The sequence below is a fragment of the Parasteatoda tepidariorum genome, chromosome 8 (genome assembly GCF_982258835.1).
Source record: "Parasteatoda tepidariorum strain Cologne lab strain chromosome 8, Ptep-v5.0, whole genome shotgun sequence".
NCBI classification, from domain to species: domain Eukaryota; kingdom Metazoa; phylum Arthropoda; class Arachnida; order Araneae; family Theridiidae; genus Parasteatoda; species Parasteatoda tepidariorum.
This window is the reverse complement of record NC_141762.1, coordinates 19,744,712-19,806,118: the sequence shown is the minus strand read 5'-3', so window position 1 is coordinate 19,806,118 and position 61,407 is coordinate 19,744,712. Positions and strand designations below refer to the sequence as shown.

The window sequence follows — 61,407 nt, the reverse complement described above, 5'->3', positions numbered from 1 at the left end:
AAGGCAAACTGTCATCTCCTTAAGTACTGGACATCAGCCTCTTCACTCCCTGCCTAGGCAGCCGGTTGTGCTCCTCCGCCGGTATTCATTAGTGCAGGAACTATTCCGGTTCGTCCTCCTACCTTCGGTCTTCGATCCTTCAACTTCCGCTTTTCATGCTATCTCAGGTGTCGCAACCAACAGCCTCTACATTCACCATATGCCATTTGCTACTTGACGTGCAAGTTGATCGTTTTTAATAAAAAAACTAGGAGGCTTCGCCCCCTGCTCGCCAACCCCCGGAAATGCTTTCGCAGTTCATTTCGGATTGCTTCACAATCTGATGCTCGCTCATTGGATACGTTCTTAACGTCTAGCTGTTGTATACTTTTTTGAACACTGAAGTTCCGAAAACTTTTCACTGCAGAAAATTCTAAACCTGTGCATTTCAATATTAATTTGAAATTGCAAACAGTTCACATATTTTTCTTAATCACACTATTCTAAATTTCAGTTGTTGAGAAAAGTAACTGTTGTAAGTTTTGTTTTAAAGTTTTTACCACCAGAGGGCTAAAACCATGTGTTGTAAAACAAAATGAACGGCGGATGTAAAGCATCGGCTTCAATGAAGATAATTTTGTGAGAATGTTTTTGATAATTTGGTGAGAATTCACCCGATTAGACATATGACGTTCACTACGTGCTCTTGCGCGCCGAAGCCTATCAATTAAAACATATTAGCGTTTTGTATAATATAGATTAGCCATATGATGATCACTATGTGCTCTTGCGCGCCGAATCCTATCAATTAAAAATGAAAACTGTTGCCAACGCGAGAAAAGAAATATCATCAGTTTTATTGATACATACGTATTAGCGTTTTATATAATATAGATAGATAGATTAGCCATATGATGCTCAATACGTGCTCTTGCGCGCCGAAGCCTATCAATTAAAAATGAAAACTGTTGCCAACGCGAGAAAAGAAATATCATCGGTTTTTATTGATACATACGTATTAGCGTTTTATATAATATAGATTTTGGAAACAAAAAAATTTTTATAAATGTTTCTAGGCTTCTATGAGTATTTTTGAAAAATATGATGCCCATTTTCTTATATTGAATCAATTTGAAATGAGTTCAGTGTTATAAAAAAATTCCATAAAATGTTTGCCAAATACCATCTCACATTTGATTATGCTTGTTTTTTTTGTTTTGTTTTTTACATATTTGTAATAATTTTGTTTAGTTACAGTGAAATTTAATAGGACAACATTCATCAAAATTTAAACTTCTGATTAAATTTAAAGTTGTTTTCTTTCACACTGTACAAAAAATATGCTTATGAAAAGACAACAAAGGAAACTCTCAAAAGAATATACATCACCTTTAAAATAATTACCATATTTTTTATCTAAAACATTTTATTTCAATACATTAAATAAGCATTAACAGCTCTTATGGTACTAAACCATTTAAATACAAAGCCAGCAATTTACTAAAAACAACAGGATTGTATTTTTCAATACCATTTTTCTCAGTAATTGCATGGAAAAGGTTTAAAGGTTCATCGACCCAGACCTGATTTTTCACACCATCATTATGGTCAAGATCTAAAGTGTTCAGCTGATAAGCAATAAAATTGAAGGTCTTCAAGTCCATGTAAGCACACTGCACACAAACTGGTTCTGGTAGAACAGATACATTTTCCTGATAAAATAAACAATTTTAGAAAAGATTACCATGTTAGTAAACCAAAAATAAAAGCTGTTTTGAAAATTGTTGCTAAGAAATTACAGGTCAAAACATGAAAAAATTCAGTTAGGAAATACATTAATCCATGAGCAATATTTAAAAAAAAAAATGTTTTTAAATGTGAGCAAATGGAAAATTCTGCTGTTAATGAAATATTAAATTATGGTATAATTTGATAAAGTACCTTCATGTAAAAAAGATCTCATGCACAAAAGTACAAATGTATTTGTACTTTTATTTGTATAAATTATTATAATGTACTTATTTTTTAATAATACAAATTATTATTTGTATTATTTGTGCAAATAATTATAATGCACTTTTATTTGTACAAATGTATTAGTACATGAAAGCAAACTTGCAATAATAAACAAAAGGATATATCAAATTCTAATTAACCTTAATACTGATTGTTTCATAACTTTAGCCCTCATAGCATATTTCTAGAATTCTTCATTAAAAGGAAATCAAAAAAGTAAACACTTAATGATAGCAAATTAGTATTGAAGTGTGGAAAATACAAAAACTACAACAAACAATATTGAATATTACTACTTAAAGACTGAGAACATCAAAACCAGTTTGATTGTCTCGTGCAACTTGAAGATATTTCTAATAATCATTTTTCAACTCTTCTCTGTTATCTTCAGCAAACAAACAGGTTTTGGCCTTTTCAGTTTCCCTTGCCTCAGCAGCGATTCATTAAATTTTCATAGTGTTTCTTATTTTTTGCACTTAAATATTAATTTGAAGTGCATATTTTTTATATCAATTTTTTCAGGAATTTTAAAAATAAATAATAATTATTATCGAACATCATGTATGTAAACATAATAAGATGCAAAGTTCTAAAAAGTGCAAAAATTAACTTACCCCATATAATTCCCTTGCTTTTAAAGCAGAAAAAGAAAAGCATGTGGCAATAGCTCTGGCTAGTAACTGTTTTGGAAACCAAAATCCAAATGATTTCTGAGCGATAAAAAGTGTATGGAGATGGCCAGAGTGTGATGTATTAGATGCTAGAAATAATTTTAAAAAATATTAATATTATATATGAATATTATAATATTATATATGAAAAATATTATATATATACTAAACACTTATTTGAATAAATGATAATTTTAAAAGTTAGAAAATGCTTTTGTATTACAAATTAAACATGCATTTAATAAAAGCCTGACTATAAGCAATTGAACTTACCGGAAAGCTCAAGTTAGCAAAATTATTCAAAGTTGTTAAAAAAACAGAGAAATAATTTTTCTAAAAATTGATCATAACATTAAAATTATTATTTATTTTAGCTAAAGCTGGACTCTTCGAAATGTACTTTATTAGAGCCTTCTGCAAATATCCATAAAGAAATTCTTACAATTTTTTTTTCTCAAGATATTTTTTTTTTTAAAGCATACATTTTCATGATTTCATTGCTGCAATTTTTATATAAATTTGAAAATATAGTTGCAGAATACTAAGATTTTCTGCATCAAAGAAGTGAACAGGAGGTTATAAAGTTGGAAGAAAGAATTAAAAACAAAATTTTCTATTTTTGATTTTCTTGCATCGTACACTTAGAGTTTAAATATTTCATTATTTATTTTTGTATAACTATTATTTAATCTTTTATTTATCGTTGATATGGACAACTATTACAAGGGTGATACATTATCTGGAAACTAAAGAAAAGTAAAATAATTTTAAAAAATCTAGATTTTAGTATCCTAAATCCAGAATTTGCTGATGATAGCCAAGTTTTTACAGTACTTTGGAAACATCAAGATACTAATCACAGACTAGAATTGTTGAAAATGTTGAGTTTAATGGCAAAAGCACTGAAAGTGATTATATTACATTAAACACAAACATTATGAAGAATTGTATAATCCTTAAAAAATTAAAAAAGTGCAGTCAATATTGTAAATAAAAAAGTTTATTAATATCGTTTTATTAGTTTTCACTTTAAAATTAAAAAAACAATAGATTTTTTAACTAGATAAATTTATTTGGAAAATAATGATCGTGGTGAGGAAGACAAATTTAATGAATAATTTAGCGACCTCTTGTTAAATTTTTTAAGGACAAGACGAACCCTGGCTATTGGGCATTCAGTGAAAAAAAATCAAATTGTGTTTTATATCTATGATAAAAATAGAGAGAAGCAATAAAAAAAAGAAGTAACATCAGCAAAGTACTTAGGCTTTTTTGGAGGGTAATTATCTGAAGAAGTAAACTTCCTGAAATACAAGGAGGGAAAAAAATATTGCTGATGCTTTTAAAAGAGTAACATTTTGATTATTCACAAATATGGTTTGAAAAAATTCGATTGCTATTTAACAGTTTAACACAATAGAGGATTGATAAGACCCATTATTTGTAAAACTTTAAAGTTAGTTTTTTTGTGCTTTTTAATTAAATTTTTTTATTGCTTTCTACAGCTAAAAATAAATTAGTCATATTGAAAAAAAAGAAATCAAATTTACCATTTATAAAACCATTTTTTTTCTCCAGAAAACTGAGGTTAAAAGATTTTTGGGATGTTAATTGATTGATAAAACAAAATTCACTAAGCTTAATCCCTAAAATTAAGTTGATTTTTGTGACAATTTTTCTAGTTAATGAGAGGGTAGATGGAATTTTCCAAATTTTATCAACTGTAACGAATTAACAATAAACTTGAGCTCCTGAGTTTATAAATAACCAAATTTATAAATTTTGCATACATTAACTCATCAACCCAGTAGCAGAATTCACGAAATGAATAGGCTGCAGTATCTTCATAAATCCAAATTTGCCAACAACTTCAATGTAGTCAGCCAGAGAAAATAATATCATATTTATCTAACATTCAAGTAGAAAAATTTACAGAGATAAGGACTTTACATACAGAATTTTTATGTCATTATTTTAGTATACAAAATACTAAAAACCTATTAAGTTGTACAGTTAACCTATACCCCATATAGTTAAACCTGTAATCTAGTAATGAAATTTTTATTTTTGTTCGTTAGAATGTTCTCTCAATTCAGCTCAATTTTTATTAGAAACAAGTTTAGAGATATTTTAAAAAGAAGTCTCAGGACTTTCCCTTCCTTCCATTGGTTTTTTTTTTCTCTATACTAAAATCTCTTAAGAGCCATGGACCTGTTTTAGGTGTTCAACTTAAGGTTACATTTTGTTTTGCTATGTAAAAACTATAAGACTTTATTTTATGAAATTACTAAGGTGTGCAGAAATATGTACAGGGATTAGAATGGAATAAACAAATTAACAATTGATAATTTTTTCAATAATTATCAAATGTTAAACTTGTTCAAAAAAATATATGGGTAACAGGAATGAGGACAGAGTTGAAATTTGGCATGCTGAAAATGCCACATTTGTTTATGAAAGTAGCACACAATTTTTTTTTCCTTTTCAAAATTCCAGTTTGTTCGAAAGTTATTGCAATTTTAAAAGCTTTTTATTTATTTACTTTTCCATTGACTGTTTTACTTTTTTTTTTTGTGGCTGGGTGGCGCAGTTGGTTTGTCTTCGGCCTTCTGAGCCCAAGTCTGCGGGTTCGATCCCCGGCCCAGACAGTGGATTTTCGGGATACAGAAAATCCTCAGCGGCCATGTCGTATGATTATGCGGCATGTAAAAGATCCCTAGAGTGCCTTATTGGCTCTTGGCATTTCCGGCAAAATTAAAAATTCCTAGTGCACTTTAGCATCCAAATAGAGTGTTGGTGCTGCCATCTAGTATGGCAGAAACTAGACGTCCAAATTAACATGGCCAACGGTATCTCATCCATTGTGGTGGTCCTGAAAGAGTGGATACCACTTCTGGAGAACACACTAGGTCTGCTCATCGGGAAGACTGATTGTGCAGCTCATTAGAAATAAACAAATTTATTTATTTTTTTTGCTTAATATTACATTTCGTTATGTAACATTGCTGCTTAAAATCTATACAACCTATAAACTTGAAATTACAAAGATGTGTAGAGAAAAGTATAGGGAATATGACGAAATAAACTCGACTCGACAATTAGTTTGAAAATTATTAACTGTTAAACTTGTAGTAAAAGAAAAAACCATGTTGATGAATCTACTGTCCGCTGAAATGCAACTATAGAGTTGGAATTCGTCCTGCTGATAGGATAATTTGTGAATTGTTTAAAAATAAAAAAAAACTTAATAAATAGCGATAAAAACCATTCCCTATCAGAAATGTTACAAGTCTCTTCAATGAGTAAAATTACTTTGCTTTTATCTCTTTTTATTGAGTCTCACAATCCGCATTCCTTCAGTTAATATTTTTAAATCAAAGATATTTATTTTTAAAATCTAGAAATTATCGATTTCATTATATTTAACACATTAACAAAATATTCTTACATTAAGGTACAATAACTGAAATCAAAATACTCAGTCTTTTTGTGGAAAATATTGATGTTTAAGAAGAAATAAAGGATAAGGAATGAAAAGCAACTAAGGTTAGAGAGCGGAATAAGCAGGGAGCGGATCCTCCAAGTTTAAAATATAAAACTAAGATGAAAATAATCTGCAGATGCTGTAATAATCTACAGCTCCTGCTGCAGTATTTTATTTAATAACTGTCGTTGAACTGCCGATTCAATTTTGGGTTTACGACTACTAATGTTCAACCTAATAGCCTTGTAATTTTGAACCTGGATCAAGTATTGGGAGAAATTTGCATTCACAGAGGACTTTTTGATGGAGCTAAACCGCATTTGCGTTACTTGGAGAGGAAAAACCCATTATCCATCTAGCATTGTGGTTGATACGGGCTGGGTGAAGAATCCGTATCGACCAGCCGTTGCTGGGATTCAAACCCGGTTCACATGATTGAAACGCAAACGCTTTATCACTTGAGCCACCACGGCTCCCGCTGCAGTATTCTATAACCGTCGTTGAACAGACGACCCAAATTTGAGTTTATGACTACCCATGTTCAACTTCGTAGCCTTTTAATTTTGAGCCCGATCCAGAAGATAGGGTAACTTTTGGATAAAATATTAGGAGAAATTTTACCTTCGTGGAGAACTTTTTGATGGAACTAACCCAAATTTGAGTTTATGACTACCAATGTTCAACTCTAAAGCCTTGTAATTTTAAACCTAATCCAGAAGAAAAGGAAACTCCTGGATCAAATATTGGAAGAAGTTTTGCCTTTGTGGAGGTCTTTTTGATGGAACTAACTCAAATTTGAGTTTATGACTACCCATGTTCAACTCTAAAGCCTTGTAATTTTAAACCCAATCCAGAAGATAAGGAAAGCCCTGGATCAAATATTGGGAGGAGTTTTGCCTTTGTGGAGACTTTTTGATGGAACTAAACCACATTTGTGATATTTGGGAAGGAAAACCACAAAAATCACCCACGATTAGCCTAATGATAAGGGTACTCTAATCCATGATCCGTCTGCCACTGAGCATATTTTATGTCAGCAATCAGGCAGGTGCGAGGTGGGTGCGGAATTTGACCAGCCATCGCTGCATTTTGAACTCAGTTCATCTTATTGTAAGGTGAACGCTCTATCCCCTGAGCCACCACGCTTCCCGCTGCAGTATTGGAGGGTTCCTACTACCGGCCTTGATGAGAAAGGATCAAATGAACAAATGCATAAAGCACTAGAGAAAATAGCCCATTGTGATGGCCTCTCTTCTTTGATTCCACACTATTTACTGTTTCTCACATTTATGTAAATAAAACCCACCATTATTTTATTTATTTTTTTGTATTTTCTAAAAATATAAGCAGATGGCAATGCAAATTATAGACAGAAAAATATCTAATATCTTTCCATTGACAATTAAAAGTTAATAAAATTTACAAGAAAAATATTATTCACATATTTATAAAAACCAGTTTCATTAAGAACTGTTATAACAAATATGAAATTATCAGAAATATAAATAATTGGTACTCACTTAAAACAGTAGGAGTATCTTCTATTTTCTCAAGATCTAACGTGTGCTTAATTGGATAGATATTAGGGACAGCTTGTTTTTGAGTACTCATAACTTCATCAATTGATGCAAATCTTTTTAAAGGTTCCCTTGATGTTAATAGCATATCACAAGGTAATTTAAATCTAATAAATTCATTACCTAAAAAATAAAAATAATTTCAAATTCACTGCATTAAAACTGTTATTTTAGAGAAATCTTTTTCTTTACTAAAAATTATTTCTGGGCAAATAATTTTTTTTTCATTGAAGAAATCTGACTTTTTTAGAATAAATCTTACACGTACTTAGAATATCATATCATTCAATTAATTAAAAATTAGCGCAAAATATTTAGAAATATTAAGCAATAAATGTTGATGAATTTTAGATTCACACATAATTAAACATAATATTCGTTTTTTTTTTTTTTTTTTGTAATTTACAATAATGAATACATCTTTTAAATGTTATTTATTTATTTCTATATGTCTTTATTTATTCCTAATAATAGCACTTTTGAATAATATGCCTTTTAATATGTCTTTATTTATTTCTAATAAATAAAAACAGATTAATAAATAAAGATTAAATAATAAATAAAGATTCCATACGTCTTTATTTATTTCTAATAATAGCACTTTAAGAAAAGAAAAAAAAATTCAGAACAGTCAGCATTGTTACTAAGTTTTTAAAGCACAAATAACATACTTAAATTGGAGTACCTAGTCTCAGAAAATAAAAAAATTTAGACAAAGTTTTAAAATTTTTTTTTTGAAGATGGTCAAAGAATTAATAGGAACAACATTTACTTCTTGAAACAGTTACATCAGCTGAATTATCAATGTGCTTAGATCTATCAAAACACGTTGGATATTTTCCAGTAGCACAGTCACATAAGTTCGTTAATTTCTCTAGCGTAGCAGCTCTAAGAAGAAACAGAAGAAGAAAAAAATATTAATAATTATTAAAAAGTCTAAGGAATTACTCCATTAAGAAATAAAGATAAAACTAACATAATAAATTATTATTGCCTTATACTTGTCATATAGGCCATTGCCCAACATACACTTGCCCAGTATTCCCTATGGTAATATTTTTTATGACAAAAAATTTTTAATATACACATAATATACCTTTAATAATTACTTAACTTCATTAGACAGTATAATTAACAAATGTATAATGTGAAATTAATGTAAATTTTTTATATAATGACCAAATGACATAGTAATTAATAATATCCACCAGTTATACCATATGTTAATAACTGGATTTATTACTTTGACCATAACATTAAAAATTTTAATAGTTATTTAGTAATAGTAAAATCTTTAGGTTCTTATCAATAATGCACAATTAAAAGAACAGCCTTCTGAAGAAACTAAATTGTGTTGTGGTTAGTTATGATTATAATAAAATTGTAGGGGATTTTTTAAGCTAAGCATTAATCTTTCACTGAATTATAATGACAGAAACCAATTTTTGTCAACTAAAAAAGAATATCTCGAAAGTCAGGAAAAACTATTGTTAACAATTGGAGGTTTCAAAGTATTTCCATAGTATGATTGTTTAAATATGTGATAGTAAAGGATTTTATAAATATATATAACAATTTTTTTTTAAATAGTCTTTACAAAGCAGAATATTTTAAGTAGGATATTTTTCTATTAATATTATTTTTCAGAAATAAAACCACATTTTTAAATAAAAGTAGAACAAAAATGCATAATTTTCACCAAAATTAAATAGTTAGCACAAATTGCTTTGATATCATTAGTTTTATATATATATATATATATAGGATACCAGGCATACATATTAAATCACAACTCTATATGGCTTGGGTGCCTTTCAAGTATGTATTACTTTTTTTTCTGTGCATCACAAGAGATTTATCTTCAAGAAGGTATTACCCCGTTTCCTATCAAGAGCTGGGAAGGTGTTAGGGGATGAATAAAACTCAGGGTCAGATGTTAATAAAACTCATTCTCTTCATAAATATGGAAAATTTAAAGCTAGTATCTAAAGCTTTGGAAAACTAGAGTTAGAAACAACTACTTTTAAGATCTATTCCACCACTGTGCTATGAATTTAAATGCATTTTAAAAATATATAGAAATATGCTCACATCTTTTTTTTATTTCGAATACCATAATCTCTACGGAAAATGTGTCCAGGTCGCAAAATATCTACTTTCTTGGGAAGCTTTTTCTGATCAGCGTCCCAAACATGTGCTTGCAAAATGCTTGTCTGAACAAGATCATCTTGATTGGGTAAGCTAACATGGCCAACTAGTGACGAAATTTGAGGAGGTAATCCCTGATATGACAAAGTTTTTGTCAGTGACAAAGTCTGATTTTCACCTAGAAAAGAAAAAAAAATTAAACATTCTACTGTAAAATTGATTAAAACAGAAAAAATTACAACCTTTAATTTTGAAATCCTTTAATTTTTGTACTATACATATAGAGTATATCAATAAATTTTACTTACATAAATAAATTTCAGCATCATTAAAAATAATTGATTTATTTTCGATATTTATTAACTATTTTGAGAAAAAAATTAGTTTACAGAAAGACTACAAAATGCAGAGTATATACATTTGTTATTTTTTCATTTTCCTAACAGTTAATTTTGAAGGAAAATTCTACATAGCTGAATACAGAATACTTAGTCGAAAAATCGGTTGTATACTTAATATTCAGCTGCTGAATAGCAAATGTTTTTTAACAAATATTACTTTTATACATAGATAATTTTAGCCATTAATAAATATTACTTTTATACATAAACAATTTTAGTCGTAAATGAAAAATAATCAAATTTTATCTATATTACTAATGTCTTAAATAATAATAAAATTAAACAGTAAATAGCTATATTGCTAGTATTATTCTTGTTATATTATTTATAAAACAAAACAATATCTCAGGACCGTTGTAGATTCAGAAAATAGATCATCAAACAAAAATAAAAACTTACTTCATACAATAAAAAATTAATGTAAATATTTTGTTCAGTGCAATTTAATTTTCCATTAATCAACTTAAAAAAATTCATTAATGTAGATAAATGACAAATAAAACATTTAAAAAATAAATTTATTTTTAAATATTTACGATGCGGGACGGTTGTACGAACTTGTGGTACTTGCACATGAACTGATTAAACAAATTCAATTTAAAAATAACACATTAAAGAAAGGAAGAAAAAGATCAAAGATGGAAGAAAAGAAAGAAAGGGAAGATCTGTTTAATATTATCTACATTGCTCTGTGGTACCACTAGTCAATATCTGAAAAATTAAATGGTTTAAAACAATCATTATTAAGTAGAAAGAAAAACTTGTGGTTCAATATGAAGTAATTTAATCAGCAAATTCTGTTCTTCAATTTATCTTTCAGAACATAGATTTGCAAGAACATGAATTTAAGAACTTAACAAATATGTGTAAAGACGAACTATAAAAATGTATTCTTGACTATGTATAGTTTAGATTGTTCTATATTAAATACATTTAAATTCCAAAAAGAACTTTGTCGGAAAATAGTTTTTACTATATAATTTATAAAAATTATTTATAGAAAAACTTAAGAGCTTTAGAAAGATATATAATTTTCAACCAATTACTCAACCACTCCAAGGTCATGAATTTATAACACGTAAACATAACTGCGAATTTTAATTACAATAGATTCAATACATGTTATTTACATGTTTTAAAAATAATCATAGAATTCAACTTTCCATTTCATTTATTATTTCTTTTATTTTTTTTCTCCAAAAAATATTATCAAATTTTCAAGCAATGACACACTTCAAACAAATTAGATTCAGAAAACTTATTTTATACAATTATACTTTAAATAAAATATGTGTGAAAATTATGATGAACTGAAATAAAACATTTTTAGAAAGGGTCATTTTAAAAATAGTTATATTCATAAGATTTATTTTAAAAAGAGTCATATTAATAATAAAGGCTACAATAAAATCTACTTACATAAAGCAATAAGAAAATTATGGAAAACAAAACAGTTTTGAGGATTTTAAAAAAGCTTAAGAACAATTTATTAAATATATAATCTATAATTCATTCATTGTAATGAATTTTTTTAAATGAATAATTCATTTTCTTTGTTTTAATTCACAACATTTGTAATGCTAGCTACACACTTATAAGCTTTATGAAATAATAAACAATATTTTTATTTAAAACAATATGTTAAAATCTTATTTCATTTACAATTTATAAATTTAATGGCATCATAGTCAATCTTTTGGGCATTTGTTAATTATTAAATAAATAAATAAACAATTTATAAATTGGAAAATGCATATTTTTTTAGCTACTTTAATTTACTAGATCAAAAAAATTTAAAAATTGATTCAAAAGCTTTAACAGAATTAAATAAGAAACTATACATATTGAATTAATTTAAAAATTCTTACTTTCAGACACTTTGGTTTTAAAATGCATAACAAAAGAACATTTAATTTTTTCAAAAACACTGGGAGGAATTGGTATTGGTGGTACTTCAATCTTATGTTGTTTAAACCTAAATAAATAAAAAATAGTTATTAAATGTTATAACCGATATTTTATAAACACATTAAGAATTCATAATTAATAATAACTAAAACTAATGTATTATAATATTCAATTAAAAAAAAAACGTGTATAAAAGAGAGAAACAGTCATTTGTGGAACACATGTTCAGTTGTGGAACACTATAATGTTCAAGATTCCACTATATATAGAAAAGTGCTAAGATTGTCTGAAATAATTTTTTCTGTGTATAATTTGAGATCTTCTATATCATTGGTATATTAGGTACTTACGTATTAACGCAACCAGGCCAAAATTCGAATAAATCGCCAAATTTGGCGACCCTACTTTTGGCAACCCTATGTGTTATATGAATAAAATAATATAAAATATATTATTTTATTAAAATATATTATAATATTTTATTATATTATATTATATAATATATAATTATAATATATTATATATAACATATTAATATATTATGTTATATGAATAAAATAATATAAAAAACTGTATTAAAATTATCTGTAATTAATAAATGTACATTTTCTTTCTATTCATACTTTCTTACTCAAACTTACAAATCACGCCAACCTGGTTGCGATAATACGTAAGTACCGTATATTATTTATAGACTTGTTTTGCTTAATACAACCTGATTTACATTTACCTACCTGCAAGTCGAACAAGAGTTGTATGATTTGAAATTTTATTAAAATTTAACAATATTGAAACAATATTTAGTGTATAATTAATTAACCATAAAAAATATTAGAAGATATATATAACTAAATTAAAACCACAAGCATATTTTTAACTATTTTTGACACAGAATAAAACCCAGCATCCTCCAGTGTAGCAATCACTTTATCAGCATCACTGGTTATAACCAAAATTGTAAACATTCACTGAGATTTGCAAAAGAAAAATATAAATATTTTTTTATAATCAAGTTTGCTACTTTTAATTTAAGGTATAAGCTTTGATATACATACATATTAAGAATGATAACTGTACAAAAATTTTAAAAGTTAAACTTACTATATTTACTCAACTCAACTATTAACTTGACTTTATCTATATTTAATGATTATATAAGAAGACAAGGTATCTCGATATCAAACAAAAATTAAATCGATAATTAAAAATTACACCTCAAGAGAAATAATTAGGAAAAATTTCCGTATCCTGATCTACAGCAGAATAATCACCAAACCTTGAAAACTTCAGTGCAGTGGTCCACCAAGAACTAAAAAAATTACAGAAGGGGACAAACTTGAAGGGTATAACCAGTGTTCTCACTACAGCGCGAGAATCTCAAATTAAAAAATGATTACCGCGAGAAATTCGCGCATTCTATAAATCAATTTCAAAATTCGCGAATTTCTTGCAGTTTGGAAAAAGCTTCAAATTACGCCATTTAGAATAAAATCCGTTTCACTTTACTTCCTGGATCTTTCATTATTTTCAACATCTGCCCCATTATCTAGCTTCCCAATTTACCAGTATAGTTCAGAACCTTTTCGAACAACAGAACACAACCACGGAACCCCTTTCAGAACACATTTCTCTGCAACCACGTGTTATGTAGGTAAGGTTTCTTCATGTGAGACGTTCAAATTTTTTATGCACTTATGAAGATGGACAAATATCTTGCGAAGGCAAAATCTTCTATGATGATGCACCAAAAATATTCAATGCTTTAAAAAATAGAAGACGCTAAAAATGTATTATAATTAAAGAAATGATTTTTTTTCAGGAGTTTTTGTGTTTTTTTAGTTTTTAGAAATCTCACTTAACTTTTTGAAATCTCATCCTGTTTTTGAGAGAGGGTGAGAAATTCTCACCCATTTTTTTTCTATGATGAAAACACTGGTTCTCTTTAAGCATTTTTTAAAGGGAGCCCCCTTTCTGTCCTTTGAAGCCAATAAATTTGTCCTCTTTGCCCTTTTTGTAAAATAAACTGCCTTCACTGAAAAACACTCCTTTTTTGATTCATATTCTATTTTGAAAAACATTAATTCGCTGTTTAAATAATAATTACACTCTAGTAAAATTATCTGTGTTCATAGGTTTAATTCTGATTACTTACTATTAACATTTACTTTAATAGTATTATTCTCAACTGGTTATATTTTTATGAGTATCTTTTTTCAGGGAGATATTAATTACTTTTTTAAGTGATTTTAAAATTATTTTTTAAACCATACCTTTTTTTTTCTTCAAAAAAATTGCACCCTTAAATGTTCATTTTCTCATAATTTTCAGCTTAAATTATAAAAAAAAAAAGCTTTTAAGTTATTTATCAATTAATAATTTTTTGGTAGTTTACTTTTTTTGAAAAAAAAAAAAACATGCAGAGATTGCTGTTTAGCATTCCTTTAATTACTTTTATAAACTACAAATGTTCCTCTTATTTTAATGATGAGAGAGAATTACTTTTTAAAATGCATACACAAAGTAGCATAAGAGAAAAATTTAAAAATTGTTGAGGATAAAATTCAGTTATGACATAATATTACACATTTTGATAAATTTTTGCAATGTTTGATAATGTCCCTTTCAAAACTCAAAGTGCCCTTCGCTTCTTTATTATTAGGGAGAACTCTGCATAACCTTAGACTAATAATATACATAGACTGCTCTCGCAACGGTAAAATAACACTCACTTTGAAACAGGGTTTGAAAAAACCCGGGGATTTTTGAAAAAACCCAACCCGCCTGGGTTTTATTGAAAAAACCCGGGGAAAATTGGGTTTTATTTGAAAAAACCCGGGGAAAATTGGGTTTTTTCATTTAGTGCTCATAAATTTCACTGTGAAAACTGCCATCACACCCCCTTATTGCACTTGTCTTTGAAAGTTTGCAGTTACTTGCTCTATCATTAAATCATAATTATTATTAATCATTTTAATTATTAAATCATAACTACAGACACTTAAAAACATACATTTATTATTTTATTAATATATGCATGCATTTTAAATAAATTACTAAGCTAATTAGCTCAATATATATGTTAATTTATTAATAAAAATTAGTAATTAATGATTGCTTTGCTAGGTTTAGTAAAAAAAATAAAAAATTCTTTTACTAATTGACAATGTTTTTTAATAGAACGTGTAAAGCCCATCGAAAGAAATTATTGCCTTTTTAGAATAATAATGCCCCTTTTTTAAACTTTTGCACCCTGCCCTTTTTTCTGCCTAGAATGAACTCTGAAAAACACCAAGTGGGTTTTTTCAAAGTGGGCCCACTTGGGGAACCCTGGTTATATGTATTTTATATTAAGTTTAAATAACGCATTATCACTACCTATTTGAATCTTCTTTATTGTTAAGTGCATTACATTTCATAATTTTTTAAAATAGGAATTATAAAATATAAATGAAGTAATATAAAAGGAACAAGTAAGTTTATTAATCTTTTTGTTTTCACACACATTTATTTACTATATTTATTAAACATATGGATATTATCTATTATAAAATTATAATCTGTAAATATTTATAATCAGTAAAAACTAAAATTTCATCTGACTTGAGTTAAATAAAAGAACTGAAATAAATATTTAATGGTCTTACATGTTTTTATAATAAGGTTAATAGAAAGTGAAATTAAAACTATGTATAATTATAAAGAGTATCAGTTACTTGTCCCATTTGTTTTCAAATAATTAACCCTAGGAAAATGATTTCATTTTTAGATAAATAATTTTGAAAAGTTCTCTTATAAAAAGTTTTAGCTTTTTTTTTTTTTTTTTTTTTAAAGCCAGAAAATAAAACTGTTTAAATTTGTTAATGTATCACTTGGTAAAAAAAGAAAAAAATTGTTTTTTTTTCAATTTTTTTAAACATATGAATTAAAAATAATAACCTGTTTATAAATATATAATGCATGCAACTATATTTGAAAAATTGATATTTTCAGAGTATATTATTTAAATTTTTATTTGATTTAATATCATTAAAATATTACTTTTTGAAAAAACCCACTTTAAGTTTTCAATAGTAGGTACCTACTATAAAATTATATGAAGATTCAAGTTTTTTTTACTTTACTAATATTAAAAACTTAATCATATAAATCATGCAACTCAATTTGACAAATTTATGCTGCACTATAAATTATATAAAAGTAAATGCAAAACAATAAGTTTTAGTAAAAAAAAATTTTTTTTTTTGAAAAAACCCACTTATCGTTCCAAGTGGGTTTTTTCAAGGTGGGCCCGCCCAATAAAACCCGGGCGGGTTTTTTCAAAGTGGGCCCACTTGGCGAACCCTGCTTTGAAACCAACACCTCTTTTAATATTCGTTTAGCACATGATGAAAAAAGAGAAACGGTAAGCAATATTGGCTATTTGTAGGCTAGTAAGCAATGTAGGTGGAAAAACATAGATTCTCGATGTCATAAAATGTTTTTTGAGAAAACACTCATATTTTCGCATTTTCCTCATAGCGGCGAAATTCAAGGCAAACCTTGACTACTTTTAATGACAAAATTACTTACTTTAAAAAATTAAAAATGGAATAATTATGTCCAACATCGATTATTCAGCTTTTCTTCATATATATTATCATTAGCGTTTAACAAGTTGGGCAAAAGTTTAGAATATTTTAAGCAAAGTTAAATAAATTCTAATAAACAATTCATAACTAAAAATTAAAAATAACTTTGAAGCATACATGTTATTGTGGTACATTTTATTCCCAATGAGCTGCACAATCGGTCTTGCCAATGAGCAGACCTAGTGCGTTCTCCACTCTTTCAGGACCACCACAATGGGTGAGATACCGTTGGTCATGTTAATCTGGACGTCTAGATTCTGCCACACTAGATGGCAGCACTGAGACTCTATTTGGATGCTAAAGTGCACTAGGAATTTAATTTTGCCGGAAATGCCAAGAGCTAATAAGACACTTCAGGGATCTTTTATATGTCGCATAATCATATTGTGGTACATAAATATACTTATATTTGAATTTGCATCTTTTAATTCTGCCACCACTTTCTCATTGAGAAATTGTTTTTAGATATCATAGTTAAAGAATTTGTTACTTACAAATATGTACACAAGAAATATGTTTAATTATTTAATAATATAAATTAAGATAATAATTTTCCTAAATAGTCTATAAATTACAAGTCAGATTAAAATAAAACAATAGATTATTCGTAATTTTAAACTGAGCAACAATTTTTTGGGGGAAAAATTTATTTATAATTGAGTTAATGAAATTAGTTATTTCAATCTGTTACAACCTAAGAAAATATGAGGAATCATTTAAAGTTGAATGTTAGTTTAAATATATTCATATCGCCACTGCAAACTTTAAAAACTAAAGGGAAAAAAAAAATACTTATAATCTGAAAGTTATAAATAATATCAACTTAAATTCCAAATATACTTCTTTATTAGCATGTGAAATAAAAAGACAAATTATGAATTAGAATAATTCATTAAATTACAACCAATAACAGTAAAAAAAAATAATCAGTACCACTGGATAGAGATTTTATAATGATTGGTAGTATAAAAGAGTATTAATGGGGTTGTGTGATCATTACAATCGCTATCCTCCGTGAGTTGCTAGAATTAAATATAAATTTTTCTGATAACTTGCAGAGGTATTTTTAATGTTTTTATTATCTTGGGGGTTTCCTTTTTCAAAAGAGAGAGAGAGAGAGTGGCCAACCAGTGTAAAAAGTGTGCAATTTTCAGTTAAGAAATAAAAGATTAATTAAAGGCAAATTATTACAATTTAGTTTCCTGCAATACTTCTTTTGCATCTAAAACTGGAACTCCCATCTCAATTAAAGCAGGAGGAATAATAAGCTCTTCAGCTTGCAAACGTCCTTGTCGTTTCCATATTCTTTTAACGTGCCGATGATAATTTATCTGACATCGGATACTTGTCAATCGCATTTTTAAAAGAAATTATTCATGCAATAGTAAAATTAGTAGAATTTAATTTTTAACGATTATAGTTAATTTTAATATAACTTAAAATCTTGAGATTAGGGAAGAGTAAGTTAATTTTCATGTTAGTTTTGTTTACATTTTTTTACACTTTGAACGGTTATGACTACAAAATGCAAACTCAAACTTTTTATTAGAACCAGAAATTTCTAAGACTTTAACAGATTAGATGATAACAGATTAAATTTCAAATTAGACGAAAAATAATTTCCATATCGTTCGTTATTTTGTTTTTAAAAATAAAGAGAATTTCTAAAACTTTTCGATGACAAGATCGATAAAGTTAACGATACAATATCATATTTGTCAGTCCATGTGGTCTGCTTGATTTGATTTATTATTTGTTTTGTTTGCTTTTTCTATGAAGGCGCATTTTACGATGCGAAGTGATGAATTAAATCCGGCTTTTTGGAAATACGGTGATAACGTTTAATGATACGATATAATATCATTTTAAAGATCTAAAAAAGTTAAAACTACAGATTTTTCCTACAATGCCGGCTTTAATTTGTTTCGCCCTAGTTTTCAGTCTGTTAATTGGAATCAAGGGTATGTAAACTGAAACTTTTATGATAGCAGGAAAATGTTATTTTTTCTTATATAATAGCTACTTTATAAATATAATTTTGTCTAAAATTTTTTCTATTGTTCTCCTTTTAGAGTTTTTAATTTGATATTTTGTATTTAAAGTCACGATTATTTATTTTTGCGAAACGCTTTTGTTAATTACGCCTTTGTTATTTAAACACTTCTGACGTGTTTAATTCTTGAATTGCGTAATATTTCAATTAATATAATTGACCTTATATGAATATTTTCACCAATTTCCACTTATGTCTTATTGTTTTAATTTTGATTAACATGTTACAACGAAACATAAACATCATCGAAGATCATTAATAAAGAATTAAGAATATTAATCGAATCTTATAAAGTTAATTTTTGATGCACTATTAAGTGTATTTAATTCGAAAGAAATATTTTTAAGATGTGTTTTTGCCAAATAGAATTTAATTTCGAAAGGGAAAAGTCCCGTTTTTCGAATTGCGCCTGCGCGCCTCGATTTTGTCATCGCCGTCTAATTTAATAACAGGTAACAGTACCTAACACCTGGTCGTATTTTCAATTTATATGCAATGACCACCCGTTGTAGCTATATCAATACTTTTAAATCGATGTTCATTTAACTTTAAAAAACCCTTATATTTGTATTTTTTCCCTAAATGTCCATAATTATTCTTATACATTTTATTTATCTAGTTAACTTTTAAAAGGTATGATAAGATGCTGTGAGAATTTTTTTTCTACTTTTACATTTAGAATGGTTACTTTTTTTCTCTTCAAAAGGCTTTATTTTTATTTTATTATTAATATCATTTATTTTTTTGTATATATATATATATATATATATATATATATATATATATATATATATATATATATATATATATATATATGCAATAGAATAATTTTTTTTAATTTATTTTTTATTATTATTAGCTCTCTCCTTTCAGAATGTAATTTTGAAAATTTAATAAAAATGAAAGTCTTGCTTTATTTATTTTTAGTGCAAAGAGAAAGCTTTTTAAGAATTTCTAAATGTAGTAAAAATATAGATGAATCATTTTTTAAAAAAAAAAGGTATGATGAATAAATATACTTCTAAGAGGATGCCTTATCATGAAAAAAACTTTTTGTCACAAATTCTCTTTCATCCTCATGACTTATTTCCAAAAAAGAAAAAAATGCTAATTCAGGAAAAGCTAGAGAAAGCCTTGAAGTTTCAATTGCTTAAAAAAAATATCAAAACGCAAGCAAATTATTGGAAGATAACTTCTCCATTGTGTGATCTTAAGTTATCTTCTCATAATTTATTTTCATTTTTATATTTTAAAAATTTCTTTTCTGTATTTGTAATTTCATAGCTTACTCAAGGTAAACTCTCTTTTTCTATACTTAAAATTTCATATTAGTTTCGGAGAAGAGAGAGAATTTAAGACAAAAAGTTTCTCTCGTGATATGGCATCCTCTTAAGTCATTCAGATATAACGAATATCTACTAGATAATTTTGAAACAGATTTGTAAAAAAATTTATAGGTCGTAAATTTATTAATATATTGTTAACTGTTCTATATATATTATGTATTAGATCAGTGGTTCAAAAAAGATGTTCTACAGAACGTTGGGGTTTTAGAATTAGGACTTTTTTATTTTAACCAGCAATAAATAAGTTTATATTCATTCAAAGACTCATAATTAATTAATAATTAACAAGAACAAATTCTATATTAGAAATATTTCATTTTGCATGTTAAATATTTTCGAAATTATTTGTAATCTTTTCTTGTCTCTCCTTTTTTTTTTTGTTAGTGTATTTGTAACTTCTAATAAATTTTTTTTTTTATGAAGTTATAATTCTACTAAATAAACTTGTTTATTGCATAGCTGTAATAGATACTTTACCTTATCCTTTAATAAAAAAAAATATGTTTGAAAACAAAATGTGTAATTAAATTGCATATATTTTTTAAAAAAAAGTAGAAAAATTAATCAAAAATTGAAGAATATTTACAAAATTAGCGAAAGAAAACAACTGAAATGTTTATTTAGCCAGTTTTGAAAAACGAAACTCTCGTCCGTGATATACACAGGCCTATCTATATGCAGTATTATATATGATTTTTGGAACAAATAGCTTAAGAACCATTAAAGAGGTCTTAATATAATAACTTATCTGAATTCAGTGCCTGGAAAGTTATACAAAAATGTACTGTTTGATATCAAACTTATATATTGCATTTGTTCCCATTTCCTTGTGCAATCAAGAACCTATAGTTCTGCAAGACTTAAACCTCTTCTTCACTGGTGTGACAACCCTGGGTGGGCCCTGGTTTTCTCTGAGTTTCCTCTGTCAGGTCTCAAATAAAAATAATCCCTTAAAAAAATACATTAAAATGATTTTATGGCTAGAAAAATATAAAACTGCAATTAGCAATTGATTTGGCAATTGTTTGTCAAAGAATTAAAACAAAAATTTTCATTAAAGTTCAAAATCTGGTAATATTTTTCAAAACCAATAAAATCTGACATTCTTCTTTTTCATATGCACACACTCATATGTAAATACGTATAATGCTGTATTAATCATTTAAAACAACACTTTCTTAAAGGAAGGATAAAACCATTTCAATGAGAATTGAATTTTTTCGTATGTTACTCTTATGTAAAAATATTTAAAAATGAGCTAATAATGTTAGGCACACAGCAAGTGAAGTTGTTTTCTTAGATAAGTTATTTTATTAGAAAATAACTTTTATTAACTCATAAGTTAGCATAATTTATGACTAAAAAATTAATTTATCTGAAATTGAAAGAAATCAATTCATAAAAAATTATCAACCATGTTTAACTTTTAAGCTGAATGAACCTTAAAAGTAAAAATTTTAAATAATAAGCTTAATATTGGGTAATACTATAGAACTTTGGGAAATTATAAAATTCTGTGTGAAATAATATTAACTTGCACTTCAAATGATGTTTAAAAAATAAAGTAGACAAAACAAAGATATCTAAAACTAGACAGAAATTATAATTTTGAGGAATCATGGCTCTTACTTACAATTGATCAAATAGCTGCACTAATAGCGTTTTATTTATATATTTAAAAAAAAAATACCATGTAATTTAGCCTATAATGGCAAAATTAATATGCTCAAATTATGTTTTTTTCTTCCTTAAATCAGATGCAAAATTACGGGTCTCGGGCATCATAACTTCTTTTCCGCATCACGTCTTTGATTTCTGGCGTATTCACAGAGAACAAATATACTCTTAGCCTTTTCAAGTATATAAGGTTCCTATCAACAAAATGGTTAGGAATACTGTTTAAATTTTTAAGCATATTTTTTTGATAAAACTTTTATATTCTTTTTTTTAATTTAAACTAATTAAAAAACTAATTTCTTATTACACACCTTTGCAAAAACAGAAGGCCTTATTTTCTTTTAATGGTATGAAGTATAACATCTAACCATAAACTAAATGTTTCCTAATCCGAAATCATTTGATTCTGGCATTTAAATTGTGTGTCATGAAAAGTTTCTGAATTTCATATTTTGTGTTAAATCTATAGGCTGAAGCAAAATTATTTTTGCTAGCATATTAATTTATGTATAAAAAAATTGTTTTGTTATCTATCCCTTCATTGTAATTTTCTAAATTTTAAGCAGAGGAATTTTAGTGAAATTAAAAGCATGGTAGTAATTAAAAACTTGATAACACTGTAGTCTTTTAATTCATCATATAGGAAGAGACAGACGATTTTTTTGAATTAATCATTAATGTTAGATGTTAAAAAAATGTTGTCACTGGTTAGAAACTTCAGTGACTAAATTTTTTTTGTTTTGAGTTTTTTGTTACTTGTCCAAGTGAATGGTGCGAGGGAAAAGATTTAGTATTTATTAACATAGTAAATATTAATAAGGAAGAGGAATACAAAGGAACATAGCACGTCATGCGACATAAACAATTAAAATTGTTCTGGCGAATGAAGCCTGAAGCACTGTGCTTATTTATATTCCTCTTCTTCTTTATACTATATACGTTAATAAATACTAAAATAATGTAAACTCTAATGATTAGTCTCCTGAACATTAACCCACACCACATTGGTGACACAGACTTGATGTGAACATGCCTACCTTGACAGAAATTCTCACTTTGCAATCAGGGTTGGGTTTTTGACGTCAAAAAGTGGTTTTTGACATGACAAGGGTATAATACTGGTTTAAACCGTCAAAAACCCGTCAAAAATGTCAAAAACTGAAGTTTGCCAAGAAAATATATAAACTTCAAAACTACCAACAGTTGCCATGCATTACATTGAAATTTAATTATACTATAGGTAATCAGCAGGTTTTAAAATATTTTTTAATTAAAATTAAGGTAAAATAACAGATTTAAAATCTCAGAAATTTATATTCAAATGCATGTGCAGAAAAATTTAGCACAAAAATTGCTTAAATATTTATATTTAAAAAAAAAATTTTTTTGATACTTAAGAAAATTAAAAGTTTATTACTATGCATTCTTGACATATAAGGAACATATAACTAATATTTATAAGGAACTTACAAGCTATGTTATATAAATACAAACTTGATACAAGTGTATAAAAAATTTTTTTAATGTTTTACCGGATATCTTTATTATCCAGTGTGTTAATTTGAATTTAAAAGTAGTTATATTTATGAATAATGATAAATATAATTCATATTGTTTATTATATATATTTATAATTATTACACTTATCATTTTAAAACAATTTTTATCTCTTAATTTTTTTTTCTCCACTTGTATTAAGAATATAAATAATGCATATCTTGAAAGCAAGAAGAAATTATTCAACAGCTGAATATTTAGATATTCAACAAAACTATATCGTATTCAGCAAAATGAAATTCACAAGTATTTGGATAAACTAAATTTTCAGCATAGTAAATGAATAGGCTGAATATACTGTAAATCAACACTAACTACTCTGTGTATTTAACAGAAAGCACTTAAATTTGTATTGTCTTATGTTAAAAAGATCATTAAGAAGATTTAAAAGAATATTAAAAAGATTTTTCTTTAAAAGATGTCTAATGTAAAAAACTGCTAATGTTTATCTTTAAAAATGTCTAATTTTTAGTATAATCTATACTATACACTAAATTTGGTTATAAATAAATTTCTTAATAATATCACTGCAGATATTCAATAACACATGAAAATGAATACATAATATTACAAAAGATGTGAGTTTTCAAAAGTACAAGATTTTGGTTACTATTCAAAATATAAGTGTTTCTTCAAAATTTTAAATTTATTTTTTCTAGAACATATTTAGAAACACTATCCTTTAAAAAATATATAAATTTTATGCATTAATTAAATTTCACATATGAATATAGGTTTTTGACATTTTCGACATTTTTGACAGTGAGGTTTTTGACGTGACAGTTTAAACCATGGTTTAAACTGTCAAAAACTGTCACATGTCAAAAACCTGCCAACCCTGTTTGCAATGAACTAGCCTATCTTAAGAGCCATTTCGATTTGAACAGTACTATTTCGATAGATGGTCTACATTCAACAGTTGACTTGCTGCTTGTGACTGCAACATTATCCACCTCCTATTGCTGTTGCTACTCAGTTTTGATCAAACGTAACGTATACACTTAACTGCTAAAGACAACACTGGAGCGACCACGACTGTGAACTTAATACAGCTCTCACGATTACCACTCAAAAGTATGGTGACCTTAATGCAGCTCTCCTGGCTTCGCAAAAAACAGCAGTGAATCAACTAGTGGTATTACTAAAACTTGCAGGTTCTTTTTTCAAATTTTCATAATGTGAAATGATTTTCACACTAAACCATTCTTGGCATAAAACAAATTTATTTAAACACATACTATGCCACATCACAAACATAAAATTAAGTATATAGAAATAATTACAAATCACTTCGTCAAAAAACGCTTCGCTCCTTCCCCCCACATTCTAATCCTTTCTTACACCACTCTCTATCAGAAGAGAGATTCTTTATTAATTAATTCTTAAGTTTTGTTCATATCTCGTGGCGCCATCTAGTGGTGGCAAATCTTACAGTATTTGTTCACCGAATTCTATCACAGATATAATTCTGGTGGGGGAGTACTGTAGTGCATCTACCACTACAAATATGCAATTACAAATCGCTAGTATATTAGACATGTTAACTGGATTCTATGTTGGGGTACCTTTTCATAGAAGAAGGTTGACATTGTCAATAACACTCTGCCTGCAAGATATTGATAGTCCATACAAATTTCATTATTCTGTTTGTATGTCTCTATCAGATTTTCTAAATAAAAAAATGAATTGAATTTAAATGAAAAACTACTACACAAGGATATATAATGTTTACAATTATGATGAAATTAAATTATTTATAAGGACTATTACAAATTTGTGTTAAAAACACAGCTACAAAGCACTATCTAAATGCCAAAATAGCATACCATTTCATTACATTGAATACTGATACCATACTGATCTGAGATACCATTATTAGTTATTTTATGGTATTTCGCAAAAATTTTGGTGGTCCAACACCAAATGACAAGTGTTAATTTTAATCCTTGGTCATAGAACCGGGGTAGCCTAATTGGTAGAGCGTTGGACTCATGTTCGTGAGAACGGGAGTTAGAATCTAGCTCGCCTAAAAATCCCCGTGTGGTGATTTAAATGGTGACTGTTGCACTTTAAATCTGTCAAGGTCACACAGTCCTCCAAGTTCCCATTACAAATTAATATCCCTGGTAGTACTAGATAGGGGATTGAACATGCGAAACAAAATTACGATCTGCTGGTGGATGGATGTCTCCTCCCTGTGAAACGGGGTGTTTTCCAGACCCTCGCCAATTAGAAGGTGCTTTACTAACTATGACTCCCGGTGGCTGAGCGGTAGCGCTGTCGTGCCAGAGGTCCCTGGTTCGATCCTCGGGCCGGGCAAGGTTGATTCATCCCTTCAGTGGGTCGATAAATGAGTACCAAGCATGCTTGGAAGCTAAACAGTGGGTTTTCGGCTGACCGGAACATCTGCTCCCGCACCCCAGAGCCCAAGGTCAAGAAAACTGAGATGGGTGCAGTAGGCCTTGGCCCTCTATGGGCTGTCGCGCCACTGAGTTTAGTGTAGTTTACTAACTCTGCCACTGAGGAGGTCTTTGAAAAAGACCTCCTCGGTAATCCTTGATTTTTTTTTTTTTTTTTAATTGAGTGGGAACCTGTTTAATATCAGTTACCATTTTCGAATCCTGTCAATAAATTTATGTCTAATTAATTATTCCTAATTTATTTATTGTTTCCTTTGTTTTTATAAAATTATTTAAGTAAAGTACTTGTGAAGAACGAAAAGTAAAATTTAAAAGAAAAAAGTCTTTTCTAGTAGCTATGTATTGAATGAATAATGAATGCAATTAAGAGAAATTGCATTAGTACCTCGCATCAAATATGTTTTGCTGATAACCATTTTCGACATTTATTTATTTTCGTGTTTATTTCTACAAAAACCCAACTTCAGCTCATTCATTTTCAATTTATGCGTGCACTGAAATTAAATTATAAACTTGACTAGATGCCGCCTAAAACTTGTCAATTCAACTTTCTGACATAAAACCCAATTTGAAGACAAATATTGATAGGGCGATATGATGAAAAAATTTTACATTTCATGCATTCGTAAAATATTTTGAAAATAATTAACGTTCGAGAAGTAGTCGTAAACCCATGAAATTGGGTCGGCTGTTCAACGACGGTTATAAAAAAAAAAAAAAAAAAAAAGGCCATAGGTTAGAGACCCTTTGCCGCTAACCGTGGGAGGTTCTCGTGGTCTGCCTCTCCATGTAACGCAAATGCGGGTTAGTTCCATGAAAAAGTCCTCCACGAAGGCAAATTTCTTCCAATACTTGATCCAGGAGTTCCCTTGTCTTCTGGATTTGGTTCAAAATTACAAGGCTACGGAGTTGAGCATTAGCAGTCGTAAAACCAAAATTGGGTCGGCTGTTCAACGTTGGTTATAAAATAAAATTGGTAACGAGAGCCGTGATGGCTCAGGGGATAGAGCTTGCGTCTTCTAATGAGTTGATGCGGGTTCGAATCCCAGCTATGGCTGGTCGATACAAATTTCACATCCGGCTTGCACCACCCACAGTGCTTACGTAAGAAATAGCCTGAATGGTAGACGGATCCTGGGTGAGTCCTCTTGCCGTCAGGCTAACCGTGGAAGGTTTTCGTGGTTTTCCTCTCCATGTAATGCATTAGTTCCATCAAAAAGTCCTCCACGAAGACAAATTTCCCCCACTACTTGATGCAGGAGTTCCTTTGCCTTCTAGATTGGGTTCAAAATTACAAGGCTACGGAGTTGGACATTTATAGTCGTAAACCCAAAAATTACTTTTCAACGGTTGTGAAATAAAATAAAATTGATTTTGAAATTATCCATTCAGTCTCGAGTTCCGCCAAAAATAGATGATAAAAATTAGGAACCGCTGCTCCGGCCGTAGTTCTTGTTACTTCTGTTTAGGTTTAGACCTGTGCTCTTCGTGTGCTCCGATTAAATTGCCCCATTTGTGTTATAAAATAATTAAATGTAGTAAAATCTTTAATTTCATTATATACTATTAGATAAATAATATTTATTTATTAATCAGCCGATAGCCTCTATTAATAGTCTATCGGTTCGTAAGCATCAGTGACAAAAGCCAATTAAGTCAGTAATGTGATAATTATTATTAATTTTGGAAAAAAAATTACTTTTGTGAATATTACTGTACTGTCAATTTGATACTTTAAAAGATGTGATTTTGCATTTTACATCCATATTTATTTTACGGGAAGAGTAAGTAAAGAAAGAATAAATAAAATAATAAATGCTTCTAAACTTCTCTTTATGCTTCATTATTCTTCCTAAATTTCTATTTGTCTGTGTCTGCTGATACAGTAAAAAGATTCCGCAAATTCTTTATTATTATTTTTGATTCTCACTGAAGACACCTGTGTGTGAGTGAGTTAAATTTAATAGCAAAGAAATATCGGATCTCTTTTCTTCACAGCAATATACCGGAAACACATATTTTACTCGTATGTCATTCACGCCCTACTTCGAACTTTATTCGATTCATATTCCTTACTTTTGATATCGTAAAAAAAAAAAAAAAAAAAAGAGTCTGAAAAATTTAGTTATGAACAATTTAAAAAATTCTATGGTGATCTACCAAGCATTTAATAGGGGCCATTCAAATATTACGTAAGCTTATTTTTGACAGTTCCCCTCCCCCTACCTTGACAGCAAAAATAAGCTTTTTGCAAACCCCCCTGCCATGCTTATGTAAAATAGTTTCAACTCCCCCCCCGCTTTCGTTTTTGCTTTTACTTTGATCTAGTTGTAAATGAACTTAGTAAGAATTTACATTGCATCAAACAAATTTTACGTTTTAATACATTTTGAACTGGACATTCTTTTGGAATATTTTGTTTATTACATTTGCGTCGAAACTCTTAACTTCTCTGACACTCTTCAATGAAAAAAAAAATTTTCCCGTAATTCAAAGCATTTTTTTTTTTTTTTTAGTTATTGTTTTTTGCCTGCTTTTGAAGAAGATTATGAAAATAAAGGGGAGGGGGGGTTAATATGTGTATGTGTTCCTCATATCCCCTTGTCGACAAAAAATGTGCAAATTACAAAATGCTTAATACATAATAATTGAACGTCTCCTTATCTTCAACTATTTATTGTTTTTGTTTAATTACAAGGGAACTTTTATTATTTTTTTTAATGTTTTCGGGGGCATTTCTTGCAATTTCCAAGGCTTTTTAAATAGATTTCTTGCATCACCAAAATTCTCTATTTTAATTAAGCTCATACCATACGCATAATTTAACTAGCCAAAATATCCGCTTCAATCCAATTGTTTTGGACATCGCTTTGTTAATACATTTGTTATAAATCAAATCAGTTGAATCATCAGTTTCGATAGCGTGAGGAAAGAATTTCGTTCTCAACTCGTGTTTCTCTTCTCTAGTTCGAATTCAGAATGCTCGTTCAGCAAATCCGTAAATGCACCAGATAATCAATTTTCGTCGCACATCCTGTTCACATGAATTGTTTAAATAATTGAATGGATAATTAGAAAAAGATAATTGATTATATTATTTTACACTTGTATAAAACAATAAGGATTCAACAAGACCTGAGATTTAAGCTAGATTTAAGTTTTATAAAATAAAAAGAGCCAAAAAGTGATGTTTTTAGCGCATTTCGATATTTGTTGGTCTTGTTGAAATGATTGGCCAAATACAAAAAGAGAGTCGTAGTGGCTCAGAGCTTTGGCTATAGCGTTCGCTTTCTAATGAGATGGACCGGGTTCGAAACCCAACAATGGCTGGTCAACACGAATTCCGCATCCGACCACAGTGCTGACTTAAAATATCCTCAGTAGTAGACGGATCATGGGTTAGTCCCTTTGCCGTCAGTCTAACCGTGTTCAGTTTTCTCAGTTTTCCACCTAAAAATCTAAGGCAAATTTCTTCCAATATTTGATCCAGGAGCTCCCTCGTCTTCCGGATTGGGTGCATTATTTCAAGGCTACGGAGTTGAACATCGGTAGTCGTAAACACAAATTGGGTCGGCTGTTTAACGACGGTTATAAAATAAAATACGATTACAAAAGAGTTACAAATCCAGCAATGCATGCTTTTTTATAGTTCCATAAGAGTAATTACGTAACAGTTGTTACCTAAAACATTTGCGATGTTAATCCAAGTGCAAATGTGGCGTTCGCAAACGTCACATATGGTTTTCTAAGCTCAAATATGGTAATTTATATCTTTCCAACACGTATCGATCTAGAACAACTCTGGATTAAAATTAATGAATCGGGATGGGAGGTATTGCCTCACCTTTCACTGATATTGCGCCAACCATTTATTGCATTCGCTACAATATTTTCGTAACTGCAAAAAGTTGAAAAATTATTGTAATATTATGTTTGAATTGAGTGGATGAAGTCGTTTCCTAGACATGCTTGAAAACTTGTTAATTTTTTTCGATCCGTCATTGTAAATTTGCACACAAAGTGGCAAAAGGTTTTTAGCAACGGGAGCGATTGCGTCATGGATTTAAAATTAAAACTTGATAAAAAAAAAAAATTATCTGATTGAATATAATGTAAAAAAGAACTTTACTTTCCGGTAAAATAGCGAGTGTGGAAAATAGCGTGAATTGCTATTAATATATGAAAGAAATTAGATAAGTATGTTCAGTGCCTGATTTATCATAAGGCCCAAGGTTTAATTAAGATATGATTGATTTAAATTTCATTTTTTTATTTTATTTTGAGTTCTTCTTTTAGAATTGTGTACTAGAATTACGAGTCAAAAAATTTGAAATTAATCTTGAGTTCAATTTTAATAATATGTATCTTACTAATGTTACAATTATTTTAAATGCATATTCCGTAGTTTTGAATTATACATGTAAATTTCATTTAAAGTTACGACACATGGACCCCCGACAGTTCTGCGCCTACAGCCCCAGATTTCTAAATTAGTCACTGGGATAATTATGATACTCTTTCGAAACATAGTTTAATTTTTATTATTTAAATTTTTCCTATTTATTTTTTAATGTTACTTTGATTTAATGTATAATTATCAAAATTTGACTTAGAATTATTTACGTTTAGAAGGAAATCGACGTTAAAACAATTCGGGCTTAACAACTCTCTAACATATTTGGTAATGGGGGGGGGGAAGAATTATCGACCTCACATACACGTCGTTTTATGTCGAAATTTTGAATAATTGTTATTCTTAAATATGGCTGAATTTCGTTAAAATTGTCGATTTGAAATGGAACTTGGGCGTCCGTAATTTCCAAAGGGTGTGTTCTTATTTATCGGAGACAAATTATGAGGTGTCGCACACATTTTGAATTTTTTTTATGTGACATTTCGTTGTATTTTTACCTTGAATACGTCGCAAAATTTTACCTTCCCCTTAAATGAACAGCAAAGTTAACCATGTGGGTTTTTTTTTTTTTTTTTTTTTTTTGAAGATTTTTCTCAACTTAAAGATTAAAACTAATAGATTAAACTTTATCAGTAAAAAAGTTCTATTATAAAAAAAAATTCATAAATTCCCACGTTTTTGCACATATCTATCTATTTTGCGAACATTATCTAAAATAGTAGTTGTTTAAAAAAGAACAATATTAATTTACTAACTTAGAACTGACGAGAATTAGAAATTTATTATCCGTTATTGCTTAGTTAGTTAAATTTCTACAATTTCTTTAAAAAATAATTTTTTTGATCCAAACTTAATTTTTTAGTAATTTTTATCTTTTTGTAATCAAAGCAGAATAGCCAAAAAATTTTATGTATATTATTTAATGACCTTAAAATGGTTTAAAAAATCAGCTTGGTTTGCTAAGTGACACCTTGCGCAATCATTTCTTTTACATGCTAGGAATAAATATCACGTGACGCTATATACTTCTTAGCGATATGCAATAAGTTTATTATTTTTCTTTCTTTTTTTATTCTTTTTTTTTTAATTTTTAAACCATTACGTTTTACAACCATGATAGTCATTCTGGAGATTTGATGGTGAACTCAAAAATTAAAATTTCCTAAAAAGCTCCAAATTTTTTTAAAACAACTTACAAAAAAGTATGCAAAAAAAAAAAATAAATAATAATAATATACAAAATGAATGGAAATGAGCATTGTTGAAGAGATTTTACCTTGAACGCAGATTTAAAAAAAAGTGTTTTTTGCTGTAACTAGAAATTGTTAAAATGCTAAAAATAATAATTTCCCCATAATTTTACCTAAATCAATACAAAATGATGAAAAACTATAAAAAATATGTTTCATAAAAATTTTGCTTCAATAATTATATTTACTAATATAATCGAGAATTATTTAGTCATTAATAATTCACTTTGAATTTTTCTTTTTCCACAGGTGCAATTTCAATCAATGGATGCAATCCACTATATTGTTTACAGACTTTCGATTCACTTTTTATCAATGATCAAAACACTTCCTGTTTGTGAGTATGCCATACTTCATTAATCTTACACATCATTTATGACTCTTATTTATTCATTTAATGCCAATTTCTTTGTTTGAAAAAATTTTGAAAGTTATGTATATAATGTTTACATGCATACATACATGCCACCAAAAAATTTAAAAGTAAATGCTGAATAATGAATTACATTAATTTTGTTATGAGTTCTCTCTTGTAGTTGAAAAACTAATAAATCTTAAGTTCAAATTCTTAATTATGTTCATCTATCTCAGTGTGATTTAAATGAGTGTTAAAATCACATTCTAACTGCTTTGTGCACTTGATTAAAATGATGCAGTATTAGTTTAATTTAAATATTTCATTTATTAATTAAACTAAGGAAATGTTATGAAAGACTGGAATATTATAATACATTAGTGGATGAATTTGGGTGTAAATTGATTTTTTAAAATTACCTAAAATGCTGTAGCAGATATAAATTTTGTCACTTAGTGGAATACTAACAAAAAGATATTACTGCTTTCTGCATGTTTTCACTGGTTCGTTCACATGTTTCTTTGTATATATATATATAACATAAAGAGCTTCCATGTTAATCCTTTTCTATAAATCCTTTTCTTAATTTATTATTCAAAACAAAACGCTTTCTGACACTTTTAAATTCACACTCTTTATTCTATTTTTGGTTCAAGTATGCATTAAGTAAGACATTTTGCTCTTTGTCGCTCGACCTATAAACCAATTACAATTACTGAGATTTCCCTTATCCCTAAAACGAGACATGTTTTCCGAATTTTTTTACAAGATTTACATGTAACTAGCTATTAATCGTTTGGTGTTGAGTAGGACTGGGCGATATTAAAAATTTTATATCATGATGCATCGTCAGTTTTGCATCGCGATATAGTATTTTTGAATTTCATTTACTTGTAAGCAGGGTTGGAGTTTTTGCCGGCAAAAAGGGGTTTTTGCCAGGACAGTGGCAAAAACCTGGTAAAAACCGGCAAAAACTGGTAAAAACCGGCAAAAACCAAATTATCTAAATTGCTAATTAAATATCATTACAAAATACTTGAAACAAATTTAAATCAATCATAAGGAATAATAATTTTGATACATTACATGAAAAAATTATTTTTAACATTAATAATTAATATAATGGTAATAATTTTTAAAAGATTGAAAGTTTGTGATCTCTTTTCATTTTAGAATCCTAAAATAAATGTTTTTTTACAAATAAATAAATATTATTATTTGCATAATATTATTATTTATTATAAAAAATTATTATTTGTACAATAATTAACTACACATATTGATAGATATTTTATGTTTTAAATTATAGTTATATTAATTTAAAATAAGTTCATTTCACTGGAAAAAAAAGAATAATCACAAATTTTCCAATCAATAATGTTTTAAACTACTAAAATGATACATTATTACATTATCATTTAATTATGGAATAATAATTTTGTTAATTTTTTTGTAATTATTTATATTTATAGTATATATTTCAATTTTAGGAATAATTTTGTATCAAAAATGTGTTTTTGTCCTCTCATCTTGGAAAATATAGGTTTTTGCCACTTTTTGCCAATTTGCTTGGCAAAAACCTGTTTTTGCCAGGACGGTTTTTACCGGTATTTACCATGGTTTTTTCCACCTGTGGCAAAATCTTGCCAACCCTGCTTGTAAGGCACAGAAAGTCAGATTTCTATCGAAACTCCATACGCAAATTGATTTAAATAAATTTATAAGTTAGAAGATATATATGTTTTGCTTAAGAAAGATATTAAATAAATTGACTACTATGCACAAAACTTACTTAAAATATTTATTGAAAAATGTGTAGACACAGAATGAAATATTTGCATCTCTTTATTGTTTATAAGGTATTAGCAGTCTAATTAAGTACCTAATTTCCTAAATTATTAATTAATTTAGGTAATTATTAGGTAACTATACTAAGCTTTTAACTAGAAATAAAAGAAAGTTTAAAACGATAGGTTTATGAATTATTTGAAAATCAATTAGAATAAGGGAATGAAATTTTGAAAGAAAAAAAAGTTTAAAGCCATAAAAAATAATTTTACTAAATGAGCCATATAAAAATAACTGTGATAATTACATAATTATTAAGTTCGATTGTAATGTTCAAATTCTAAATGAAAAAGTAAACGCAAGTTTTGTTATATTTTCTAAAAATGGTCACTCAAATAACGAAAGATTTCTTAATTTAAAAATAAATAATAAAATAATTAATGAAATAGAAATTTATCAATATAATTAGCTAACAATATAGAAAGAAAATTTAAAAAATAAGTTCGTTAAAAATTATTTGTATGTTCAAAACAAAGTGCTAAATAAATTTAAAAAAAAATAATAATAATTAAATAAATAAAACGCTTTTAAATCACTATTTTTTATTGTTATTTTTTCACATAAATAATTACATTAAATTGAATAATGACCGAATTATGAACGAAAAACAAAGTAAGATTTAATTTCTTAAAAATAAAAACAAAAGAATTGTGACATTCGATAATATATTTAGCTAATAATATTAAAAGAAAATTTTAAAAAATCTGATTGTACTCTCTAATAAAACGAAAAAAATGAATGAAATTCGCAAAACTTTCACATTTTTTTGAATAAACGTATTGATTGACTTATGTCCAAATCCAAATGACAAAATATAAGTCTTGTTTTAACTTTATTTCTAAAAATAAAAGCAACTCAAGATTTCTAAATTTTGAATCACTAATAAAAACCCATTAAATTATTAGAAGTTTTATCCAAAAAGTTTTTAATAAATTAAAATAAAAGAAAAAAGCCTAACAAATTTAATTACTTTGTACCTTAATTCTTTATGGGCGCCTTAAATTAGATTTCCAATAATTTTCACATTTAAAAATAAGAAAAAGTTTTGTTGAAAAAAAATTACCTAATTAATGATGAAACTCTTTATAAATTCTTTTCAACAATAGATTGCTTTCAGAACAAGGCAACAGCAGCAATCACGAAGCTAGTCCCACTGCAAATGATCTACAAGAAATGATATCAAGTCGCGACGAAGAAAAAAAAACTAAGATATGCGAGTACACGATATAGTACAGTCGAACTCGTTTATAACGAGCGCAAAGGGACCGTAACATGTACTCGTTAAATCCGAGTGCACGTAATAAACGGGTCCTTAAGACAGGCGTGCAACCAGAAGGGGGGGGGGCTTGGGAGGTCAAATGATTGAGTTTACTTAAAATTTAATTAATACTTACTTACTTTAATTACATTAATTAATTTAATTAAATACTTTTCTTAATTTAATGACAACTAACCCCTTTCCTCGCATTTCTTTATCATTTTGACAAAAAGATAAGACAGAAAGACTAGAAAGATGAGAAAAAAGATTGCAAGACAGAAAAATATTGCTCGCTAAAACCGGGTCTTGCTCGTTAAAAGCGACTTCTGTTCCATAGACTTAACATTGATCCAACCAAAAATTCTCGTTTCCCTCGGTAAATCTGAGCTCGTAATAAACGAGTTCGACTGTATTCTCAAAACTCTGGTTCTGATTCTACCGCTAATAAATCAAGGCCATTTCAACATAACGAACATCCCGAATCGGCATCGGAATGTAAGGGAAGATCCTTGCGTGTCTTATATCATTATATCGTCTTTCCTCGAAGACAAATCAGATTTCTGATGCATTGACTGGAACGAAAGTCGCTGTATTGACTTGCCAATATAGGCGTTAAATCGATTTATAGCCCAGTCCTAGTGTTGAGACACTCTGAAAGATCCTAGTTTATAGAAGAGAAACTATAGTATGTCCTATTCTGTACTTTCATTTGTGCTTTATTCCCTTTTTTTGTTTTTTTTTTAACTTCACTTTATTATTTGTTCTTATCTATAACTCTTTTTATTATTTTTAGTAAAGCTAAGAAACTTCTTGAGTGTGCAAGCAAGTGTACTTCAGGGAAATTTTTAAGTAACGGACTAGAATCTTTAAAAAATAGTTTGTGCTCCGAGTTATATATTGATGGTGAGTATATCAACACAACACACTTCATTTGTTTATGTGTTATGACTGAAAACTATAGTTGAATTATAAGTTTAACTTAAGTTATAATTTATTTTGTTTTATTTGACATTCTTTATCATTCATGGTTACGTTTAAGCAAATAAGTACTGTAATCTTTTGTTTTTATTTAATATAATCAAAAAGCATGTTTACAATGTTGCAAATGAAAAACAGAGCAACTGAATAAAAATTTAAAATTAATCTTTTTTTTTAAATTTAATTATAAAAAAACTTTTTATCTCAACTCATTCAATAATTACAAATAAATATTCTTTCAGAAATGCAATGCAAGCATTTAAAAATTGCTTTTGTTTTTATTTAAAGTAATACATATTGACATTTTCAAAAAACTGAAAATTGACTTAATTTCATTAGAAATTTCAATATTTTTTAATCTCGTTCTATTCAAACTAAAAGTAACTGAGCAGGCTTCTCCCAAACACATCCTGGATTGTTTGTTACTTTTCAGAGAGAACATATACTGATCCTCCCTGAGCCACAACAACAACAAACTAAAAGTACAGTACAGAACCCGTTATCCGGAAATCAGAAAACCGGAAAACCAAAAAACCGGAACGAAATTCAACAAATTTTCCGCCATTTTTTAAAAAAAAAATTTTTTTCATCATAAGATTTTAGGATTTTTCTTTCTTTTTTGAAAGATGTTTACCTTACCATCATTTTGGAAATAATCATTAGTGTATTACTCCATCGTTTTTTCTTCTTTTTAAGATTGTTTCCATGAAAAAAAAAATTTTTAGTTGGGTTTAACAATAAAAAAACGGCTTTTTGTAGCGATTCAGAAAACCGGAAAAATCAGTTATCCGGAATAGCGATGGTCCCGATCGTTCCGGATAATCGGTTCCCTACTGTATATAAGTAATGAAATATTAAATTAACAAAAATATTTTATTTTTTTAAATTAATTTTTTTTTTCGTAAAAAAAAAAATTCACTTGGCTGAACTAAAACTTATTTAAATATTCTGTTTGTTTTTTTTATTATTATTATTTGTGCTCTATACATAAGAAATAAAATTGAATCAATTTCATCACTTAATTCATTTTTTTCATTGAAATAAATTTGTTTGTCAGTTAATAATTAAATTTTGAAAGCAATCATTTCAAATCTTTATGAACTCTAAATGTTCTCTTTCCACAATAACATATATTTAAATATATTTAAAAAAAGAAAAGCGGTTTTCAAATTTTATCCAAGAAGTAGTTACTGAAAATCTAAAGTGTGTGCCTTAACATTGTAATCAAATCATTTAATATGAAAAATAAATCAATTTCTATTTTCTGTCTCTTCAATAATCTATTTCATTTGCTACTTAAACTGATAAGAATAATGATTAATTGATACTTATACTACTTAGAATGATTGAACTCAATATATAATTTAATTTAATTAACTTAAATAATACCTACATTGATAATAATGCTTCCATTTGAAAATATAAATGTATTTATCATTTTTAATTCTTGCAGATTCCACAAATGTTAATAAGTGCATATTCAAACAGAGATTTGCCATTTTATCTTGCATGTACTCCTATTCTAATTTAGAGGCAGAAGATCCCCTAACAGATGTAGGCCGATTAAACTGCAGGTATGCAACCAATAGATTGTTTTCTAAACAAATAGTTCTGTATGTAATTTCAATTTTGAATCATTGTGTAAAGAAAAATAATGATTTTTTAAAAAACAATGATCAATTTTTTTTAGTTGAATTTTTGAATGTGAGTAAGAGCATTATAGGTGGTTTAAAGTAATAAATGAAATATAAATAAATAACATTAATCTTTTCAACATTATAAACATATTATATCTAATCACATAATTAGTGTAATCGTGCCTCGACTAAAAATTTGGTTCAAACACAAACTGGGACTGACAATGTTATTAATGTATGTTGTCAGGTTATAGTTTTTTAAGAAAAGGCAGTGCCGCCATGGCAAAATCGCAACGACATTGTTGCAGAACGTTATAGAGTTCTTGCAGATTGATTTTACACTGTATCATAGACATCACCATGTGAAATGTTTTTGTGTAATGAGATTAAATTTTTATTTTGTGAAGGAAAAGTTTGGATGTGGGTTCCTGTAGTAAACTGAATGCGCCATGTACAGCACGTGCATCTCATGTTTCAGAAATTATCCTGCATAATTTACTCAACTCTTTTCTGGATGAATGCCATGATTTTGACACCATGGACATTGCATACATAGCAGTAAAACCTCTTAGTGGTAAGATTTTTAATAGTTTTTAGCTCACTTTCCTGTGTGTGAGTGCGTGGAATCTTACTATCCAAATTTCTAAGTGGTAATATGTAAATAAATAAGACAGCTTTTATTTTTCTTAAACAATTAAAATAAAAATGCAAAATCTATTAGAGATACTTTAAAACTTTTTTTATTAAAATTAAAATTTTCTTTAGATTATACATTACTTGCAAATTGCATGGATGAAAACAGTCAAGCATTTACACAGTGTCTTTCGAAATGGTTGAACTTCAAAAATGATTCATGCAGGTAATCTTTACATGTTGTGCTTATTTTAATATTGCTTCATTTAAAATGTATTTGCTTATTTTTTTAATTACGATTTTATTTAATTTAGGCATAAAAGTCTTAATTTAGACTTGCTTTATTCTGCATAACTTTATATTTTATTTGGTATTAATTCATTATTGACATCATTTAATATCCATCTGATTAAAAATATGATTTGTCTGAAGTAGTTTTGTTTATGTACTTATGCATCCACTGTTAGTATATATTAGTATTAACTTCTATTAGAATACTAAAAGTATATGTTCAAACTGTAAGAAGTGTTTTGTAGCAGGCCGCAAACAAGTGAAAGTGGTTCAAATAAAAGACTGTACAAAACTTGCTTCTCAAAAGTAACTGACATTCATTTTATTTAAATCATAAATAATTATAGATGATTAGAAAGGATAACGATTAAAGATGATAATTAAACTAAATTTACACAATTTTTCTATGAAATGAATTAAAGTTTTTAAACATGCTTAGAAAAATTGAGATGTTGACTGATTAATTAGTTACCATTTCATTGAAGGTCTTTGTACAACACATTTTCTTTCCTTTTTTATTATACATTTTCTTTGCCTTTTCTCAACTTAACTGTTTCTATTTCCTCTCAGTTCACTCTCCCTAATTACACCAAAATGAACATTTCTTTCTTCTTTATTTTTGGTGAAAAACCAAATTTTAGAAGTAGAAAACCAATCATCCTATGTAAAGATCTTATCGGAACCTAAAATATTTTTAACCTATTCTGATTTGAAAATGGGAACTCTAATGATCCACTCACACATTTAGACACAGCTAATGAAAAATTGTCTGTAACTCCTTAGATTGGACTTTTCCCTCTGTGAGGGGAAAATGGACTGAAAACATAAAAATGGGTAAATAAATCTTCCCTCAATTAGGTGCTGAACAAAAAAAAAAAAAAAAAAAACTAGGGCCCGAAATCCACTTAATCTTAACTCTCTCTCTTAAGTAAAAAAAAAAAAAAAAAGACAACGAAATAAATGGTTGAATTAAAATAATCATTTGATTAGATTAGAAATTAAGTTATGATATATAATTAAAGATGTCTTAACAAAAGTAATTTTATCTACTGGATTAAACAAAAGTCACAAAACAATACCTTTGAATAGCTCATGGGTTACACCACTGCTTATCAGATGAAGTAACAAAGGTTCGAATAGCAGCAATAACCCGTCAGTTTGTTAACCATGGTGTGTAGCGTTTTTAAAAGGTGTTTATTTTCGTTTTTTAAAAGCCCTTAAAGGTGCTTTTTACATTGCGTGTTTTTAAAACGTGCTTAATTTTTCCATGTGCAACTTTGCTGCATTTTGCTAGATATTCTCAATTTTAAGCTTCATATTCCACCCTCTGAAATCAAACTGAAAAATCTCTCGACCATTTTTTAATGGCTAATATAATCAGGAAAAAGAGTTATTTGTCATATTCTAGTTATTTTATCGTGATCATTAAAGTTTTTGGAAATTATTTTGTATTTTGTTAGTGCTTAAAATATTTTTGAGTGCTTAAAAAGTACTTAAAAGATGATTATTTTTTGTTGAAAGATTTGGCTATGCACCCTGTTAACTGGGGATACTTGACTTATGAATTGTGATGTTCAGACTTAGATAAAATAAAAATCTTTCTGTGAACACAAATCTCAATTAAAAACCTATCTGCATTGATTAACTCTTAATTAATTTCAACTCTTTTGGCGCAATCTCATTTTGGCAAATTCTTTTAAAAATCACAGATTTGTTCAAAAATGTTCAATTTTTATAGAACTCTGTATTAATTCATACCACAGGGAGGAGTTTGGTTGGAAAAAAAAGAAGTTGAAAAAATAAATCCAAAAATTTTGTGTACAAGAAAACTTTTTAAATAATTCAAAAAATACCTGAAATTTAAGCGAGGAAAAGTACATGTAGGAAGCATTTACTCACTGAATGTTATCAACGTTTCAATAAAAAAATATCGATGTGAGATTTTATTTATTTAAATTTATGTGAATATGAATCTCAGTATGTGATTTTTAAGTCAAGTGAGTGTAATTTTCAACATTTAATTTTGAAATTTCGTAATTACAAATCTTAATTTTAAAATTGTGTTAATATGATTCTCCATGTTTGATTTCTACTTTGCATGAATACAAATCTCGATTTTTCATATTCACGTTTTAAATCTAGTGAATACAAAACGCGATATTTTATAGAAAATAGGATGCACTATGTACTGTCTTAAATTACATAAATAGGAATCTCAATGTATGACTTTTAATTATGTGAATGTAATTTTCAACCTTGTTTGCATTGCTAGAATGAATATGAAACTCAGTGTGTGATTTTTAAGTAGAGTGAATACGAATCTCGACATTTAATTTTAAAATCTCATAAATATGAATCTTGATGTTTAATTTTAAAATTAGGTTAATACAATTCTCCATGTTCAATTTCAACTTAGCATGAATACAAATCTCGACGTTTCATTTTAAAATCGCGTGAATCTCAATTTTTCATACTCATGTTTTAAATATCATGAATACAAAATGCAATATTTTATAGAAAATCATAAAAATAGGAAACACTGTGTACAATTTTAAATTACATAAATAGGAATCTCAATATATGACTTTTAATTATTGAATGAAATTTTCAACTGTGTTTGCATTGGTAGAAAAAAGTGTAAAAACAAATTTTTTCTTCTTCTATTTTACAGGGTTTGTAGCGTTTTTAAAAAGTGCTTAAAGGTGCTTATTTTTGATTTACATTTTTTAAAAGCCCTTAAGGATGCTTTTTTTTGTTCAGGGCTTGTAGAAAGTGGTTAATTTTTTATCATTTAGTTTTTTCTTTGCTGTGTCCATTGTCTTTCTAAATTACAAAAAATGCTTGATTATCACAATTTTCTCTGCAATATTTAACAGGAACTAGTTATTTTATCATGATTATATGAAGTTTGGGAAAATGTTTTTGAATTTTATTGATTTTATGTTCATAAATTTAGAACCTAATGATAGAAAAACATTTTTTTTAATCACTGCACAGATCCTAATTATGATTTTTTTGGTGGGGGGGGATGATTAAAAATATTTTTTGAGTGCTTAAAAAGTACTTACAAGGTGCTTATTTTTTGTTGACAAATTTGGCTGTGCACCCTGTTTTAGTAATAATAGAAAACTTTCTGGGAAAGGCATTCGTGTCTATTATACAGGTCTAGTGACGTACTACATATGAATGAAAACAGAAATTTTTTAAAGAAACAAGGTTTATTGTAGGCTACACTTAACATAATGAAGCACGGCTACTCACCAGCTACTATTTGCGCATACAGGTGAGGCCGTTATCTTACTTGAGCATGTACCAACATTAACAAGACAGAATGATATCTAAAGCAGAAGAAACTCCGCATTTCATGTTTTTAGTGCGAGCTTAGTTCACTTCAAAAAATTTAATGTCAGGGTTGCCACAGGCGACTAAAATGCGACTATTTGCTACTATTTTCAGTCTTAGGCGACTTTTTTTGCCTGAAAAGGCTAAAAAAGCAACTATTTTCAGGAATAGGCGACTATTAGGAGACTTTTTTACTCTTAGCAAAGTTTTTTCGCTTAAATGAACGTTACTTTTCAGAAGGTTAATAAAAGAAAGCAAACTTTTATACAATTATTTATGTCCAGAAAGCCAAAAATTTAAATTTCCATTAGATTTAATAAAGTATACTTGTTATTTTTTCTCTCCGAGGGGCAGTTTTGTTATTTTTAATTGTTTTTTTCCTTCTATTAACATTCATATTTTATTGTAATTCGACTCTTATTTAGGTACCTATTTTCTAAGATGTATACCTTTTTATATTTGTACAAATATAAAAAGGTATATATTTAGAATTGGAGAATAGATAGGACTGGGCAATAAATCAATGTAACGTGAAATATCGATTTAACGCATATATCGGTAGGCCGATGTAGTGACTTTCGTTTTAGGCGATGCATGAGAAATTTGATTTAAACAGGCTACAATCGCGGTTTAACTATTTAATATACAAGGATCCTTGACTAGGCTAGCGCTGTTACCACACTGACGAAGACGATTTTAATTTCGTCTTGCTGCAGAGATGTAGATAGCGTTTTGCTATAAAGATGATGTTAGTTTCGTGATGTTGAATGACGAAGAGCGAATTTAATCCCAGTTTCGTGCGAGGATCAGCGTTGATATTTAGAACGCAATGCACAGTTTCTTTATGTTCATTTTTGTCTTTTAGATTTTACGTTTTTTGAAGATTATTTTCAATGGGACTCAAGTCATTTTGCAATCGCTCATTTTGCAATTTTATTTTGTCAGGAATAATTGTCAGGTTCTTTATAAATTATTTTCAGTCAGACTTACCATCAGATATACCATTTTTTTTTTCTGTCTGGGTTTAACGATTCTTGTCAATTATTTTTAGTAGACCTACGGTTACTTTGCAATTGCTGCACAATCGCTGTTATCTTAAATTTTCGTTCTGAACTCAATAGATCAATGAAACGAAAATATAAATAAAATACAAAAAGATTTTCGTTGATTTTTTTCCATAATTGTTTTTTATTTTAAGCGATACAATTTAATAGGGGTATTTCGTATTTAACTTCGTTATAAAAAGTTCGTTTTTTTTTTAAATCTATTAAATATAGGTATAATAATTTAATTATTGTTAAACCAATAAATGTCCAATCGTTTTTAACTATAAAAAAATTAAAACAAAGCTTACATTTATTTAGTTTGCTTTTATTTTTGAGAAAATTAAAAAAGTTTAAAAAATTTGGCTATTAAAAAAAAAAAAGAAAAAAGTTTAAAAAATTTGGCTATTTAAAAAAAAAAGAAAAAAAAAATTTTTTTTTTAAATTAAATAAAGTGTTTAATAATGTTTTGTCGCTTTTTTAATAATTTGACATTAGTACTTAAAGTTGTTTTTTTTTTATTAAAATTCTTTCAATATATGTTTGTTTTATAATTTGTTAGATAGTCAGTATCATTTTTAAACATATAAATCTTTAGTCAATTTTATTTTCAAAGAAAATAATAATAAATAAGTGTTTCTTAAGTACAGAATTTGACTATTAGCTAATACTACCTTTTATTATTTTAAATAATTAAATAAAAAAGGGTCTAATGATGCTTCAAAAGCATGTTTTTTTTTCCAACAAATAATTTTAAAAAAATAATTTTTTTCTAACGTGAACATTTCTTTGGTTTGTTTTCCACTTTCGTTTTTTTTTATTTTAATTTTCATTGCATGTATGTAAAATATTTTGTTACAGTATTATTATTTTTTAAAACAATAAATCTCAAATTATTTTTAATTCAAAAAAAAGGAAATAAAGCTTGGAGTCATAGTGGAATATGTTTAGAATTAATATTTTCTTTCGTAATAGATTTATTCCTTTTTATTAATTTTTGATTGATTGAAAGATTTCCCATAGGTAATTTTTGAACATATGCTAAATCGCGATACATCACTTTAACGCGATGTCTCACTGATGATGTATCACAATTTAAAATTTCTGACATTACCCAGTCCAAGTCATAGTATTTTTCAATTAAGCTATAATTTTAGTTGTTTGGCTACTATTTTTGATAGATTTTTCTTCCTGTTCAGGCAACTATTTTTATTGTTTTATGCAACTATTTTAATGCTTGAGGCTGCTAAAAGCAACTATTTTGGTTCATTTTTTACTGTGGCAACCCTGTAATGTTTCTTAAATTCATCTGGTTTAATAGAGATAAGAATTAATTAAAATTTTATAATTGCAAGGGCTTGTTCCTGAGGGACTGTTAACTGTATATATATATATGAGAAAAATCAATAATTTTTATAGGCAAGACTTTAAAAAGTATAAATTGAAGGGCACTTCACTTTTTTTATATTTAGCCAATACAGTAAGATATCTTATATGATTTAGATTTGAAATTTCAAAAAAATTAAATTGATCTTTTAATCATTTTAATTTTAAAAAAAATTATGACTACTTCATTGAAATATTTAAAGCTTTAAATTTGAATGAATATATACCCTGTAATAGATTAAGTTAAATTTAGTGGCATGACAGCCCATAGTCGGCCAAGGCCTGCTGAGTCCATCTCAGTTTTCTAAACCTTGGGCTTTTGGGGTGCAAGAGCAAAAGTTCCAGTTGGGTGGTCAGTGGAAAGTGGCTATAATAATTTACTTCTGGCTAAAAAGTTTAGTTGCAACAGATAATGTTTTCTCCTTACAAAATTATTAAAACTATTTTTTAATCATTTTTTTTAAAGAACCAATGAATCAAAATAAATATTAATGAACCACATAACATTTTATTAAAAAATTTATTAGGTGATTATTACTTATTTACATTCTTAATATGGATTTAGTTAGGTTGTCTTCGCTTGCTTAGTTCAGCTCTCTATGCATCTTTATTGATTCAATATGATCAATTATATTAATCTTATATATATATTTGCTTGGAGTATACATTTAAAAAAAAATTTATTTAAATCTAAGAAACACACCCATTAATTTTTTTAATAAAAGTAACTAATTGTAATTTTATATTAAATTGAATGATTAATATGTTTAAATGTAGTAGTCATTAATATAAAGATTGGAGTGAGCAACTCCAGATTGAGTATATTTAAAATTGTGCATGAAATATTTTTATGATAGCTAAAAAAATAACCATAACAGGGTTCCACGGTACTTGAAAAACCTTGAAAGTCCTTGGATTTGGTTGAAAAAAAATCAGGGTCCTTAAATGTCCTTGAATTCTGCCATAGGGTACTTGAAAAGTACTTGATTTTTTAGGAATTAAAATACTACTAATTTTTCTTACAGAAGAGTAGTAAAAAATAAATAAATTCAAATAAAAATTATAGAAAATTCTGATAGATGCAACTTTTAATGCTTGGAGTGAAAAGGGATTATCGAAGATGTAAAAGTTTTCTCTCCTAGACTTTTCAGACAGATTATTGTTCATCTCTCTGATGTTTTGAAAGCTGAAGTTTCTAGCAAATTTTAGGTTTTGTAGTCATAGTTTTCGAATAATATATAGTGTTTAATTGATTTAGAAATATGTTCAATGTGTTAACTTCATTATTACACCAGGTTAATATTGTTATCCTATTTGTTCTTTTAATTTATGTACGAATGATAATTAATTTTTTATCATCTATAATCAAATTTTTACATTTAGTTTTTACTACTAATAAATAAAATTTAGTTCTACAAGTTTGATTATGAATAAACATTATGATTCACATTAAACTAATTCTTGATTTACGGATCGGAATTCATATAAAATGTTCTACAAATTGCGGTTTAATTGAAAGTGATTAATGGAACGCATATCTAATATAACTTTAAAGTAATTTGCAAATTATTCATCAGAATTCATATTAAGGTATTTTATAAATTATGCATGATTCTTATTAAGTGATTTATCAATCACACATCATGATTTCAATTAGTTATTTCTGAATCATATAACATGATACAGATTAAAGTAATTTCAGAATCATGCCTCACAATTCTCATTCTAGTAGTTTACAAATCACGCATTGCGATTCACAAAAGAGGGATTCAAGAATTACCACCCACAATTCTCATCAAAATGATTTAAGAATCACACATAGCTATTCTATATTAAGCACCTTTCGAATCACAAATTGCAATTTGCATCATAATGAAAACTATTAGCTAATCACACAACAGAATTCACATTAAAGTGATTTATGTATATCACATTGTGATTTATGTGAATTTTGTATAATTTGCAACTCATATTATTCAGATTTTAGAAACACCGCAATTCAATTTCAATTTACAAATCACTCATTGTGATATGTGATTTACGCAATCTTTGAGACTTACTTCACCTTTTTTATAATTTTGATTTACATATAGTATATCTAGATCCGTATAAATGCGGTTTAAAAATTACCCTTAGTGAAAATTATGCGTATTCACAAAATTTTAAAAACCACGCTTGACATTTTATGGATATATTTTAAAGAAAATAAAGCTCGGTAAGTCCTAGTTAGCTATCTGTGAAATATAGTTCTACAATAGATTTTATTATGTTCAAAATAGAGTACTGATATTCTGAAGTTACAAAATAGAAAATTTGATATTAAAATTGAAACAGATATGTTGAATGGATATATTGTGATAATTTATCTAATTATATACATTTCCTGTAACCTAAAATTTGATCTAACATATTAAAAAAAAAAGGATTTATATTTTAATATTGTGTAATTACATAAATTTTTTAACAATTATTTACTATGTTTGTTTAATGTAATATGCATTATACATTCATTCATTTTCATTAATTCTATTTCACTTCATGAAATTTTTCATGAAAAGTTTCACTGATGCTAGTTTTTAAATGTTGGCTAGTATCCTATGCCAATTGGAGTTTTTTTTTTTGTCTATTGGAATTTTTCAAAATGATTTGAAACAGCAATGTAACTATCAATCATTCATGGGGTCATCTTGTTTCACAAGTGATGGATATACCTTCTTTTACTATCCTAGTGATCCATTTCCCTACTAGAGATGAATGGTTTAATTCTCCTCGGTGGCTTAAAGGCAAATGTCTGATATGGTACACTGATGGTTCAAAGATTGGTGCCAAATCAGGAGCAGGAATTTATTGCTCCAATGACGATACCAAACTTCATTTTCCCTTGGGAAACTATGCCACTGTTTTTCAGGCTGAGGTCCCTGCCATTATCTTGTGCTGCAAGATATGCTTAGACAAAGGATATAAAAATATGACTATCCGCATCTGTCTTGACAGTCAGGCTGCTCTCCTATCACTGTCAGGGTGTAAATTCTCCTCTTTGTTCGTGTGGGAATGCTTCTCGGTCCTATCTATGTGACCTATCCACTCATAGCAGGGTATCCCTGCATTGGATACCTGGACATATGGGTATCGGTGGAAATGAGCTAGCTGATGAAGCGGCACGAGCTGGCTCTAATGCAATTTTCTTGGGCCCTGAGTCTGCACTGGGAATTTCTCCCACTTCATTTAGGCATCCATATTCAAGGTCTATGGCAAAATTGCCCATGAGCAATGGCGCACTGCTGACGGTCAGAGACAAGCTAATGAGCAAAATCGTGACTGTCCTAGTGTACGCCAAAAAGAGCTTTTAAAACTTAATAGAAGATCATTGGTCTTCTTACTGGACACCTCATCCTCAGGAGACACCTATACATAATGAGAATAGAATCCAATTCTCTCTGTCTGGGTTGTCATCTTGAAGAGACATCACAACACAATAAAAAAAAAATTTTCTTTTGTCAACTAAGCATTGTGATTTAAAAATATACAATTTCTGCTTCTATGTAATTGTAAAATCTGGTTGACATGTACTTAAGCATATAATAATAATGCCGAATAGGTCCTTGAAAGTCATTGAAAAGTCCTTGAATTTTTTTAAAAAAATTGAGTGGGAACCCTGCATAAACAAGTTATTTTCAGATGATTATGAAAAAAAAATTTCAATTTTTTAATCTTATGCATTTATATAAAGAACTTTCAACAATTGGAAGAAAAAATTAGAAGAAAAATAGCCTAAATATGAGAAGTTTTTTAAAAAAAAAATTGTAAAGAATAAATTAAAAAAACATTTTTTTTTAATTTTATTATTATCTTAAGGAAAATTTTACTAAGTCTGCAATTTAATTTCTTGAAATACTCAAAAATATTTTTTTCACATTAACAATTAGTTTTCGTTTTATTACTTTTCCCCCATTAGATGAATCATTGTAATTTTAACTTTTTTTTTATCTCTCTCTTCAGATCTATGAAGTTTTTTGTGAATTGTATGCAAGAGTTTGTTCACAACAAATGTAGCAGTCAGGAAAACAGTTTTGTCCAGTTAAGTCAAATGCTCCTGTCAAATATTCATTTTTTCTCTTACTGCAACAATAACTCAGAATTCCTTTTAAAACAAGGTAATGAAGTGTTGGACGAGTCTGCAAAACATCCCCCTCATGATGAAGAAGACGTTAAAATAACCGGTACCTTTTCTAGTATTTTACCTTCTGGCAAAACAGACAAAAACACTCCTGATAAAAATGAATTTAAAACATTTGATCCACTTCACCATATAATAAACAACACCCAAGATCTACATCTTGAACAGTCCTCTAAAGAAAATAAAGCATCTGTATTACATAGTCAGATATTAAGCACTTCTGAAGCAAAATCTTCCAATGAACCCACTGAGCATCAGCCTGGGGAACAAGAAGACCACAATAAAAACGATTTCAAAATAGAAAATTCTGAGAATTCGGAATCGAAATCTCCTTCTAGTTCTAATTCACCTCCTAACTCAAGTACTCCAATAGTAATTCATAAAACCACTTTTATAACTCTAACGATTCGTGGAAAGAGTAATGGAAGCAATGTATTATCTGTGATAATGTTGATTGGAATGTGTTTGTTGAGTTTATTTTTATATTCTAAATTCTAATGTGTTGTGTTCCAAGGGTGAATTAAATTCATATGATGTATAGTTTAGTTATGTACACAAACTAACTTCTTGCATGAGCTCTTGCAAGTCTTTGAAAGCTTTACAAATTTTTTGTTTGTAGAACTAGGCTTTTTTTTATTTTATTGAAGAATGTGATTATTTGTATTTTACCATTATTTTTTAATGTGTGTTTTTTCCCTGCATCATCCTTTAGTTGTCATAATCTAATTGCTAACTTTTCAGTAGTTAGGGAAAATTCATTTTATCTTCGGTACATCAGTGCAATTAACCATTACTACTGTTTTTATGTATTTTATTAACTGGTATGTTGCATATAATGAGTGTCCCAAAATGACCAATAAATCAAGGAATAACAGAAAGAGATCAGATGTAAATTATGTGTTCTGCATAGTAGATGGGAATGTTTTTTCTTATCGAGTTGCAAAATTAGTTGCAAAATTTAGTTAACAGATGGCACTGCAAACTTAAAAAGAACTAGGAACTGTGAATCTCAGACCATTCTATCTGGTATATTTTCTCCGGAATCTGTTAATTTGTCCTCCGGTTGTATCATGTTATTGTTTCAAATAAGGATTATTTTAAGTCTTTCAAAATCACAATCTTTTGATGAACTTTGTTGCTAATTTTTAAAACCGGAGATACTTTCCTGAACAGAACTAAACAAATTCAACCATTTTTCTTTGATTTTTCAAATCTTTGGCCATTTTGGGATACTTTTCTTAATTGAGTTAGCCATTATTTGGAAGCAATTGGCTAAAGACTAGCATTGTGTAATCACTAGAGCCCGGAAGTTCAGGCAAAATGCCATAAATGCCCTTTTCTGCCTTTTTTAAACGTTATCTTCTGAAAATGCCTTTTTCGCTCCTTTTGTTCATAAATGCCTATTTCTGTCTAATTAAAAATTTTTCTGCAAAGCTTTTTGTGCTTTTGACGGAGCATAAACGCAAAATGAAGAAATTTTGAAATACAGAAATGGTTGACTGTCATCCGACGTATTGTAATGCATTTATAGAGATAAGGACTTTATTCTTTTTGTCTTATTAATATTTTCTCTCCGTCTCTTCGTGGCGTCACCTTCGCCCGATGCGCTTTGCAAGGAGAGAGAGAAAGGGAGTGAAAAGATTGGAGTTATTTTTACTTACAGTCAATAGAATTTATTCTTACTTATGGCCCATATAGCCTACACCATTGAATAACTCGTATGCTCTCTTATCTACAAAACGAATTCACCAAGCTGGTTGAGCACATTGTAGCAGGAGCACAAAAAAGTTTTCTAGTATACTAGTTATTTCTAAAATGCCTAAAGTAAAAGCCTGCACAAGCAAAAAACAGGACAGTTTTGTGAAAGAATTTGGGTTGGATGTGTTTTCTACTGATGGGAGCATTCTGTTTTGTAAGGCATGCGAGAAGTCAGTAAATTTTGAGAAGAAGTATTTCATATCTCAGCACTTGGAGACATCTAAGCATAAAACAGCAAAGGATAAAAAAGATGGGAAAACATCGAATCTGATTCCCACCTGTTTTCAATTATCTTCTCGCAAATCGGAATTTGCAATGGATTTATGCAGATCATTTGAAGATGCCGGCATTCCGCTGTGGAAACTTGAAAATAAAAGTATACGAGCTTTTTTGCAAAAATATACGAATCAAAGTGTGCCCTGTGAATCAACTTTAAGGAAAACTTATTTAGATGACTGTTATACCGAAGTTCTTAAAACTATTCAAAATGAAATCGGAACGAAAAACATATGGCTATCTATAGATGAAACGACAGATGTAACTGGAAGATATGTTGCGAATGTTATTGTTGGTGTTATGGACCCATTTGAAAAACATAAAATCTTTTTGTTGGCATCTGAACAGTTGCAAAAGACTAACAGTACTACAATTGCACAGTTGTTCACTAATGCACTGGCTTTACTTTGGCCAAATGGTACTGAGCATGAAAGAGTGCTATTATTTCTTACAGATGCAGCCTCCTACATGAAAAAAGCTGGAAATGCCTTAAAAGTTTTATTTCCTAATATGATCCATCTTACGTGCCTTGCTCATGCATTGCACAGGATAGCAGAGGAAGTAAGAGGTCTCTATCCTGAGGTAAACTCGCTTATTTCTAGTGTGAAAAAAGTATTTGTGAAAGCCCCTTCAAGAGTTCAAAGAAATTGCACCAGACATTCAATTACCTCCTAAACCGATCCTTACGAGATGGGGAACATGGATTTCAGCAGTCTCATACTACTGCAAAAATTTTGAGGAAGTTACTCGAGTCCTTACCAGCTTTTCGGATGAAGAGGCAATATCCATAAGAAAAAGTAAAAATCTGCTTAGCAGTTCTAAAATTAAAGATGAACTGACTTTTATTTCAACTTATTTTGGGAAGCTCCCTGGAGCTATTGAACACATGGAAAAAAGAAATATGTCTTTGCCCGAGTCACTAAAGATTTTCGACAATACTATTGAAGAACTAATGTCTGTGCCTGGACCATCTAGTGACATAATAAGGAAGAAATGTGAAAATGTCATCTCTGCAAATACAGACTTTGAATGCATCAAGGACATTGCAAAAGTTTTTTCTGGTGATACTACAGTTGAACTTATTATATCTCCTACCATGGCAAGTTGTTTTAGGTACGAGCCCATAACTTCTGTCGAAGTAGAAAGATCCTTCTCTTTGTTTAAAACTATATTGACTGACAGGAGACAAAATTTCTCTTTCGAAAATTTGAAAAAGCATCTAGTTGGGATGTGCAACAACAACCAATCATCAGAATAAATCTGCATACAATGTTATTGTAAGTACGAGTTTTCAATTTTTATTTCGCACCTACGCAGTTGAGGTTTTTTTTGTGCAATTATGTCCACTTCTTTTGTACTATTGCTACGACAGTCGAGTGAAATGAATATGTAGGTATACCGGATACTTCTAGCAACTTTTTTTATACCTTGGATACCTATATGGGCTTTTAGGCATTACCAACTACCATTTTGCTCCAATTTTAAGTGCCTATTTCAAGCTTTTTAAATGCCTTTTTGCATTTTTTATTGCCTAAAATTCCGGGCTTTAGTAATCACCATCTAGAGCTACATGAGATCAGCATTCAAGTTTTGGTTATGGGTAAATATCACCCCAAAATCTAAAGCTGGTCCCAGAATCAAATATCAAATCTGTTCCTCCTTCTAGCTTGCAGAGTTTGGCTGTCAGTTTCATTTGGTTTCGTCTTCGAATAAACAAAACCTAATTGATCTTAAGCTTAAAGAATCTATCTTTCATTTAATGAAATGAAAAGAGATATTTCTCTCTCACACTCTTTTTTTTTTTTTCTAATGAGGGAAAAAAATCTCTCTACCTGATGTGATACAATAAACTTTCTCCATGCTGCTGTATCATATGATGCATACACAAAAATATTTTATAATATGTATGAAGGAATAAAATATTTTTTTAGTATAAATGAAGGGGAAAACTTCCACTAGAGATGAATAAAAAAAATATCTCTTTAGTTAAATGGAAAAAAAGCTTCTTTTTTTATTTTAGAAAAGAAAAAAATTTAAATTTGTTCATTTGGCGACGTTGTTCAGAATGTTACAGAGTTCTTGCAGAAAGAATTTTCTTCTAGGAAGTAAAGAATTTGGATTTCTTTTTAGCAGAAATTTTTTTGCACATGAGAGGGAAATAAATGTTCGTGATTTTTCTATTCTTATTTGAGAAGATTAAAAAATATACAATAAAGTAGTTAAAAAAATTCTGCAGGAATGGTGAAAGATTTTTTTTTCCAGAAATCAATCTTTTGACACGCTCATTTTGCACTGATATTCTCATTAATCTATGTGGTATTTCAATCATTCTTACAACAGTTATGCTTCAACAAAAAAAAACTCATGATTTAAGTGAATCAATCACATTTGTTCTTAATAACAGAGCTGCAAACGAATATACAAAGAAAACCAGAAATGGACGAGTTGGTGATTACCAAAAGCTAAAAAGCGTGTGATTTGAATTGCCCGCTACTGGTCTTTTCTCCCTAATTGGTGATTAAGGAGGTTGAATCATTTCAAGGCATGACTCTCAGACCAAAAATGTATATCAATCCCTATATCAATTAAAAAATTCAATATTTTTAAATGTTGGCAGCTTAGGTGATATAGTTCCTAGTCTGAAATGCTTGTTTTTATTATTTGTGACGAATTGTTTTTTAACATCAGTGTATTGTAAACTTGGAGTCTTAATTTGTGTACATTAAATGTTTTTAGTGTTTGGTTTATGAATGATTAACTGTTAAAAAATACTCAATAATATTATATTGTAAACTTGGAGTCTTAATTTGTGTACATTAAATGTTTTTAGTGTTTGGTTTATGAATGATTAACTGTTAAAAAATACTCAATGGATTATATTTAAAGTGTGTTTCTGTATTAGTTTACTCATAAATGCATTACAGTATAATCTATTTTAAGTTTAAAAACCTCAGTGTGTGTGCAGTAAAACCTGTTTAAGTTTGTTAAGTCTCATTACGACTTTCGCACATGAGACTATTAACAAGAAATGAGTTAAGTTTTTTAAGAAGTTTTAGAAAATTTATTTAATATAAATTGTGAAGAATTTATGTATGAAAAATTCTCATTTATATGTATTTCATAAGCAATGTATAAAGTAAATAACGGATAATATTAACTAGTCAGGGTTAAGTTTTCAACAGAATAAAGCACAAGTAAAATAAACTGATAATTTAAAAAAATATATGGAAGTGTCCAATCACGAATTAAAAAACAAAATTTCGAAGTACCAGTTTAAAATAATTCTTCTTCTGAGGCCCAAAACTTAGCTTTGAATTTAAGTCTGTAGAAATGTTGTTTACTGTGGCTGAAACGTCTGGATTTTATGAAAATTCCAGATGATTTTGATCTGTAACTATTTTAAAGAACTTTTCTGCCATTAGTATAAAAAAATAAAAAGAATTTAAGTAAATTAGTTTTACTTAGTATTTTCTTTATTAATGTTCAAGTCTTTTAATGTTTCATTTAAGTTTCAATATTTATAACTTTTCTTTAAGTTACAAATATTGAAACTTATATTTATAATATTCTTATATTAGAATGTAAACAAGAACTTTCACATATAACATTAAAATACTATATTATATATTTTAAGTTTATAATTTACTAAAAAATATTTCCCCTGACTGCTTAATGTTTTCCATTTTTTTAAGTACTTCTTTTTCAAAAAAAACTTCTTAAACATGTTTTACTGTATTAATTTTTTTCTGAATTTGTGTTCATTAAACATTATTATTCAGTATAAATCAAAAAGTGTTTATTTTAAGTGTGTTAGGTTTAAATTTTCCAAAGAATATTGTTTAATGTTTGCTTTTAGAAGTATGTATTTTATGCTGTTTTAGTTAATGCTTTTCTTTGCATGCATGGTGATGTTTGTAAATTTTCATTATATCATCAAAATATATTTACTTTATCACATGAAGACTAATGGCGAAGAACGGTTTATATCCATTAGAGATGATTCTATAAAAAACTAATTTTAAGTTATGAGACTGCTCGAGCATACTATTGAAATTTTAAAACTATACACAAATATCACAAGTATCTGTTTACATTCCCCAAAAATTTCGAAACAAAATTTACAATTTTCGATGATGAAAAAAAAAAAACAGTTTTTCCCAAAAATTCCTATCTAATCAATATTTCCTATGTAGTATTCTCATCGTTTTCTTTTTTTTTATTTCCTCCGCTTGTTTTCTTTTCTTTGGTACGTACAAAATTTTGAGGTGAGGTAATTAATAAAATTCTTGTGACTCCTGACTGCAAAAAAAAAAAACTTCACGAACTGTATATCTTGATGTTTAACAGCATTTAAGGACTCATTAGTGCTGTAAAGTTTTCTTATGGGGTTTTCTAAAAATTCTTTGGCATCATTCTTTCCCGAGCGTACAGACATAAACGGTTTTTTCCCATCACGGATTACCTTTAATTTGTAATAACTTTTGAGGAGAACCAAATTTGTCAAAACTTAGTTATCTTCAAAATGCAATAGATTGCAATTTAATGGTCATTTTTGTGAATAATGGACATAAACCATTTTTCAACCTTAATCTTCATATATTAAACTATACATTCCTTTCCATTCTTGTATATTATTACATTATTAATTTATTAGTTTTTCATTTTAACTTTATTCATCATTATTTAATTAATATTCCCTATAAAGCTGTAAATCTCTTTATTTTGTTTCTGGTTTTTATTATTGTTTCAGAGTGATGATATAAAGTAATAGTGAAAAGAAGCAATATTTTATTTTAAAAATATATTATTGTAATTAAGCGTTGTTTCTGTATTAATTCAATTATTTGGTTATGGAACATATCTGTGATCAGTTGTAGTGAAAAGGTTAACTTGTAGGATGTTATTCAAGTTACTTTACCATTTTTAGAACTTAAAAATTAATATATTATTTTCGAATAATTATAAAACTTTTTATGAATTGAAAACAAAATCTTAATATTTCCATGAAAAGAAATAAAATTTGTTTTGCATGTTTAATATAAATACTATATTTTTGTTTTGAATTTGATGCTATCCGAATTGTAAAAAAATTTTCAAAGAAAAGATTTGGGTAAAATTTATTGTCTATTAAAAGTTTATTTTTTTTAAGAAAAAAAGTAGTTTACATTGTTAGTACATTGTTAGTTTGTTAGAAACAGTGACAGAAATAACTGGTAGGAATATAAAAGTTACGAATTCACTGCTGTTGCTTATCCTAATTGGTCTAGCTAATAGGCCAGACCAGCTAATGAGTTCTTATACATTCAAAAAATCAAAAACAAGAAGAGATCTTTACTTCAAATCTTCTCTCTCAAGTCCCAGATATGAGAGGAGATGATTGGGTGTGAAATTAAAGTAATGAAAAAACGGGAGATTTTACAGCTCCTGTTCGCCAAGTGGCGTGGAGCACGGTGAGATTGAAGATTGGCTTCGCTCTGATTTCACCTACTAATTTCAGCCAGGTACAACCATGGTACGACTTTCATGCCTTGGTTGGCCCTACCAGGAATAGAATTTTCAAAGTCAATTGTGCATTCTCGACAGTCGGAATTTATTCATTTAGCATAAAAAGCAAACAATGTTTTTTAATACCATTGTTGCAAACAATGTTTTTTTTAATGTTATGGCAATGTTGTTAATGTTTTTTTATTGTTATAATTTGACAATTTTTCATTTAACAAAATTCTTTGGTTGATATTTGTTATATTATATTTTTTAGTTATCTTAAATAGCATTTATATTTTGTCACTCTATGCATTAAATTTAAAACACCATTAATTCAGTTTAACTTTAAGATGCATATTTGAAATTACAATTTAATCACTACAAAGTTTTGAGTGTAATTAAATTTTATGTTCATGATCATATCTTTCTCATTGTTTATCTTTTCTTCATTTGCATTTTATGAACTTCATTCATTCTCTTATGTAATCTCAAACGATGCTGATGATGCAGATTTTTTTCCCCACTGAAATAGCTTTTAAGGGAAGGAAAGAAAATATGATGTTTTAATTTTAAGTAATATTAAATAAAACATACTAGTGTATGTTAAGTTAAATATTTTATTACTTTGCATGATTCACATTTATGTTCAGTTCAAAAAAATATTATTTTTGTGTAAGTAAATATTGTGTATATTATTGATATAAATATTACACTCAATAGTTAAAAATTCATCTCTCATGCATATCATAATTATGTCAATGATAGTGTAGTTTTTCTGCATTTGTGTCTTAATGATACATAATTGTTTCCTAGAGTTGACTAAAGTGGATGTTTTTGAAAATTATTGATAAATCTATGTTCTATGAAAACACTTAAGCATTTCTTTATTTTCCTGCAGGGGCACTATTTAAGTATTAAGAATCATTGTTTTGCATTCACATATTGCTATTTACTTTTATAGTTTTGTCTGTATCGAGAGAAGATATTGCATTTATTTTATGTTCCTCATATGAAACAAATATAATTATATATTTTTTATGTTTACAAGTTGAGTAAACAATTTAAATTTGCTAAATTGATATGTTTAAATATCAAATTTTAATGCAAGATAAAATTCTTAATTGGAATTTCAATTTTTTAAAATTTCTACAAGTTTTTGTTATATTATATTCCATTCTATTAAAAAACTAGTCAATTTCCCAATTTTCATTGAAGTATAAGTATCATTCTTATTATTTCATTTTAATGTCATAATTGCTTAAAATAGATATCTGTTACAGCCAATAATGCAAGAACTCAGAGGAAAAACATGTTAAGTAGCTTTGTACAAAATAAATAAATGTAAAATCATGTTAAATAACACTTAGTTGTTAGAAAGCACACAAGTTTCTGCAATTAACTTATGATCAGGTTTCAATGTAGAACTTAGTGCCTTGTCTTTAAATAAGATGGTCTTAAAGTAAAAAATGTTTTGTAATCAATTTTCTGATGGTTTCTATTTTTTTCTAAAGCTGATTTTCACGAATTCTTTAAAAAGTAACTTAGCATGTGCTTCTCCTAAGTTCTTCATTTAATATTTGTATAACCTTATTTTTGTTTATCGCTAACAGTAAGGAATTGATCTGTGTAACGAGTATGTTGTTCTTTAGGTGTTTAATTTCCTATCCTTGTGGTTTTACTCAGAAGACAAAAAAATCTAGGCATCTTTTTTTAAACCCTTTCGACTAAGCTCAGCTCTCTTTGTGTTATCAGGGTGCGTAGTGTTTTTAAAAAAGTGCTTATTTTTGATTTACGTTTTTTTATTCTGGGTTTGTAAAAAGTGCTTAATTCTCTATCTTTTAAAAAGAGATTTTTTCTTTGCTGTGTCGATTGTAGTTCTAAATTACAAATAGTACATTATTTTCACAATTTTCTCAGCTATATTTATCAGAAACTAGTTATTTTGTCATGATTATATAAAGTGTTTGAAAATGTTTTTGAATTTTATTGATTGTTTATAAATTAAGAACTTTAAACGATAGAAACAGAATTTTTATTAATGCACAGATCCTAATTATGATTTTTCTTTAAAAAGTTATTACAAAAGTTTTTTGAGTTCCAAGAAAATACTTAAAAGGTGCTTATTTTAATTTATTTTTTAAAAAATCTGGCGATGCACCCTGGTTATATGAGAAATGAGGAAATTGTTAGCTTGGTGTCCGTTACTAACTTAGCACTACCCCTAGTACAAATTGTGGAAGTTAAATTTTTGATCACTGCTCATGTTACCCTTGAAACAACTAAATAGCAATCAACTTAGATATCTCATAATTTTTTTTGGAAAATCAAATTATGAAATTTTTATTTATTAAATACTAGCTGTTTTAAAATCGACACTCAATTTTTTAAGGTGGTTGTGGCCGAAATAGACATTAACACCTTCGACTTAACATTGGTGAAATTAAGGCCTAGTTTAAGTTTGCATAATAGTTTTATTCTCTCTATATAATTAAATTGTTCATTCCAATTGTTTTGACTGCATTGATATTCTAAGAGCATGACATGTGACAGGCACCTCATATTGTTCTCGTCAACGTTTTCGCAATTATTTCGGCGTACCGTCAGTTCGTAACGTAGGAAAACGCCATTCGTTTTACATGATTCAAAATTTCATGATTTTTGACAATTGTCAAAAACTTGCCAACCCTGCCTAATTATGATATTTTTGTGCTTAAAAATATTTTTGAGTGCTTTAAAGGTGCTCATTTTTTGTTGAAAAATTTTACTATGCACCCTGTATTAATATAATGCATATTCATAATAATGATGTTTGCATTAGAAATTTCTGCTGTGGTTCCTTGTCTTTTGAGTATGCATCAAAATTGAAAGATTATGGTCTTCAATTCTGTTGTGGATAAAGAGTTCCTCTCCAATAATAATATGTATAATTATTTAAAGGCTAGAATGGTTGTAATGATAATATATATTTAATTTTGTTTACTTTAACTGTAAGGTATTGTCCTAACATATTGTTTATTCAAGAATAAAATTTACTACCTAACTGTGTTATTCAGATATTTGAATTTTAACACTTCAGAATAGCTTTATTTTCTGAGTTAAGTGCCCTGTGTGCATTTAACCGGTACTCCGAACACTGATGTTTCTCCTAATCTATCCTCAGAAGATATTAAAATATCGAATAAATTAATATCAAATCGAATATTACAAATGTTAAAGACATTCACCGATGAAAGTCAACATATCCTTCATTTCGGTCATTCACTGTAACATATGCAGGTATACGTGAGCATATACATAGATCTGGTGAATTTGGCTTCATGATTCCCATAACGAATAAGTACTGCAATTAGTGTTTCCCGAAAATTAGGGTGAAGTAGTGCAGGGCTAAAGAGAATAGAAGGGCTGGTTCACTCCTTTGAAGTATCTCTCGCCGCTCCGATCCTCCGACGTCACTCTAGTGACGTCACTTTGGCGCAAAGCTCGCACTTTTACTTCAAGAACGGAGCGTTTGGCCTTACTAGCTCTAACTAATATTGGATCATTTCTTTTTGCGAGATATTCTAAGACATTTGTTAATTTCTATAATGACTTTCCTCAGTTTTTGCAGTGAATTTACAAGAATTTAAAACTATTATCGAAATGCCAGTTTGCGCGATTGCAACTTGCAAAAATTCTGATATAAAAACAAAAGGAAAAAGTATAATTTTTCGCGTGTTCCCTAAAGTAAATGAACAACTATGTAAAGAATGGATTCCGAAATGACACAGTTAATATAAAACAGCAATACGTTTATTCTGTCGTAAAGAACTTTCATAAAAATTCATTATCTAAATAGAAACCGCCTCGTTACATCATAAAGAAAGGCAGGTGAAAAGAATTAAAAAATAGATAAAGTCAAAGAAAATTAAAATGTAAGTAAAAAGTATAAATAAAATATATAGTATATTGTTGAAATTCTCCTAAATTCATAACATATTTTTTAATGTAGTTATTCTAAATATTTATGATTTTTTTTAAAAATTATATTCTCTTCAATTTAAATATCTATAAATTATATCATCGTAAATTTAAATGTCTATAAACAATTGTAAAATTTCTAATGTCATTATGAACCTAAATTATTATTTTGTTTCAGTAATTAGCGCTTAAGGTTGATGCTTCCTAATGATTAAGTATGAACAAATTGCTATAAACGACATATTTTAAAATCAGGGATTCTAAATTTAACTTAACTTATCTTTATAAAAGAATATGTAGATAAAAAAAGTGTCGATATATGCTTTCATTTTTCTTAATAGTTAAAGTTAAAATTGAACTTTTTAAAATAAAGTATTTATCGTGTCATTTTCACCAACTAGCAAAACATTTTTATAAGTTTAAAATGGTATTTTTTTAATATAATAACCAAGAAAGTTTTTTTTGAACTATGTTTATGAACGGAAATAATGTGTTAATTACGTGAAGTTTGAAGGCTAATAACCAGAAAAAGTCTAACTTATTTTTACAAAGAGAAAGATGCAAAGTTATCATATCTTTGCTTGGGATCTCCGAGATCTGTGGACACAGTGACGTCATGAGGAGGGAAATCGTAGCTTCAGCTCTAAGAGCGGAGTGAACTAGCCCTTGTATTCTCTTTAGCCCTGGAAGTAGTGCCTAACTGTGAGTAGCGCTTTAATCATTTTTTGCCTGTTTTGCGCAATAAGACCAAATTTTCACCAAAAAATTCATCTTTTGTACACTTGAAAGTATTTATCAAAAATAGTTAACTCTGTGGAATTAATTGGGCGTGGGGATTTCAAATCTGAAATTAGTTTTGCTCCTAAAGCTGCATTTTTTATATGAAGTGATATGTTTTAGTCTTATTACTTTGTCGAAATGAACAAATTTAAAAATGTTATGTATGAAACAGCGGGTCGCATAAATGTTGCGCCAAACGTTTAGAACAGTTGGCGCATAAGAACAAATTCTCGGAAATGTGGCTTGGGGTAACTCTATTATGACCTGTTCGGAAGCACACAAAGAAACAGCTCGTAATAGTGACACATATACCATATGTATAGTGACATTTCCGGCCATGGGTTCCTATACAATTTTAAACTGATGATGTACTCTCTTCCTAGAAGTTCGTCGCAACATTTACCCGTTCTCCTTTTATATGTAACGTAATTAAACCTCTACATTTCGGTAAAAATATAGTCTACAAAAAAACTAGCTTGAAGTGAGAAATCGATTGCAGAATAGAAATCAGCACTAAGAAAGAATATAAAATCTGTAGAAAAATATCATGCAACAGAAAAGGTAGATTTTTTTGTTTAAAAATACTATATATATTAAGGGACGTCATTACAGGTCAGCATGCATATTTAAATGCATACAAATTAATGAATGTCAACAAATTAGAGTTAAAATGTT

The 61,407-nt window shown here is 28.2% G+C and overlaps 2 protein-coding genes across 2 annotated transcripts; one reads left to right on the top strand and one right to left on the bottom strand.

Moving 5' to 3' along the window:
• Positions 1-1,185: 1,185 nt before the first annotated feature.
• Positions 1,186-18,465, bottom strand: mRpL37 (mitochondrial ribosomal protein L37). Its single transcript, XM_016066066.4, has 7 exons — positions 18,004-18,465; positions 12,145-12,251; positions 9,819-10,053; positions 8,500-8,615; positions 7,671-7,850; positions 2,610-2,755; positions 1,186-1,691 (listed from the first exon to the last, which is right to left on the bottom strand). The coding sequence occupies exons 1-7, from the start codon at positions 18,168-18,170 to the stop codon at positions 1,440-1,442; spliced, it is 1,203 nt and encodes a 400-aa protein (XP_015921552.3). The 5' UTR covers positions 18,171-18,465; the 3' UTR covers positions 1,186-1,439.
• A 52-nt stretch (positions 18,466-18,517) lies between these two features.
• On the top strand, positions 18,518-50,723 carry LOC107450306 (uncharacterized). Its single transcript, XM_087149936.1, has 7 exons — positions 18,518-18,773; positions 31,779-31,866; positions 35,784-35,893; positions 37,422-37,542; positions 38,013-38,179; positions 38,371-38,464; positions 48,300-50,723. Exons 1-7 carry the CDS (start codon positions 18,719-18,721, stop codon positions 48,973-48,975), a joined length of 1,311 nt encoding a protein of 436 aa, XP_087006062.1. The 5' UTR covers positions 18,518-18,718; the 3' UTR covers positions 48,976-50,723.
• Positions 50,724-61,407: the final 10,684 nt, after the last annotated feature.

Coding starts and splice junctions, on each gene's coding strand:
- mRpL37 (XM_016066066.4), bottom strand. CDS start 18,170: ATGCGATTGACAAGTATCCGATGTCAGATAAATTATCATCGGCACGTT. Junction 2,756..7,670: donor AGATACTCCTACTGTTTTAA/GTGAGTACCAAT, acceptor AATTATTTCTAG/CATCTAATACATCACACTCT. Junction 1,692..2,609: donor AAGCAAGGGAATTATATGGG/GTAAGTTAATTT, acceptor TTATTTTATCAG/GAAAATGTATCTGTTCTACC.
- LOC107450306 (XM_087149936.1), top strand. CDS start 18,719: ATGCCGGCTTTAATTTGTTTCGCCCTAGTTTTCAGTCTGTTAATTGGA. Junction 31,867..35,783: donor GATCAAAACACTTCCTGTTT/GTGAGTATGCCA, acceptor TATTATTTTTAG/TAAAGCTAAGAAACTTCTTG. Junction 38,180..38,370: donor AGCAGTAAAACCTCTTAGTG/GTAAGATTTTTA, acceptor AATTTTCTTTAG/ATTATACATTACTTGCAAAT.